Source organism: Engraulis encrasicolus, chromosome 24, assembly GCF_034702125.1.
Source record: "Engraulis encrasicolus isolate BLACKSEA-1 chromosome 24, IST_EnEncr_1.0, whole genome shotgun sequence".
Classification (NCBI taxonomy): domain Eukaryota; kingdom Metazoa; phylum Chordata; class Actinopteri; order Clupeiformes; family Engraulidae; genus Engraulis; species Engraulis encrasicolus.
The window spans coordinates 42,590,785-42,662,483 of record NC_085880.1 but is presented as its reverse complement, the minus strand read 5'-3'; the positions used below and the strand labels follow the sequence as shown (position 1 = coordinate 42,662,483).

The following is a 71,699-nucleotide window of genomic DNA, read 5'->3' as shown; positions in this document are numbered from 1 at the left end:
CTAAACGCTATTGTTAACATTTTTCAGGTAGGCCTACTATTACACTTTTCCACGTTTTACTATTACACCTTTCCAATGATGTGTATGATGAGCTACTGCTATACTAAAGTGCTGGTTATACGTATGCTGAATTTTTTAAAGGCGTACCTGTATATTTTTATCCATTTACGGATAAACACGACATAAAAAAAAACTCCTTTGTGACAAGTGTGTTTTTAGCCCATTATAAGGGATATCTTTAGCATTGAGCATTCTAAAACTCTAAAATCCATACAGTATACCGGTAAACAGCTTCTAAAAACTGTGCTGCCATCATGGGCACAGCTGGGTGCAGACGCCTGAGCTGCAATGATGATGATGTCCTTGGGGGAAAGCTGAGGTGATCTTTCTGTCATCAGGTCAAAAATAGTATAAGACAACGTCATCTTGACATGTCATTGAAGAAGTTAACTGTGGACAAGAGGGCCAGATGCCGCCTCATGAACTTGATAGGGTTGTCGACTCTGAATACTGCACTGTCACCTGCCAGCTGCACTCAACTTCACTCATGCCTTAATTGCAGAGCAGGCGGCCTTTAGTGGATATGAAGAAGGAGAGAGAGAGCTGAGAAAAGAAAAGCTATTGAAGTGAGGTGAGGAAAAAATATACAGTATAGCAGATTCCCAACCTCATTCCAGATGAGATAATAGTAGTTATACTTCACTTACCCGTAACTGATACATATTTATTTTCTGTAACTTCAAATGGTTGAGAGACACAATAGCCTTTCATTTATCACTGACAAGAACATTTTACTTGAAGGATGTACTTTCAGGAGGATCAGGTGAAGGGCAGAGAGCACAGGGCACCGCATTGAAATGTCAATTATTTGCACCACAATGACAAAAGATAATTCTGATCACTCCAGTCATTTCTGTATCTGGTGTTAGAGAAGTAGCTCAGCCCAAAATTGTGATTCTGCCATGCAGTTCTGTACCGTGAGTGAGCACTACAGAGGCTAGGGTGAAACCGAAGTGAAAGCCAACCTGGGAAACTCCAACTCCCACTGTCATTGTGACATACCATACAAGTGCTCACTGCATACAACAAAAATGCATTAATGCCTCACCCAAGGGGTCAGCCAATGGCGCCCCAAGGGAGAAGTGCGGTGGGACGTGCGGGGCGTGCAGGGTACCTCAGTCAGGGAGGAAGATGGGGGAGAGCGCTTACTTATTACTCCCCCCCCCCACCACCACCACCACCACCACCACCAACCTAGCAGGACAGGACAGGAGTTGAACCAGCCACCTTTGGGCTACAAGCCTAATCACTTATCCATGACTGCCTAGTGTGACATCTTTGTTCCTAGCAGAGAGCTTTGTTTTGCCTGTGGACAGCATCTTGAGTGCCTGCCTCCAGAGAGACAGAGTAGCCAAGGGTAGATGGCTCCCAATGTCATGTCGCTTCAGTCCATATTGTTTAGTCGTGGATCGATTAAGGACAACGGTGAAGGTGATTTTCGTGTCAAGCAATTGGCAGTTGACACCATAAGACATGGTGGTTCATGAGACAGACATTTTCAAGCAAGGTGAAAAAACATTCTAGCTAAGATATTATGTAAAGAATATATATTTGGGCTTTTATTTCTAACAGAGGAGACAGGAAGCACGTGAGAGAGAGAGAGAGAGATGGGGCACGGACCGTTGAGACACAATCCAGGCTGGACTCGAACCTTGGTCCCCATAGGCAGTGGGAGGGAGAGATGGGGCAGGGTTGATAGACTGACTCAAACCTACACAGTAAATGTTGTGGTGTTAATTCAACACTTAAAGAGTTCATTTAAGTCCAAATGATGCCAAATCAACTCTTTAAGTGTTGAATGAGCACTGCAGAATTTACTGTGTAGGTCCTCCTACTCATGGGCATACAAGCCCATATGGGGAGCTTAACACAGTGGTGTAGTCTACGTAGAACGCGGGTATACGCAGTATACATACTTCTACATTTCTGGGATTTCAGTATACCCACTTCAAATTCATTGATCCATTATTTTGGAATAGCACAAACATATACAGTATACCCATTTTACCCACCTCAAAAAATGCTCAAATATACAGTATACCCACTTCAAAAAAGTAGACTACACCACTGGCTTAACATAACTGCGCCACAGCACTAGAGACTATTCTTATTCATTTTGCTGCATTGCAGTACTTGTATTACTATTGACATTTCAATACAAATGTCCAAGAACAAGTAATAACACATAATATAATGTAATTTTGTAGAGAGCTCTTCAAATATGGTGTCAGAAAAATACAAAGGAAGCTGTACTGGTGGTAGCAGCCTTCTGACAACAAGCCTTGTCAATTTTAGGCGGCACTTAACACTATCTTCTGAAAAACACATTTAATTTTAACACCAAATACTATGACACGTCTTCTGCTCTGACAGTGATTGCAGCAATTGAACTTCTGACTGAACTGCAATGGCTCTGTTAAATGACCGTACATGTGGAAAAAATGTGCAAAAAGGCCTGTCATATTTATTTTTCTCCTCCAGTTGAATACCCTCCAAGAGAGAATGTTTGATATGCCCTCACTTCAAGGACAGGTGCATGCTGTGTCTTCGTATTTCTGTCAGAAAATACACATAATCTGTTTGTAAAGTTAATATATTTTGCTCACCATTTTGTAGCATGATTTTAAAAAAAATGTGTGTTTTAACAGTTACCCACGGCATTTTACACATTTCGGCACAATAATATTGAGATTGTGTACTTGTGTAACAATGTAATACACTATACGGTTATACGGTATGTTATACCATATGGTTATACCCATTGATCATCAGGGCCGCTGACAGCTTTTGCTGGACCCAGAACAAAGTCATCTGAAAGGGCCCCCTACCCAATAGCCTACACACAATGTAATGGGGGCCCAATTCTGTGCCCCCTATCTCATGGGCCCGGCCCGTGACAACATACCCCTTTGCCCCCCCCCCCCCCTTGTTGGTGGGCCTGCCATTGATAATGTAGGATTAAGTTCCTGACCCCAGGTAGATATAGCCTGGCGAGAAGCCAGACTTTAATAGATAGGCCTGTTAGATGTTTTTCTCATGAAGTCTGATCAAGCTGGCCACCAGGAGGTGCCTTATCCTTGCTTTTTACACTACATTTGAACAGTGCACAACAACCAAATGATTGTACGTATTTCTGAACCACGATCAACAACATCAATCTTTTATTGGAGTAAAGGAGGGTCCTGAGGCAACACTGCTGTTTACTTTTTATTTTTTCCACACGCATCAACGCGTTTCTACGACGCCTTTCAACTCGCGCTACACCTTGAAAAAGACTCCTGCGTGAGTAGAAATGCATCGGTGCGTGTGGAAAAAATAAAAAGTAAACAGCAGTGTTGCCTCGGGACCCTCCTGTACTCCTTTGAGGTTTTGATGCCCTTTTCCCCTTTAGAGCACCTGCAATACATCTCTTCCATCAATCTTTTATTATATGTCCTCAATGTCACTTGAACTTAAATTCTGTATGACTGTGATGATGATTGATATCACTGTATAAGGAGCAGCATCACCAACATTCACCGTCACCAACGCGTCACCAGCTTAATAGGTTTCTTGGTATTGATTGATCATGCACTCAGGTGAGGTGAGGAGAGACCTATGGTGCTCTGTGACTTGAACCATGTTGATCTCTGATTGATGATCAATGCTCTGGTCCCATGTCACTTCCATGATATTGACATATGGCTAATTGGAAGCCTCACAGTGCTGAAAAATGAGAAAAGGTAGCACCATGCATACTGTAGGTTCTTAATTATTACACAGACGCGTTTCGGTGTTCTGCCTTCCTCAGTGTGCAATATATACAAGTGACAACAGGTCTTAAATACCCACACCCATCCGATTCCATTTCCCCAACACCCAATGAGGACTCAATGATAATTTACATCAATTATTTAATCACATCAAGCATATTGGAGATCAGTAAAACACAGTCAAAAAACAATGGCAAAAAGAAAAAGCATCACAGTGCACAAAGTCTCACCAGTGGAACACTGTAGTATCCTTTAAAAAAAGACTTCACTACCATAGTGATTTCCCTAGTGGGAAGTAGTATTTAGGCTATCAAACACAAGCAGGTATTGTTGATACGCCCTGAAGAAGGCCATAAGGGCCGAAATGCGTAGGCATTGTAGCCAAATAAAATGTAAAAAAAATATTCAACCTTGAGTGCCTCAGCATCTGTCTTCCTGGACCTAGTATTTAGGCTACCATACGGTAGTATTTCGCAATGACGTATATCTAGGGTTACATACACGTAGGGGTCAATAGTATTTCCTTTTTACCCTTTTCTGTTTGTCGGGAACTTCTTCTCAAAATGAATAGCAGAGTAATCACCGTTCAGTAGGCCTATTTTTTTGTTATCTCTTGACTTTTTGGTTGTGTGGTGTAACATCATGTCATTATTTTGGAAAGACTCTCTAATGATGTTGACATCATTTTTTATTCTGCTGAGGCTGAGATAATCACATTTCACTATATTTTCGTTATCTCTTGAGTTTGGAATGTGGTGAGATATTGTCATTATTTCGAAAAACTCTGATGTTTACATCATTTTTTATTCTGCTGAAATTGCCTTTTACAGAGAAAAAAACTGTTTTTTTGTTTTGTTTTGTTTTGTTTTTCATTCCAAAGAAATATGTCTTATGTCAGAGAATGCTTGTGAATGGAGGAGATTGCGATTATGATGTATTTTCAATGAAGGTGGTTAAGGCTTGTGGTTCAGTGCGTCATCCAGTATTACCTGCCTGACTTGCAAGGCTCCAAGACTGTGCCATGGAAGATCTCTGTAATCAGCAATGGACTGGCCATCTGGCACAGTGGGCATTTCCCAGTGGAACCCACACCCTCGTGGGCCACTATTCTCAGAAATGTGGGTTTTTTTTTACATTTCTGAAAATAGGTGCACACGAGAGAACGGGGCCCATTGGTGAGTTAGTTCTGTGCTGCTAATTATGAGGGGCCTCTTTCAGCCAAAAGTAACCGGGCCCTATTTCTCCCCCAGTCCATTCCTGTCTGTAATCAATGACAAGCCTCAGCTTGGAAAGCAATAAAGGTGCACAGCTTAGAGCTGTCATATTCTGTGGTACATTTCATTATGCGATGCATTATGCTCATCTCTCTTTCTCTTTCTCTTTCTCTCTCTCTTACTCCCTCTCTCTCTCGCTCTCTCTCTTTCTCTCTCCCACTCTCTCTCTCTGTCGCTATCTCTCTCTGTCGCTCTCTCTGTCTCTCTCTCTCTCTCTTTCTCTTTCTCTCTCTCTCTCTCTCTCTCTCTCTCTCTCTCTCTCTCTCTCTCTCTCTCTCTCTGTCTCTCTCTCTCTGTGTCCCTCTCTCTCTCTTTCTCTCTCACTCTCTGTCTCTCTTTCTCTCTCACTCTCCCCCCCCCCCTCTCTCCAGATGACATCTACCCCAAGGTCTACCACACCTGTTTCTTTATCGTCACGTACTTCGCCCCACTCTGCCTCATGGTCATGGCTTACATCCAGATATGCCACAAGCTTTGGTGTCAGCAGGTACAGTCGAGCTGTTTCAATGCAAATCAAATCACGGCGTAACGGAAACACGGTCTTGCTTGTGATGTGTGACATTTTGTTTTATTGATTTCAAGACAACACGTGATAGAAGCGTGTGACAAAGACAACAGTCACACCACACACACGCACACACACACACACACACACACACACACACACACACACACACGCACGCACATGCACACGCACACGCACACACACACACACACACACACACACACACACGCACACGCACACGCACACACACACACTTTACTTCTTCATTTGGATTGACAGATAGACGTTTATCATAGTACAAGCCAAATTTCATAGGAGTTTTACACAAAACTAAAGAAACTGCTCACTGAGTGTCTTAAGGATACATGTGGCACCTACGTCTCCAAATGAAGAGGCTCCCAATTATTCTGGATAGTCCACAGATCTGTAAGCCACGCACACACACACAGACACACAGACACACAGACACACAGACACACAGACACACAGACACACACACACACACACAGACACACAGACACACAGACACACACACACACACACACACTAGACAACACATACTTACGCCTCAAAAACCCCAAACAACAACAACATCAAAATCAAAACAAAACAAAACAGACAAGAAAAAGAACAGAGGCCACTTGTCACACTAGATAGATACCTGCCTTACGTTATTATCATTACAATTGCAGTCTTGAAGACACGGGTACTTACTTATTTATTTGTTTTGAACTATTGTAGATAGTTCTATGTATTATATGTATTATATGTTGCATTTGAAAAATATGACTTTGTGACACGATGTTATTTAAGCCACACCTGACAGAGCTCAGGTAATACCTGAGCGAGGCTGATGACGCACTGAGGCGAAACGCGTTGTTTGCTCTAATAAAACGAGCATAAAGTCAAGAAAGTGTGCAGTAGACTCCTTTCTTCTCATTCCTGCATCTAGTAGCACCTAGGAGCTGTGCATGGAACTTTGAACTATTATTTATTTGTTTATTTAGTGTCAGAGTGAGATTCTCTTCTCATTTTCTGTTCCTGTTCGTGTCCAGATTATTATTATTATGTGATTATCATTTCAATTGCAGTCTTTAAGACTTTATTTATTTATTTATTTGTCTATTTGTTTATTTAGTGTCAGAGTGAGATTCTCTTCTCATTTTCTGTTCGTGTCCAGATTCCAGGGACAGGGTCGCCGGGAGTGCAGAGGAAGTGGCACTCGCTGCAGTGCACCACCTTGTCGTCGGGCTCCGTCTCCGGCCAATCGGTGAAGGTGAAGACGAGCACCTTGACAGCGGAGGTGAAGCAGGTGAAGGCGAGGAGGAAGACCGCTCGCATGCTCATCGTGGTGCTGTTCGTCTTCGCCCTCTGCTATCTGCCAATCAGCATCCTCAATGTCATGAAAAGGTCAGTTGATTTGGTCGGTTGGATTTCAGTTGGTGCCTGAGAGGCAGCCATGGAGACGAACTGAGTGACGCAGGGGTTACTAACCTTTTCCTTCTTGGGGCCTCGGCCTACTTGAAATTTTCACAAATGTTCATGGCCGGCCCCACCTCTGACCCAAAGAACAATACAACTAGAATAAATATTCAGCAACAACAATAACACATTTTAACATTTATATATTTTTTCCATTTCCTTGACTTAAAGCTGTCTTGGGCATCCTGCGATTGTATTGCTGTGTGGCATTGGAATAGCAGTTGCTCACTCTGCAGCCTGGGGACCAGTGAAGTTCTCAAAGTGATTTTCACAGCTTGATTTAAATTACATTGCATTACGTTTCGCAGATACTTTTATCCAAAGCGGCTTGCAATCAAGGACGTAATCATAGCATACAACACTTGCAGATACAAGCTTGAAGCAGGGATTTTAAGTGTGATTAAGCTCTGTTTGTGAGTCAGGTAGCAATCTACTGTGTGCATTTTTAAAACATGTATTGTGCATGAGTGCATTTTCACTTTTTTTAAATGAGTTATTTATTTGTTTCTTAGGCTACTGCTGCCTCTGATTTATATATTTATTTTTGTGTGTTTGAATAATTTTCAGGGTGTTTGGATCATTTCAATACACGAACAACAGGGAGACGGTGTATGCCTGGTTTACCATCTCCCACTGGTTGATATATGCCAACAGTGCAGCCAACCCCATCATATATAATTTCCTCAGTGGTGAGTGAGTCCTTTGTCCTCCTCCAGACATCAACCCCCTCTACTGGGCACTACAGGCCATCGCAATTCAAGTAGTTCAGCTGACAGACTTGCAAACCTCATATGACGGTTATAGTTGAACTACTTCAAAGAATGCAGTTAATACACCACAGAAGACCTCTCTTGTCTTTCATTTGACCATTTCCTTTGCTTCAACTTCAATACTTCATGGATTTTGCCTTTGTCTTTGAAACCTTGCATTAAATATGAAAGATCCACTGAAAGTTGAATTGGCCAGCACCTCAATGAAGGCAGCATACCTGAAAGAAGTATTGAATTATTTTCCAAAACTGTCTAGACTGTCCTTAAAGGTGCACTGTGTAATGTTTTTTGCTGTTTATTTCCAGAATCCATGCTGCCCATTCACAAATGTTACCTTTTTCATGAATACTTACCACCACCATCAAATTCCAAATATTCATTATGACTGGAAAAATGCACATTTCATAGATGAAAAGGGGGATCTTCTCCATGGTCCGCCATTTTGAATTTCCAGAAATAGGCTACAAAAATGACTGTACTTGGGCCATACTAGAAAATATTAGTTTATTACTCAGTAAACTTTCATGAAAAGATCAAATTTGGCAATAGGCAGCCCAGTTTCAATGAGCAGCATAGTTGCAGTACCCTTTTTGACCATTGCATGCACAGTGTACCTTTAAATATACTTTTCATATATGTACTCTTTTCAAAGACTGGCCAGACCTTTAAATTGTCCTGTTTTCACTTTCTTCCTTCCACAGGTAAGTTTCGTGAGGAGTTTAAAGCCGCGTTCTCCTGCCGCTGTTTTGGTCGGCGTCAGAGCGAGGACAAGCAGCGCGTGAGAAAGAGAGCCAGCAACGAGAGCCGCAAGTCCCTCTCCACACAGCTCAGCCACCTGGACAACGCCTCACGCTTATCGGACCACGTGGTGGTGTAGGCCTGCTAACTACAGACCTGGAGGAGAGACCACATGGTGTAGGCCTGCTAACTACAGACCTGGAGGAGAGACCAGGCAGGGCTGCTAGCTATAGACCAGGTCCAGGGCCTATACCAAGAAGCTGGTTCAGGAGTAAACCAGGTTAAGTTAAGAGGTAAATCATCTAATACTAGAGCCTGGAGTCCTCATCTTCTTAAGAAAATTAGGACTCAATAATCTTCTATTAGATGATTTTCCTCTTAACTTAACTCCTAAATCAGCTTTTTAGTATTGGCCCCTGGAGGATAGACCATGCAGGGCTGCTGATATGATGTCAGATTGATGTCTTGTATTTTTGGGTGGTAGCTCAAACCATGCCACCGTAAATCACAACAACATAGAGCAGGGGTGGGAAAACTTTATCATTCTTTACAAAACATGTCATATTTCATGTGAAACTGCCAATGATACAGTAATTATAGTGAGTCATTGGAAACAGCATAACACTAAAATGATAATGAGGGCCAGATAAAGGACCATAAAGGGACCTCGATATATAGGTTGCCCACCCCTGACATACCTGCTGAGGCTCGACACGTCAATCAAAAAAGTGTTGCACAGATTATCAATTTATTGCGCTCACCTTTCTTGTTTACTTGTGGACTTAGCTGCTCTGGTCAATCTTTTAATTTTAGGGTATTTAGGGGACACTAAATGGTTTGCAGAAATCAGGGGATGGGGGGATCTGCACTCCTAATGCAGGAAGAGACTGTATGAATATGAGATTGAGTTTATCATATTTTTAACAGCGTCCAGAGTGTCCAAATTAAACATTGTCCTGTTAAGAAGGAGATATGTCTGAACCAGGTTATATCAGCAAAATGTTCATTTCCATCCGTCTGCAGGTCCCTTATCAGGTGGCTGTAAAAAAAAAAGATTGTACAGAATAAAACTTTTCAGGTTTGAGAAAAGGTTTAGATTTCTTAAGTGTGAACTAAGAGGTAGTAAATGCAGAAGATCGTGTTGCATTCTCAATTAAAATGTTGCAGTTGGGTGTCAGATTGAAGAACAAAAATAGCTACAATTAAATATTGTTTCAGTCCAGAACATTCTTTATTGTGTATGATCTGCTGATGACTACAAACGTGATCGTCAATAGATAAATGGCCAGGTTTGTTTGTTTGTTTGTTTGTTTATCTATTTATTTATTTAAATTCTGAAGTACTATCAGGGCAAAAAAAGAGATTGCACAGAAAAAAACACATGAAAAGGGAAAAACAGGGAATGAATCGTACATTTTTAAATGCTCTTTTGTGATCCACTGCTTTATTCCACATTTCACTGGTTGACAAAATGTGTTTGTTTGTTTGCCTGTTTTATGATCATCAGTCAGTGTTTGTGATTTTGTTCTTGTGTGGAGCAGGGCTGGACTGGGGGAGAAATAGGGCCCGGGCACTTTTGGCTTAAAGAGGCCCCCTCATGGGGGAGAAATAGGGCCCGGGCACTTTTGGCTTAAAGGGGCCCTCTCATGGGGGAGAAATAGGGCCCGGGCACTTTTGGCTTAACCCCCCCTCATGGGGGAGAAATAGGGCCCAGGCACTTTTGGCTTAAAGGGGTATGCCACTATTTTGGGGCTTAATACAGTTAAAATCGTTGGCTGGGGTTTATAAAGGTGGTAAAGTGTCTTATTTTTCATGTTAAGCGTTGCCTTGCTTTAAGACAAGTTAAAAGAGGGAATATGTCGCTAAGCTAGTGAAAGTCAATGTATCCGTGTAGCATTGTAGCATGCTACACGGATACATTGACTTTCACTAGCTTAGCGACATATTCCCTCTTTTAACCTGTCTTAAAGCAAGACAACGGCTTTCATGAAAAATAAGACACTTTACCACCTTTATAAACCCCAGCCAACGATTTTAACTGTATTAAGCCCCAAAATAGTGGCATACCCCTTTAAAGGGGCCCCTGTGCCCCTGTGCACCCCATGCTGTGGCCTATCAACAGAACAATCAACAAAAAGGACAGCACTCCTGCAGGGCTGGACTGGGGACAAAAAAAAGACCCCACCTGGGCATTGTTGTCTTACGGTGCTTACACACTGCAAGCGCGAAACGTCCGTATCCAAAGGTGTACTGTCTCAGTCCGAAACTGTTAATATACATGAAAACAGATCATGCCTTGCACACCGGAACGTGGACGTCCGCGTGCCCATTGAAAATGCCCATGGATAGAACGTGAACGCTGACTGTGCAGTGTGAAAGGGGACAACTAAACAGCCCGTGAACCTCTCGAAGTTGCGATGCTGCCGGAAACGTTAAGTGAATGTTAATATCTCGTGTGAATCGATCCACTGTTAGGCCCTCCACACATTGGTTCCGACAGCATTGCGAAGCACTTTCACTTCTGACACAATTCTGACCCCCGCACACAATTTCACCACAGCAGAGCATGGATAGTCAATGGGTGGCTGGCTCCAACAAAAAAGAACTCGTCCCTAATCGCCATCCGACATCCGCGGATGTCCATGGACATCGGCGCCGGTGTGCGGGGTTGTATTGACAACAATGGAATCGAACTTTGGCAGAGCAGTGCTCCGCACTTTCTCAGAGCTGATGTGCGGAGGTCCTTAAACTGGCCTCTCACTCATATAGGCCATTTCCATAGGCTACTATAGCCAGCTTGATTCCACTGTCCAATGTCCAAAGACAGACCAATTGGCCACTCTAAATTCTAAACCTCTAAACTGTGGGCCAGTTCGTAGCCCCATAATGCATGCTGTTCCACCAGTGGAGCGCTGTAATAATCATTGAAACGTTAACTACCATGACACTACACTACTATACAGTCCCTCCAGGATTTTGCACTGGGATTTTGTGATTTTTGCGGTCAAAATGTCTGATTTTGTGGCGGCATTTTCTCATTTTTTGCTAAGATTTTGCGGCATTTTCTCATTTTTTGCAAAGATTTTGCACCCCTTTCTGGGTTTTTTTGGTAACTGAAAACCACTGCACATACAGCCACATTTTGAATATTAGGAGTAAAACACTACAAATATGTTGTCACACAAAAGTGTTGAAAAACACTCGGTAGAAAAACACTTGTCACACTACAAAGCTGTTCATCACAATAGTGATAACACACCCACTCATAAAGTGCAGAAGAAAAACATTTTTACAGTGGAAAAAAAAGAAAATAAGACTGTCCAATTTAGATGTCTACTTCAATTGGCTCATCTGATTCCAAGACACCACACTGAACTCTCTGATTGTAATACAGGAACACAAGAGCCGTCATGTTCCTACATGATGTTGCCCTCCTCCTGTCAGAGAGAATGAGTTTATATGCCCTCTTGGTTTCTGGACAGATTTTATGTAATCCCCTTTTCACTTTAATATGAGTGCAGAGCAATTTTCTCCCTCCCTGAAGTGTTATTTCATGTGTGCATGCTTGCTGTCACCTATTTGAAGTGATGTTGGTTTGGGATTTCATGGAGGACTTTTTTAATGCCGCTGTGAGAAGTAGACAGAACAGCGGTTTGCGGGCGTTTGGCGTTTTCACGTGGATGATATTGTCTTCGTGTACGTTACAGACATCCCTAGTTCCAAAAAATAAAGGAGACATCTACTGAATGGACCGAAAAGCGCGCTCTCTGTCTAGCGGCTGCGCTGAACAGACCATTTGAGAAGACGCGCCTGCACTCAGGTTAAACAGGCACACCGCATTCACTCTCCCCTCGAACGCGTGCCAATGAAATCTAATCGAAGTAGCCAACTTTCTTCTGTGGCTGTTTCTTTCGAGTGGTGACGCTGCCTGTACTAACTGAACATATAGCGCACGGTATCGGCAAACGTCTCGTGTCGTCCTATTTTTGTGTTCCGATGTTATGACTTATGGAGCTTGAGTGAGGCGCTTGACAGTTATCCTCCTTATCTGAAGACGTCGTTGTGTTTGTGGTCTATTTAGGCCTACAGTGTAGACGCCTGGACTTAGCCTGTCAGATTCTGGGTATCCTTAGGGAACTTTTTTTTTTTTTTTAAGTGTCCGACCGCGATCGACCTATTGAACACCCCTGCCACAGAATGTTGAAGGGGACAAAGGGGAAAATTTGCGGGAAAAATGCGGCTTTACAGGAATTACGTGGCATCGTGAAATTATGCGGAATATCATTGAATTTGCATGAATCCACGCGATCGCTGAATCGCGAAAAACTGGAGGGACTGACTATAACATAACACAGGGACTTTAGTAATGCACAACAACTTGGTCATTGCCATTTTGGTAACAGCAAATGTATAACGCTTTGTCTTAATGAGTTAAAAAAACCAAATGAACAAATAAAAGTACAACCGTGTCAGCCCCTGGAAACAGTTGGCCCACTGGGAACACGCCCTGTATGCCAGATGAGCAGTCCAGCCCTGCATTCCTTAATATTCATCTTGTAAATGTTCCTATTCACTGCAAATGTGATGTCAAAACTATTACAATAAATCGGCAAAATATTGCCCATTAACAAATTGATTTGAATGGCTCCATCTCAATGTGTGTGTTGTTGATGTTTTTTCTAGTAGGCTATATGCAATAATGCGTTCTCAGCTCTCTTCAGAAGCACCAATGAGCAGGGCCGAATTAAGTTGGCCTGGGGCCCCAGGCTATATTGCTGTGGGGGCCCCAGAAGACAAATTTCATAGACAGTGTCATAATTACAAGGTAGGAATTAAGGATAGCATATCTACCAGTTGTACTCAACATGACACGTGTTTTTAAAAAAAAATATTGCATCCTGTCACAGTTCTGCATTTTTTTCCACTTTTGTCCAATCAGGGTCCCCCTGGTAGGTGGGGGCCCCTAGGCTGCAGCCATATCTAGCCTGTGGGGCCCCTGGCAGGTGGGGTCCCCTAGGCTGCAGCCATATCTAGCCTGTGGGGCCCCTGGCAGGTGGGGTCCCCTAGGCTGCAGCCATATCTAGCCTGTGGGGCCCCTGGCAGGTGGGGTCTCCTAGGCTGCAGCCATATCTAGCCTGTGCATTAATCCGGCCCTGCCAATGAGGACAGAGGAGCTTTGATGTCTCTGAATAAAGGAAGGGCGGCTTGAAAAGCACAATGACTCACCACCAGCAGCACTATCTATGCAATTATCTATTTGGGATATTTACCCGTTCCATACTTACATTAAGCTGCTCAACAATGCTCAGCAGCAGCTTATGAAATTCAATCTGAGAAACACAATGTCTCACTCGCCCAGGCAACCTGCCCTTTCATAACTGGGAAAAGCACACCTGGGTCAAAGCTACGAAATGCTCACCCAGTCCCATGCTGTTTTTTTGTTTGCATGTGACCAAAAGCAGTGTGGTCTTCAGCAAATGTAGTGAATTTGTTAGCCATTCATTTGGACTGAGGTCCATTTAAACGCCATATGAATGATAAATGTGAATGCGTGGAATGGGCATATAATATCTTGTTTACAACAGGCTAATGAGTTTATGGTAACCTATGTGCCTGGTTAGTTTATTCACTTTATCGCAAAAAGTGTAGGCTATAAGGGTGAACAATTTTGATTGATTTTAAAAAAGGTAGGCCCTATAAGAAATGCATTTTTTTTTTTTACTGTTTGAGTGCTGTTTTTACTGTTACAGATATGCCTACTAAGAGCTTCAACCTTTTTCATGTTACTTCAATTAGGCTAAATGTATTGTTCAATATGCTGTTAGAAATTACCCAGTAAAGGACAGGGTTTGATTCAACATCTAAACAAAAGGGGAGGGGAGAGGCGAAATTGTAGTTTTTCTGATAAAATCATGACTTTGAGAAGTGGTGCTACAATGAATTTGCTCATTGGAAGTAAGATGGAACACAAGGAATAGCCCTTCTTGACAGCTCTTTGTCACTGATAAACAATTAGTGACGTCATCCAGCATCCTGGCCGCTGCCAAGTCACCCCCGTCGAGGGAGAGCGCATGCAGCAGCTGCACAACTTCTCAGCATGTCGCGAGTAGCGGTGATACCGACAGCAATGGTCATAGGTAAGTTTTTTTTTTTTAAACACAGTCTTAAGAATACGGTTGCCTCTACGTAGTTTTGGCTAATAATTCTTATGTTGGCAACGAGTGTAGTTGAAGCCTGATTTTCGGCTGTAAAAGTGTAAATAACCCCAACAGGTGGTTCAACTGTCATTTGGCGTTGCTGCCTGCAGGCAAGAGCGCGTTTCTTTCACGGCGACGTGCTGGTTACTAACTCCATCAATCCACTGAATTTGTCAAGGTCAAAAACTTTTACGCTACGCATAGGCAGTTCCTAATGAGGGCCTATTTGTTTGACGCGCAAGTTTGTGCACCTCATTCAAAAGCCCATTTGAATAAACATAGGCACAGGCAAAGGGTAGAAGTGGCATATAAATTAAAACAAAACCCAATCAATACTGACAGTTGACTTAAAAAAAACACTGTATTTTATTGTGCATGCTCTAGTTAAGTAATTTAGGCTGTAAATCATTTTCATTTAGCCTGAAATTGAGACACACGTAGGTTTAATTGGGGTTTCTGTCTGTCAGGTCTCCTTGCTGTACAAGTTGTTGGTATGAAGATTTTCCCCAGAGATGAAGACTGTCGTTTGGAAGAATGCCTTGAAAAACATGAAATGTGCCAACTCATTGGGACCCTCCTAGAATCCTTGTGTGATTTTGAAGGTAATAATACTTTCCATATCTTTCTCCATCCGACCCGTGTCAGTGGTGCATGTGCTGTTCTGACACAGACACATCCCGAATTGAATAGGGTAGGGCAGGATAGCTATGAGAGGCCACCTAGGAATGGATTAGATAAATGTCTGAAAGCCTCCAAGAAGTATTCAATAAAACAGTGGCGAGGCAGTGGCCAAAGGGCAAGGCGTAGAGCCAAACCACATTTCAGTCCCCATTCTCTCTAACAAGGTCACAAAACAATTGGATGAGAATGGTGAACCAATATGTTTATTTTTTTAATGGTGAATCAATATGTTTCTTTCTTTCTTTCTTTCTTTCTTTCTTTCTTTCTTTCTTTCTTTCTTTCTTTCTTTCTTCTGGATTTTGGGAGAATGTGTGTAGAGATTTTTTTTTCTCTTGGGAAAAGTTGCATTTTTGTGACTTATGCCTCTTTTCCACTGTCGGTTTTCTGGTAGGCCCACAGCTCGACACAGCACGACTCGGCCACCACTTTTTGCTTCACGATTGAGCTGTGTCGTGCCTATTCGAAAAACAAAAAGTGGCAGCTGAGTCGTGCTGTGTCGAGATGTAGGCCTACCAGAAAACTGGCAGTGAAAAAGAGGTATTAGTGGTATGGCAGTGGTGTAGTCTACGTAGAAGACCCACTTAAACCCACTTAAAATTGATTGATCCATTGTTTTGAATAGCTCAAATATATACAGTATACCCACCATAAAAAGTAGACTACACACCACTGTGGTATGGGATTAGGAAGGAAGAAAGAAAGAAAGAAAGAAAGAAAGAAAGAAAGAAAGAAAGAAAGAAAGAAAGAAAGAAAGATAAAAGGATTAGGAAGGAAGAAAAAAGCAATGTCGTAGTGCTCCTTCTGGCCCAGTGGCATCCTGTCTAAATAATAATAAAAACTGTTTGGAAAACAAGTCATTAGTCCTTTAGGTTTATAGTCTTTGGCATCTTTAGCATCCTGTACAAATGAAAAACTTCTCCAAAAGCAGCTAGTTTTCACCGGTCTTGTGGATTTAACTCTACAAGTGAGTCACAATATGGGCAACCTGCAGAACTTGCTGAGCGATTATTTCCCCAAATAAACAATTTCATGTGTTTAATCCAGATTAATTATTTAAGCATTGTGTGTTCACTTTATTTAGAATGTACATACTTGGGTACATCATTCCAATAGTTCACTGACTAGGCCTACGGTGTGCTTTAACCAATTGATGCTGGATGTTGCATTGCGCAACATTGGCCCTGGCGCCTGGAGCCGCATGACGCAAAATTCAGGCTCATGAGATTAAAGACAATTTAACCAAGTCTTGGTATGTTACAGTTGAATGAACACACCCTAATGCAAGATGAGGGTCTTAGCTTTTAAATGCAACTTACCGGTATTGCATATTTTTATGTGCATTAGAGGCTGAGATATTTCTTTTTTTATATAGGCAGAGGGCAACTTTTCTTAAAAAGGGCTCAGACATTCAGCAGCCTTTTTGTTTTTGGCAAGTGCTTTAGGCATCAGTGGGTTAAGCAAAGATTGCCTGAACTGCCTCTGTACATTCAACTACTCAATCTATTCAATGCCTTTTTTTTTCAAAATAAATGGTTTGATTGTGGAGTGTATCAATCATAGCAATGAGCATGAACAACCAAGAACAAGCAAACCCAACACGATTAACAACCATTTCATGACAGTGAATGGTTATCAGCATTGGTTTATAGAATAGATTGTTTTTAAATACTCAAGTCTTTTACACCCATGCCTAATGTGGTCCTCATTAATTGGCGTGCAGGTGGGTTCTGCCAGTCACAAGAGGACAAGGAGGCCTGTAACGTGACCGTCCGATTCATGTTGAGCAATTTCTCCCAGCGGAGAGGAGGAGGAGGATGCTCCTGCCAGAGGGAGGAGGAAGAGGATCCCTGCTCGCTGCTGCACCTGCTCGCCTCCAAGTGCCAAGCACACAGGGGTAGGTTACACACACAGCACAGGGCTGGACTGGCCAACTGGCATAGCGGGCATTTACCTTACCGGTGGACCCCACACCCTTTTGGGCCCCTATTTTCAGAAATGTTAAATATAATAATAATAATATATAAATATCTTTTTTTAAGATTTCTGAAAATAGGCGCCCCAAAAGGGTGCAGGGCCCAGTAGCGAGTCAGTTCTGCGCTGGTAATTATGAGGGGCCCCTTTTAGCCAAAAGTGCCCGGGTCCTATTTCTCCCCCTGTCCACCCCTGACACAACCAGTCATTATGCAGAGGCCGGCAGCGCAGCGGTCGGGTCGCAGGGTAGCACACAAAACAGCTCCACGGTGGCTTCACATTGTTCAATACACCCGAGGAGAGGTGCACTTAAACAAAAACTATAGCTCATTTCGAGCGAGGAAAAAATGCAATCAGTTGATTGCAGGGTTTATGTAAGTAGTTTCAGGTGTTCAGCGGTGTTGGTGGCAGTCAATTGCTGCCACTTCTCTTTGTGTTTTTCACCCTTGCGTCTCTGTACATAAGCATAAGCCTACTCATAAACACTCTCACTCAGCTGCTTAGAATAAGCAAAACTGAAAATAGCTCCACAGTAATGATGCTGTTTCATCTGCTACAGGGTGACTGTGTTTGCCTGTACTTCATACTTCAAAATAAGAGAAATGCAAAGGGAAAATTGCAGAAGGTCTTTAAAGGTTCACCGCATAATATGTTAAGAGGTTTATTTCCAGAACTCATGCTGCCTATTCACAAATGTTATCCTTTCCATTAATACAGTTGTGCTCATATGTTTACATACCCCAGCAGAATAAACGCTTTCTTCGCGATTTCTCACAAAATATGAAGGATTACACAAAACCTTTTTTTCACTCATTGCTAGTGACTAGCTTAAGATATTTATTAGCAATATTCTGTGTTTACTCTTTCAAAAGCATGATCACAACCCAAACTACCCAAATGACCCTGTTCAAAAGTTTACATACCCTAGTTTCTGATGCTGAATATGGCCCTGTTTAACATCAGGGACCGCTCTAAATTGTTTGTGGTAGTTGTGGATGAGGCTCTTAATGTTCTCAGATGACAAAACAGCACATTCTTCCTGGCAGAATGGTTGTTTCCTATAATATCTTTGGGTGTCTTGCTGGAACCTCACATTTGAGGTTTCCCCTGAATGGCTCAATGATGTTGAGATCAGGAGAGTGAGATGGTCGCTCAAAAACCTTCATTTTATTCTTTCTGAAGCTAATGACGGGTTGATTTGGCTTTCTGTGTCGAAATATTGTCATGTTGGCACCGTTGGAATTTCAATTCAGAAATGCAATATGAGGAGTTTGGTTGGAATCAAGCCAATGGGCAAGGGAATCATTGCATTGCAATGATCATTGCAAGGGAAATTGTTCAGGAGGCATAGGACAACCAAAAAATAACTTCAGGTGAAATATAGAACAACATGAAAAAATGTTTTAAACTGTACAGGAAAGAGGCACTTGAGGAAAGATGGGCTGTTGGGGGTTGCCAGGAGAAAGCCATTACCACAAAAATGCAAACATGTTATTTTGCATATGATACACCAAATAGCACAGTGAGAAGCATCAAAATGCCTGTGACAAAGTCATTTGGAAAAATGAGATCAATATGGAACTTTTTTAGGCCACTATTAACAGTACCATTTGGAGAACAGTCAATGGAGCCTATGATGAAAGTTACACCATACCCTTCTGTGAAACATGGTCATGGACCACTGATTTCATGGGGACATTTGAGTTACAAATGCATTATACTTTTGATCCATACTCGCAGAATGATGAATACATTGCCCTGTGAAAAAATACTGGAGGAAACTTGACACACATCAGCCTTGAAACTGCACATGGTCCATTGTTTGGACATGCCAACATGACAATATTTCAACACAGAAAGCCAAATCAACCCGTCACTAGCTTCAGAAAGAATAAAATGAAGTTTTTGAGCGACCGTCTCACTCTCCTGATCTCAACATCATTGAGCCATTCAGGGGAAACCTCAAATGTGAGGTTCCAGCAAGACACCCAAAAATATTATAGGAAACAACCATTCTGCCAGGAAGAATGTGCTGTTTTGTCATCTGAGAACATTAAGAGCCTTATCCACAACTACCACAAACAATTTAGAGCGGTCCCTGATGTTAAACAGGGCCATATTCAGCATTAGAAACTAGGGTATGTAAACTTTTGAACAGGGTCATTTGGGTAGTTTGGGTTGTGATCATGCTTTTGAAAGAGTAAACACAGAATATTGCTAATAAATATCTTAAGCTAGTCACTAGCAATGAGTGAAAAAAAAGGTTTTGTGTAATCCTTCATATTTTGTGAGAAATCGCGAAGAAAGCGTTTATTCTGCTGGGGTATGTAAACATATGAGCACAACTGTACTTGCCGTCAAAATCAAGTATTCATTATGACTGGGAGAAATGCACTTTTCATACATGGAAAGGGGATCTTCTCCATGGCCACTAACAGTACTTTGATCTCTAACAGTACTTTGGTCATACTAATAAACATTAGTTTATTACTTTGCAAATATTAATGAAAAGACCAAATTTGGCAATATTCAGCACAGTTTGAATGAGCAGCATAGTTGCAATTCCTACTCTGACCACTTTCCTACACACATACAAAGAGCATTGATAACCTGTTGTGGTCCATTAGCCACAGATAATCTTTATTTAACCCCATTATGCCCGCGGTACCGCCAGTGGCACAACGTTATAGTCATTGAAAAGTTAACTACTATAGCACTACACTACTATGACATAACACAGGGCCTTTAGTAATGCACTATGACTTGGTCATTGCCATTCTGATAACAGCAAATGTATAATGACGTCATGTCGTCCTCCTAATACACAGAGCAGCTGAATTCCACCACCAACCCTCCGCCTTGGACTTCCAGAGATGAGATCCAAAACCAACACCACAAAGCTTCTTCCTCCACTGCTGCCCCTAAAAGCTGTCTGCGAGCCCTGCAGAGCTGCCAGGAGAGCCGCGTGTGTGCGTCGGCGTATGACAACATGAGGGCCGTGTGCCACCTGGACGGGTCTGGCTGTAAAGGCGGCGTGGCGTCACCGCTCTGCCTGTCTGCGTGGAAGGACCTGAAGCTCAGCGCCCTGGGGAAGTGCAGCTGCCGGAGAGGCAAGAGGAAGTGTCTGGTCCTCTGGCAGCTGGTGCACCATGACCCCTGCGTTCCCAAGGTTCTAGAAGGTCCTCAAGTGGCGTATCTGACCACCACGCCATTATACCAGGAGATGGAGATCCCTCAGCATATTTGTAAGATGTTTTGTTTCGCTTTTGTTTCACCAAGTTAAAGCTTTTACCCGTTTGGACACGTCATTATAAATTAGCTGTTACCCGAATGGCAATGACCAAGTCATAGTGCATTACTAGAGGCCCCTGTGTTATGTCATAGTGGCACTATGGCTGTTCACTTTTCAATGACTATTACAGTGTGCCACAGGAGGTACAGCGTGCATTAAGGGGCTACTGTTAATTCCGCCACATGTACAGGACTGTACATATTTAACTCCTTAGCGCAGCACTATGGCTCTCTGTAATGTCATGGCAATGATGTTATGATGTAGTTAAGCATTTTCAGCACGTGAATAGGGTCACCGGCGACTCCTGCTGCAGTAAGAGGCTACAAAGCAAAGTTACATTTCTCAGTGTCACTGTGCCATATACTGTATTTCTTTATTATATGATCAAGAGTAGACCAACACACAAAAAAAACTGTGCTTGCACTGGTTTTGTGCGGGACTGTTGACTTGTTTTGTATTGTGCCCCTAAAATGCTTCCTCTACCCTATAATGAGAAATGCTGTTTAATGTGTTACAGCTGAAGAGAAGAGGGTTCCCAAGATGGGCTGGCCAGATAAAGCCCTCCCAGGCTATGGTACGGTACAGTAATGTCCCCATTTGCACAAGAAAGACATGTTTTTGCAGTGATAAAAGCTGGGGAATTTACAATGACCAATCATTGGGATGTTGTGTGTGTGTGTGTGTGTGTGTGTGTGTGTGTGTGTGTGTGTGTGTGTGTGTGTGTGTGTGTGTGTGTGTGTGTGTTTGTCTCTCTCCACTCTCCACTGTTCTCCTTGTGTGTGTGTGTGTATGTGTGTGTTTGTGTGTGTGCGTGCGCATGTGTGGGTGTGTGTGTGTGCGCGTGCGTGTTTTTCTCTCTCCCTCTCTCCGCTGTTCTCCTTCATTAAGTGCATGGCATGAACCATTCTTGCAGCAGCCTCCTGACCGCCTGTCTCGGGCTGGAAGCCTGCAATAGCTGGCTGGTGCCAGTCATCCAGGCCTGCTCAGCGACAGCGAGCCCAGCGTGCGACCAGCGGTCACTGTCAAGTCAAGTCAGCTTTTATTGTCACTTTCTTCATATGAAGAGTTCAGATGCAAAACCCCCTAAGTGCGTTTTCAGAATATATTCTTAATTAATTTTTATTTAATACAAAGCTATCAAAATTGCATATATTTTTATTTTATTTATGTAATATAACTATTAATATGTATTATCAAGTATATGAATGTAAGCCAAACCAACAATGGGGTTCTCTAAAAATATAGAAGTGCAGGTCTTCAGAAATGGAGTTAGGGGGTTTTGCATCTGAACTCTTCATATGCACAAGTCATGCAAGGATATTGCGTTTCTCTCTATACCATGTGAGAGAAACATAATTTCATAAAGCGTAATTACATAAAACGTAATTTCAACAGCGGTCACAGTGCGGGCTGCGCGTCCAGCAGTTCTACGAGGGCTTGCCACAGACCACGGCAGAGATGCTGGCCTTCTGCTCATGCCCTGAGGAGGACCAGGCCTGCGAGATGGCCAGGGAGAGCCTGAAGGGTGGTGGTGGTGGTGGGGGCACGTCGTGTGAGGCTGATCAAGACTGGACTTGTCTGGAAATGCTAGACACCTGTCGGGAGAGCAGGATGTGCAGGTGTGTGGAAGTAAGGGGGCAACAAGTCACTTGTCAATTCCTTCACTTGCCAGAAGTTGCATTTTCAGCTGTAAGATTTTTCGAAGTTACAGTTGGATGCTTCTCTAATACCCTTTTCTCAACTTGAGTTAGGATACGCAAATCAACTTAGGAAACGCTGTTCTGTAATACGCTCTTCCTCAATACGGTCCTAAAGTCCCGTTGACGCGGTAACTAGACAGATAAGATAAGATTTTCAAGTTAGGAAGTTTCTGCAATACGCCCCTTGGTTCACGTTTTTCATGTCCCGGCGTTCTTGAATAATGTCAGTAATTGCACACAAAAAAAGATCTGCCTGAAGTGTTCTGCTGCGTAACAATTCAAAAAGTTATAAATTTGCTGTTACCAGAATGACAATGACAAAGTTGTAGTACATTGCTAAAGGCCTTGTGTTCTGTCTTCGTGGTGTTACACTATGGTAGTTAACTTTTCAATGTCTATTACAGTGTTCCACTGGTGGAACGGCTATGCTATTGGATTGACTAATTTCACCATTTGATTAAGCTGCTTGTTGTTCTGTTGTTGCATGTTGTCATTTCCATGATCAGATGTCCATATGTTGTTGCATCATGCAGGAAATATGTCACAAAAAACATGTATTTTATTCTCTTGTGTGGCACAAACGTCTGATTGATTCGACAGATGGCTACTACACATGCAGTAGCTGCTACCTGACATGTTGTTGTTGCCCCACTCAGGGAAAGGTTTGACAGGTTGTTGTGGAAATGCTTGGGGATTGGACCTGCTTCCTATCACGGTGAAACACACTTTGACTGGGTTCACCTCTCTGACCTGGACCTCATCCTAAGTGAGGACAGGGAGTGCAGAATGGCCATGGTGTCCACCATGGGGACCACGCTCCAGCACTCGTGCACCTGTGATGGACTCTACAGCTACCAACACCACAAATGCAGAATGCTCCACAGGCTTCTGCACGACCACTCCATGTTTAGTGAGTTGAATTTTGGAGCAATTAATGATAATAAAATACTATCCTGTTTTGTTATTGCTGAAGCAAATGATGAAAAGATTACACTTCTTCAAGTTCTTTTGCTCTTGTATTTATTATTCGTTACATGTGTTTGACAATAAACGTTTCAGCTATTGCCTTTGTCAGTCATAACTGTTAACAGAACCTGTTGTATATGAAACATTGCACTGAGGATGGTCTGACTGTGACTGAAACGTTTACACATGTCACTTGGGTAGCACTTTAATCTATTTTCTCAATATGCAATAAAAGTACTCTATTGCATTGCCATTGCTCCTATAACTGAGACATTTTTTCCTGTCATTTCAGTGACAAATGTAGCTGTGAGTGGAGCTGCTGTTCAATCAGCTGACACAGATCAATGGATACATAGGGAGTGGTGGTTAAATGGTATGTGTCTACATTTCCCATTGTCGGGGGTGTCAGTAAAGTGTCTGTCAATCTTGCACTCTCTCTGTAGCCTAACTTCATTGACGAGCAGTCAAATCCTGCTAAAAGCGCAATAAAATGACAATCAATAGGCAAATTAATTATATATGAACTATTTGCTGCCATAATGCTGTGCTGAGGATTTCAATATCCATGTTATTTTTGCAGATGACTTTCTGTATATAGGCGTGTATGTCGTATTGGTGGTGGCATTGCTCGGCGTGGTCCTCATCGTTTTACACAAGTTGGGGTAAGTTACCGTTGTTAATCTCTCTCAAACATGCCCAAACTGGGCATTCATGTCCTGACTATCTTGATTTAAGCATCATTCCATGTTCTCTCTGTGAGTGTTACTAACAATATGTATTTTGTCTTGATTGGTAGGATGCGAAAACGAGTTGCAGACCAAGTCAGATATGACACTCCTTTGCAAAAGAACAGTGGCACTCCTTTCGGGTGATAAATAAATGTCAATGTTACTTTAAAATGAGGCATGTACTTGTACTTGTACTGTACATATTCACTTATTCAGTTGTTGTCTGGTTTAAGTCAATTAATGTATTAATATAAGATATTGTATATAAATGTAGAAACACATGGGTTTGCCTGAGCCAACTATAGATGATGTCAGCAGAAAAAAGCTATTGAAAACATAGGCTACTGTGAAAATATAACTACGCTACTGTGCTATGAGTAAATTATTAAATTGTTATTTATTACGAAAACACAGTAAGTGCATAAGCATCAGTGTCATACATATATTAAATTATTTTAGGCTATATTTTGCTGACCTTTCAAATGTAAATATATATAAAAATATCAGTAATGTGCCCATATTAAGCCTCTGTCCCAATGTCTGGTGCAGCACAATGTTCAATATTCTGTGTATGTAATAAGGATGTCAATATTCTGTGTATGTAATAATGATGTCAATATTTTATGTGTATGTATAATGATGTCAATATTCTAGGTATGTAATCATGATTTATTTGATCAGCTGTGTGTATGAAGAGCAGCAATAGTTTAATGCATAATGTGGAGCTTATATAGATATAGCACTCTCACTCCCTACCACCATCACCACACACTGCAATCAGCTCAGCTCTCTCAGCACAAAGACAGACGGCTAAATAAATATTTTGGTTTTCACACAGATGTCTCCTCCTCTGCTCTGACTGTGCTGTGTGCAGGGGTGCTGACAGGGGGTGGGGACAAAAGGGACAGTTTTCCCAGGCCCAGGGAGGGAGGGGACCCAGAATTGGGTCCTCACTGCATTGTATCTATAGGGCTGGGCTGGGGGCCCTTTCAGATGACTTTGTCCCGGGCCCAGCCAAAGCTGTCAGCGGCCCTGGCTGTGTGTGTTACACAAACGGCACAGTTTTCATGTCGACCTACTGCCCATTTTGTGCCATAAAAAGGACTTTTATGTTTTATTTGTGTGCAATAAAACGAAATGTTTTGTTTGCCTAAGAGTTTCCCAATTGTTTCCGAGGATATTTATTTCAACAAAAAATGTTTATGCTTGACAGTAAAGCGTTAAATGACTACTTAGGTGCCTATGTAAACTACAGGGCAGTCTGCCAACTTTGTATTTGGTGTTTCACATAATTTAGCTGTAGGACTTAATGTCATCGTAATGTGTCACAAAATTGCACAAATACATTTATGGACTTAGACTTAGAGTACATATTTTCAAGCCATTCACATTCTAGCATTTTCATCAGTGACATGCATAGAGGCAAGCTTGGCTGACCAGAAATAGACCATTGTTCACCAGAAATATAACGACATTTTGGAAACCGCCGGCCGCAAACAATCAGAGCCTCTCAAGTTCCATGTGTCTATTTTACGGGTAATTTTCTTTTTTTCACCCTCAGGCGAACTTGCTTTCAATTTGTACTGTGCAAACAAAGACCGGTTGGGTCCTCAACCGTGCGGCTGAATACCTGCTCACGATATCTGTTGACTTTTTCATCCTGTGCATGTCTACTATAATGGACATGGCTCCATCAATTACCCTCTTGAACGGCGGCAAACAAACCAGCGACGGATCACCTCACCGCTCGTTTTAAAGGTCAGAGTATAGGAGCAAAACAACCTGACATAGAGGGGAGTTTTATTGCCCAAAAACACCACCATTTGTCGTGACATTTTACAGTTGATGTGCTAATATTACATTACACATAGCTGATGCTTTTATACAAAGTGACTTACAGACATTTTCAGGTGTGAGGTATTGGTTACAGTCCCCAGAGCAAAGTGTGGTCAGGTGCCTTACTCAAGGGCGCTGAAGCCATTAACCAAGGTGGAGAGAGGTAAGGGTGGGATTTGAACCGGCAATCTTCTGAATTGAACTCCAAACCCCTCAACATTGGACCACAGCTTCTTAATGTTATTGTTATATTTCAGTTGAATGCCAGCTACTGATTAAGAATTATGTTGCCCAAAATACCACCACCTGTTATATCAATACAGCCCATGTTAATACGGTTGTGATTCTGCTGTTAAGTCTGCCACTAAGGAAGAATGACAAAACAGTCAGATATTAAATGGTAATAATATTATACTGGAGTATTAAGTTTCTTTACCACATTGTCATCGCCCACTGTACCATTGCATGCACTGCAGATGATCTCTGCCTGGGTGATCACCCATACAATTCAGTTTGCAAGCCCGTGGAGCTCGCTGCAAGTACACCTCAAAAAGTTCTCATAAAAATGATGCATTAGGGAAACCACTGCGTTCAAATTTCAAAAGGTTTTTATTACCTACAGTGTTTTAATGACAAACATACAGTGCAGTGCAAGAAGTGCTGTTATCGTTTTTGTATTATGTATTAGGCATACGTACTTGAATAATGTCAATGCTACAAGTCTATTATACAACAACTTAATTGGTTTCCGTCCTACATTGTTACGCCGAATGACAGATTATGATGAAAAAGTGCTCTTGGCCTGCCCAAACACCACCCTGCAGGTTTCCAGCATGGATTTAGGAAATGAGCATGAGATGCAGGGTGGAGATAATGATCAATGTCTCACTGGTTTTTAGAGCCAGTTCTGACCTCCAGGACCCAGTGTACTACTGCGTCTTAATGGCAAACACATTGAGCAGGAAATGAAGAAGAAGAGGCTCTCAGCAGGAAGAGACATTACAGCTTTCATAAGTGAGGAATCGTCTGCCCACAGACGACATACATACAGGGTGTGTGGGGTGGGGCCGGCCGGGCACATAGGAAACTTCAACATGAAGTCCTTTGGTAAAGCACAGTTAGGTTAGTATTACATTTTTAGGCGTTGGGGTGCACACATAGTATAAAGTGCATCTGAAGTTCATTAGAAGTAAAGACATTTCAGCGACATAAATACAGTATGAAAGCTCTACAGGTCATCCACGGAAAATAGCAGTTTTCTCTACATGGCACGGTGATCTCCAAAAATTCCGTGCTCCTGGACACGGATGTTAAGGACACAAAATCCGTGTCCAGGAGCACGGATTTTGCCAAAATTCCGTGCTCCTGGACACGGAATTGTTTTCCGTGCTCCTGGACACGGAATTGTTTGAAGTGCTTTCTATAGGCTATTTCCACAGTCTTGTGTTTTCTCAGGATTTTTCTAATTTCAAATATTTTGTCTAAAAAAAAACATTTCTTACTGACAGGTTTGGGTAAGGGATTGTTTTGGTCTGGGCACAGCTAGTTTTCTTTCATTATATTTGTTTGATAGCCTAGCAACCAACTGGAAAAGGTATTTCTCAAAAATATGTCTTTAATGACAGGTTAAGGTTAGGGAATGTTTTGGTCAGGGCACAACTTAAATTGTTATAGCATTATTTTGTTTAGGATTAGCATTTGGTATGTATTTTCTAATGATAGAGATAACACAGTGCTGTGGTAATAGCCTATAGAAAGCACTTCCGTGTGCCCATCACGGAAAACAATTCCGTGTCCAGGAGCACGGAAAACAATTCCGTGTCCAGGAGCACGGAATTTTGGCAAAATCCGTGCTCCTGGACACGGATTTCGTGTCCTTAACATCCGTGTCCAGGAGCACGGAATTTTTGGAGATCAGGCTGGCACGGCACTGTATACACAACATGTTATTGCACCTTGCACCAGGGGTGGGGAACCTATGTCTCGAGGATGCAGTTTGTGGCCCTTGAGGCCGTTTTATCCAGGCCCCAATATAGTTTTCATGTTATGCAGCTTCACATGAAATATGACATATTTTGTAAAGGAAACTTGCATTTCCAATACAATTAAGTTATATTCAAGGGACCTAGAGAAGGTGGGTCTGTTTTAAAGGTGGTTGCCTTCAATAGGCCTAAAGTGCAGGGGGAAATCCAGGTTTGTGTTCATAATACGGCCCTCGGAGGACTTTTACAGCACTCAAATGAATATGAATGAAAAAGGTTCCCCACCCCTGTTTTAGAACATCTGTGAGACACAGTGTGGCATCCATTGGCTAGCACTTCACAGTGGCTTGGGCGACCTTGGAGTTGGTCCGGCGGTTTAAGGCTTGACAGATGAATTCACCTGCCTCTTTGACTTTCGAAAGATTCACCCCCTGGATTTGAGAAGGAGGAAAAAAGACAAGAAGTCAGTTTAACCCATTTTAGCCTGGAGCGACATATACACTGCATTCAGGCTCTTGAGATTTGAGAAGTTTTTATTTGAAAAGTTAGAGCTGAATGAACACATTCTAATGCAAAATGAGTGTCCTGGCATTTAAATACAACTTATTTCATGTGCTTCGGCGGCTGAGATATTTAGGTTTTATTAGGCAGAGGGCATCCTTTCCCAAAATGGGCTTAGGCTAAAATGGGTTAAACGAGTTGCACATGCATGACTCAAACAGCAGGGGGTGCAACAGAAAAGGAAACACATGTCGCCCAGGATTAAAGGTAAACTGAGCTCTGCAAAACTCCTCCAAGCAGTTAAAAGGTTAATGAGGCGAAACAGCTGTAATATGAGTGTACGGTAAGCCTACCATGATCAATGTGGGGGAAAATGCTGTTTTAAAGGGCACGATCGAATGGATTGCCAGGCAGGGCGCTGGAATGAGCGGAGCAGACTAGAAGTCAATGGCCTGCATGCCTGCCTGCCTGAAACACTAGAGCCCCGTTGTTGTTACAAAGACTGATGTTTGAGGTCTGCACCCCATCAACACATGCACACTGGGTTGAGTGATGTGTATTTAAATATATATTGCTCTGAAACACTTTGCTTTTACAGCTGAGGAAGACAGTTTTTTCTCTCTCTCCTTGAAAGCTACACAGTAAAAAAAATAGTGTTAATTTAACACTTATATTTACTATCTTCTAGAGCAGTGGTTCTCAACCTTTTTAATACATTTTAATAAATGCCCCCTAGACCTCCTCACAGAGTGGAGTAACTTTATTAATACCCAAAGGAAAATTAAGCCCCCGTGACCTCATTATAAGCCAACACCCCCCTTAGTATTACAAAAATAAAATAGACTAATGCCCCCCCTATGCCAAATATGCCGTCCCCTCTCAGCTGTATCCTTCTCAACGCCCCCCTAGGGCTGTAGAGCCCCCAGTGAGAAACACTATTCTACTTTAGAGTGTATTTGGTCCCAGAGTACTCTGTAAGTGCTGAATTATAGCTACATTTTCTTTTTACAACTAAGCTACATGTTATTTTTTACACTATACCGGTTTCCAGAAAAACATTGATGGTGAATTTCTGTGTGTTATTCAGTCTTCTATACATCTTCAGCCCTGTTGCTGTGCTCCATGTGCATACATATGGACGGTACAGATGAATCACCACTGTACTGTAACTATAACCCTGTCATTCTGTCACAAACACATGGAGTCAAAATGTGTGATGTTGTGTTTCTTCATGTCATACGAGACAGGTGTGTTTACGTATGTGGTGGTTTGCACTTCCCCCACAAACACCACCACTACGGCGACATGTGAGAAAAGAGAAGAGAAGAGAGAGAGTAGGTGGTGGATTAGTGGGTGGGGTGGGTGGATCATGTGTGGGTGGGGAGAGTTGGATTGGAAACAAAGGACAGATGATTCCTCGGTGGTGGGTGCGCTGCGAATGAATGAATGAATGAATAACAATAATAATTAAATAACAAAAAAGGGCACACTTACAGTCTCAATGCCCAGGCCATGGAGCATATAGACAACATCCTCTGTGGAGACGTTGCCCGAGGCCCCCGGGGCGTGTGGGCAGCCCCCCAGCCCTGCCACCGAGGAATCCACCACAGAAATCCCCATCTGTGCAGAGCAGAGCAGAGCAGAACAGAACAGAGCAACGTTGCCAGATTAGGCGGTTTCCTGCCCAATTGGGCTACTTACAGTAGGATGGCCATCTGCAGGTAAAAATGGATTTTGGAAGAAAAAAAAAAGCCCAATTTTTGGCCATAGAAATCATTAGAATTGGGCTGGATTTAGTGCTTCCAGGCGGGTTTTGAGCATTTTTTTTGGGCTGGAAATCATCAGCCTCATCTGGCAACCCTGGAGCAGAGCGGAGCACAACAGGACATTCAGGCATTATTCTGTGGTGCCCACAAAAGGTGAGCCGAGCCGGGTGTGCAGCCTCTCTACAATGCTATCAGTTATCCTTTTATTATGATGTGCTGTTCCTGTGTGGTTTTGTTGCCTGAGAAGACACTGTATAAATTCGGGGGGTAGGAGGTGTTAGGGGGGGGGTTGGGGGAGGGTGGTATGTGTCAGGGGATGTTTAACGTGTCTTTTGTTTATTATCTGGCCTTGTACTGTGGGCTCCTTTTTGTGTTGGAGCATACCAGGGGCGTAGCAGCAATTTTTGGACCCTATGCGCAATCGGCTCCAATGGACCCCCCTAAGCCATAGTACTATATCTTCATATATCGGACTGTGTGTGGGCCCCCTATATAGAGGTACATGGGGTTCTGGTGACTCAGTCACACTTTACCCCCTCTTGAACGACACCCCTGGAGCAGGGCTTGACATTAACTTTTTTCGCTTACCGGTCACTGTGGCTAGTGGTTTTCCCGAGGTACTAGCCATTCAGCTATTCTACAAGCCACAAATTTGATATTGCTTTTTTTTCTTCATGACCGTGTACATCTAACCTCAGAAGACAAGGTGATAAAGCAAGAAGACGAGTGCACAGCTTTCTACATGGAAATAAATCAAACAAACAGAAACTGAGTAACTGAGCTTTACCTTGAACTAAACGGATACAAACAATTGATACACAAGGGGCAAAGTGCAGAATAAAGGCAATGTTGATATTTCATACCATAGAACAGTGGTTCTCAAACTTTTTGTGTGAAGTACCACCCGAGAAAATATTGAGCTCTCCGAGTACCACCAACATTGACAACCAACATTAGAATATCGCAGCAAAGGCCTTCCATTCTCACTTTTGCCATTCAACAGGTTCATAACGGCATCAACAGCTACAGTCACATTCAGTGCAAATTTCTTTTTAAATTTCTTGCTTGCCTAGTATTATTAGTAGTATCTGCATTATAATTTCAGATTCACACAGTTCAACATTACAAAATGTGAGACCAAAGAGACATTTTCGACTGCAACAACTAGTAATTCTTCCAAGTACCACCATAAATGTCTCAAGTACCACCAGTGGTACGCGTACCACAGTTTGAGTCAAGTCAAGTAGGTTTTATTGTCAATTTCTTTACATGCACTGGTCATACAAAGAATTTGAAATTACATTTCTTGCTTTCCCATACAGACATAGACTAATTAAGGTAAGGACATAGACAGTATAGACATAGACAGTACTTATACATGGACTTAAGACAGTATGGACAAAGACAGTGCTCATACAGACATTTAAAGTGCAAGACTGGACAACAGAAGACTTGTAGAGGACATACATTAAGAGGTATTTGTTGTGTTTTTGTGCTTTTCCTAAAAAAAAGTCCTTTATAGCGTTCTGACATGGTAATAGTAGCATTTTGAAGAAAATAAATATAAAAGGTCTGTTCAAGTACACCAGCAGCAGTGTGTGTGTGTGTGTGTGTGTGTGTGTGTGTGTGTGTGGTGTGTGTGTGTGTGTGTGTGTGTGTGTGTGTGTGTATGTGTTTAGTGCAGGTAGAAGGTGCGGTGTGCGTCTTGTGTGTGTGTTCGTGTGTGTGTGTGTGTGTGTGTGTGTGTGTGTGTGTGTGTGTGTGTGTGTGTGTGTGTCAGTGTGTGTATGTTTGGGTTTAGTGCAGAAAGTGCAGTGTGCTTGTGTGTGTGTGTGTGTGGTGTGTGTGTGTGTGTGTGTGTGTGTGTGTGTGTGTGTGTGTGTGTGTGTGTGCATGTTTTGAGTTAGTGCAGTTGAAAGTTCAGTCAAGTATAGTAGTGCAGGTGGAATGTTCAGTCGCAGATATGGTGGTGGGGGATGGGGGGGGGGGGGTTTGTCAGTGGCCTTGCTGGCTAGAGGCTGACAGGGGGGGGGGGGGGGGGGGGGGGGTTGTCAGTGGCATTGCTGGCTAGAGGCTGACAGTGGAGGGAGAGTGGGTTGAGTGTTCAGCATCTTGATCGCTTGGTGCATTGTGCTGCTTCGCCAGCGGGTGGTACGGGAACGGAGGCGCCTGTACCTCTTTCCAGAGGGAAGGAGGCTGAACAGTTTGTGTGCAGGGTGGCTTGTGTCTTTGATGATCATCAGTGCTTTCCGGGTGAGGCGTGTGGTGTAAATGTCCTGCAGGGAGGGGAGTGGTACTCCAATGATCTTCTTCGCTGTGTTCACAACACGCTGGAGTGTCTTCCTGTTTTTCTCCGTGCAGCTTCCTCCCCACACTGTGATGCAGTTGGACACGACGCTCTCTATGGTTCCTCTGTAGAATGTTGTCATGATGGAGGGTGTAGCACTTGCCTCCTTAGTTTGCGCAGGGAAGTAGAGACGCTGATGGGCCTTCTTCGCCAGTGATGTAGTGTTGGTGGTCCAAGAGAGGTCGTCGCTGATGTGCACTCCAAGGAACTTGGTGCTGCTCACTCTCTCCACAGCATCGCCGTCGATGGTCAGTGGTGGTAGTTGTTTTTGGACCCTTTGGAAGTTGACAACAATCTCCTTGGTCTTGTTGACATTCAGCAGGAGGTTGTTGTCTTTGCACCATCTGGCCAGCAGGTCTACTTCTTCTCTGTAGTGAGTCTCATCGCCCTTGGTGATGAGGCCCACCAGTGTTGTATCATCCGCAAACTTCACTAGATGGTTAGTGCTGTGGGTCGTTGTGCAGTCGTGTGTCAGCAGCGTGAACAGCAGGGGGCTGAGAACACAACCTTGCGGAGCCCCCGTGCTCAGGGTCAGGGTGCTCGAGGTGTTGTTCCCTACCCGTACTGCTTGTGGTCTTTGCATCAGGAAGTCCAGCAGCCAGTTGCAGAGGGAGGTGCTGAAACCTAGTTTGTCCAGTTTTCTGATGAGTTGTTGTGGTATTATGGTATTGAATGCTGAACTGAAGTCAATGAACAGCATTCTCACATATGAGTCTTTATTGTCCAACAAGTGGGTGAGGGCTGGATGGAGGGCAGAGCAAATTGCATCCTCCGTGGATCGCTTGGCTCGGTATGCGAAACTGGTAGGGGTCTAGGGTGGGGGTAGGGTGGCTTTGATGTGTGACAGGACTAGCCGTTCGAAGCACTTCATGATTATGGGCGTCAGTGCTACAGGACGGTAGTCATTGAAGCATGATGGTGATGATTTCTTCGGCACAGGTATGATGGTAGCAGCTTTGAAAAGTGATGGGATGACTGCTTGCTCCAGAGAGATGTTAAAGATGTCTGTGAAGACATCTTTCAGCTCTTCTGCACAATCCTTCAACACTCGGCCTGGTATGTTGTCTGGGCCAGCTGCTTTGCGTGGGTTGATGGTGGCCAGTGTCCTCTTAACACTGGCAGAGGACAGGTAAAGGGGTTGATCATGGGGGGGAGGGGGAGTTTTCTGTGGGTGAGTGTCATTTTGTGCTTCAAAGCGGGCAAAGAAACTGTTCAGGTCGTTTAGCAGAGAGGTGTTGTTGTCACAGCTTCGTGGTGCAGGCTTATAGTCCGTGATGGCCTGTATGCCCTGCCACAGGCTCTGTGCATCTCTGCTGTCTTTGAAGTGTGTTGTTATTTTGTCTGAGTATTCCTTTTTTGCTTTCCTGATGCCCTGGGACAGGTTAGCCCTTGCTGTCTTTAGGCCAGCTACGTCTCCTGCTCTGAAGGCTTTGTCTCTGGCCCTCAGCAGTCGGTGAACGTCTCCTGTGAACCATGGCTTCTGGTTGGCCCTGGTAGTGATGTGTTTTATTTCTGTAACATCATCGATGCATTTTGTGATGTAGGAGGTCACAGTGTCTGTGTACTCCTCAATGTCAATGTGATTGCTGTGGGTGGCAGTTGTTTTGAAAATGTCCCAGTCTGTGGTTTCAAAGCAGTCCTGAAGTCGTGAGATGGCTCCCTCAGGCCATTTTCTCACCTCCTTCTGAACTGGTTTGGTGAGTTTTGCCTTTTGTCTGTAAGCTGGCAGTAGCAGAATTGTCGTGTGGTCTGATGATCCAATGTGGGGGATGGGCTTTGCCTTGTATGCTCTCTTCTGATTTGTGTATTTGAGCACCACTGCCATAGAATAACCTACCTGCCAAATTGGCTAGTGAGACTCAAATTATTACAAGCCACAGCCAAGTTTTACCAGCATTTGGCCGGTTTGCTGGTGCGAGTTTCAAGCCCTGCCCTGGAGCATGTGTGAAGCCCTTATGCGACCCACGAGGCCCAATTACTACCTGACGCACAACTCAGAAGGCCAGCGGTGTGTTGTTTTGTTTATTCTGCCCTACAAAGGCAAAGAGCAGCAACTACAGTACGCCAACAACGAAACTGAGAAAAACGCATTTGAAGCCTTGGTATTGAGTTGGATATTGTAGTTACAGCAAATTTTACATAGCAATACCTCTAAAACGAGACAAGGCAAGGCACGGCAAGTTTATTTATATAGAGCATTTCATACGCAGGTGCAACTCAATGTGCTTCACAAAGTTAACAAATGTAAAGAAAGAAGGAAATGAATTAGAGTCAAAAAACATTTAAAACATTAAGATAAAACATACATTAAGATAAAACATAAGGTAAAAATAATAATAAAACAAAACATAAATAAACATAAAAATACAAATAATAACTAGAAAAGCACCCAGAGTGTGCAGACCTCCGCCAAGGATGTTGATACTACACATATATGAGTGTGTGATTTGTTTAACTTTTGTTTTGAGAAAGTTGAGGAAGTTTGCCATTCAATATAATATAAAGAGAAAGGAGGATTAGAAAGGCTAACCGTTCGTGTAGGCCTAACCGAATCCCAAACGTTTCCACGGCGCATCCCCTTCTACATCCCCCTCCCCCAACGACATCAAAACAACCTAGAAACAGACCCTGAACGTCATACAAAATACACATGTTTTTTGATGTTGATGAACGTCGACCAAAATGCAATACCCTGTGCTTTTTGTAATGAAGGTTGTTTGTAATTAAGGTGCTTGTTAACTTCTCTAAATAGGCTATAGAGTGATAGCTTTAAGCCTCATGACAAATTAAAAGCAAATATCGTTGTCAATTTAAACATCCCTCTCAGACTCATGGCGAATGTGTTAGGCTATTAGGTTATAGCAATCGTAGGCCATATTAACCTAATCTAGCCTTATGCGCAAAAGGTAAAAATCAGAACTGCGCTAGAACTGCAGCCTAATTAGTGAAGGGAATGTAATGATTTTGACCAACAGCACTCAACAACCAAAGAAGGGTTAGGCCTATTTTTTTGCCTACGATGGTATGCGTCATGGGTCACTGGTTGGTCTTGGCGCTGTCGGCTGAAGTGCATTTTCCTCTCCGTATTCCTCATGGGAAATCACTATTCACCGTTGTTAATCAGTTCACGTAGGCCTACATTGCTGTTGCGCTTTGAGGTCCATCTCGCAACTGTGGTTAACTTTAAATTCAGTGAAGGGGGTGTAATGCATTTGACCAGCATTGTGAACTTACACAGCCACAAATTCAATATTTTTGGCGATGGTAGGCTACCTAATTGTCAACCAAAATGATCTGCGGTGGTCACTGTCCATCTCGCAACAGTGCACTTCCACTTCACACACATTTTAGGCAGCGGTAATTAACAGGATTGCTTGTTAACTTCAACGAGGGTGTAGCCTACAGGTTGCCAGCTGATGAGCAACTTTTTAGACTGATGTTGGAGCTGGCGTCAAATGAGACATTCGCAGCCCGTTCCGTAGGCAAGGCTTACAATGGCGCAGGCAAATCCGTGTGGAATATTCGCCGGTGCTCGGTCATTATGCATCCTGTCGGGCATTGTGATCCCTGTCCATCTCGCAAACAACTTGGAGTTCACTTTAAATATAGCTAAGGGGATGGAATGAATTGTACCAGAATTGTGAACGTACATTCTTATTTTGGCAAGGGAGCCTAATAAATTCGACAGCATTGTGAACCCAAGTCACAGTCCACAACAGCATTGTGAACTTACACGATCACATATTCCATATTTTTGACAACGTAATTAATTCGACAGAATTGCCAACCTAAACTATCTGCGGGAGTGGTCACTGTCCATCTCGCAACAGCAATGATAAAAATAAAGGCCAACACAATCACAAATTCCATATTTTTGGCAGCGGTGGTAATTCATTTGACAGGATGCTGCCTGCGGCTGAGCAACATTATGAAATGCACTTGGCGTTGGAGCTGGAGGCGGAGGCAAAGGTTCCTCCCTGTTGCTGAGAGAAGCGCAGGCACGCCAGTGCTCTGTGCTTCTTGCTGTGCTTGGGAGCTCGCGCGCACCTTGTGGCAGGCAGTGAAATAGCAGGGAACGAACGAACGAACAAACAGGGAAAAAAATAGCAGGGAACGAACGAACACAGACAACACAGAGACTCAGGTGATCACATAACCTCCTGGCGGAGGTAAAAATAAAAAAAAGAATGATATGTAATTTAAGCTAAACCAAACAAGACACATTTGGACTACGTATATATATATATATATATATATTTGTCATAAGATAAAGGAGGTGTAACGAAGACCATTTTCAGTCTAATCTCAAGTTTTACAAAATAGGTAACTACTGCACTTTGCCTTGGTACGGTAATATTGGTGGCACCGTGCATGCAGTTCATGATGCACGCACGCTTCCATATCTTCCATATCAGCAGGACACAATATGCAGCAAAATGAGGGAATCTTGGTTGTGACAGCACCTGTGTTGCTGTTTTATATTGTTGATGCAAGTGTTCCTTCAATCTTCAAGTCTTTCCCTTGACTACAGAACGACAGGAAGAAAGAAGGACAGAAGAAAGACAATATACCTGTACACACACACACACACACACACACACATGCATATTCACACATGGACACGCGCATGCACACAGACACAAAGACACAAAGACACAAAGACACACACACACACACACACACACACACACACACACACACACACACACACACACACACACACACACACACACACACACCTTGCGGTTTCTCTCCATTCACTGCCATTCCAAAACCAATGTGTATAATACTTCACTGCAAAAAAAAAAAAAACGCACCACTTCCACCCAGAGCCGTAAAATAACTCAAATTTAATCACACAAAGACACCATCCCCTAAGCAGAAGCTGAGAGCACAATACCCTAGTCTTCTGCTCTTGGATAAATAGCAGAGAGAGTCAGAACCCATATGAAAAAATAATCACCTGTTGGAAAAGCTCTGCCTTGTCTTTTTGAACTTCCTCAGAATCAATTTGGTTTTCACTTGTGCGTATAATCAGTGTAATTGTAGGATTTCTGCAAACAGTGGGTGAGTGGCCTTGCGTTTGACTGTGTGTACAGCAAGCAGGTCTGGACTGGCCATCTGGCATAGCGGGCATTTCCCGGTGGGCCCCGCACCCTTGTGGGCCCCTATTTTCAGATTTTTTAAAAATATTTCTGAAAATAGGGGCACACGAGGGTACGGAACCCACCAGTGAGTCAGTTCTGCAGTGCTAATTATGGGGTGGGGGGCAGTGTTGCCAGATTGGGCTGGTTCCCGCCCAATTGGGCTGCTTAGGGTGGCCGTGTGCGGGTAAAAATGTAATTTATCAGAAAAACCCGCCCAATTTTTGCCATAGAAATCAATACAATTGGGCGGGATTTTGTGCTTCTAGGCGGGTTTTGAGCATTTTTTGGGCTGGAAATCATCAGCCTCATCTGGCAACCCTGGTGGGGGGTGTCCCTTCTTTAATCCAAAAGTGCCCGGGCCCTATTTCCTCCCCAGTCCAGCCCTAGTGTCTGGCCTCCATGTGAGGGTTAATGATCCGTTATAGCCGGCCATTCTAGCACGCCTCAGCTTTTGTTGGATCGTGCAGCCAAATACTCTGAAACTTCTCGCTCGCAGCAGGGGTCTTGACTTTTCTATTCTAATTTCGCAGCCGTGTGCTGACAAAACCCTATTTGACATGTTTCACTTGCGTCAGCAGTGTTTTCGCTCAAGTGTGCGAAACAATGCTATGCACCTCTTTCCCCCCACCCCCACCATCCTGAACACATGGCTGAAACAATGCTATGCACCTCTCTCCCTCTCCACCCCCATCCTGAACACATGGCTGTGTTAAAGAGATGCAGCCTGCAAACATCGGCATGAGGGCTGTAACGATATTGTACCGAACCGAGAAATCATGATACGCCGAGTCACGATGCTGTATCGTGATACCACAAGGCAGTATGGTGATATGCCTTATCTAAGTTCTGTTAGCCTTCATTCCAGAAAACAACCATGTGATATGATGGGACAGTGCTTCCAAGCTTAAGATTTAAAAAATCACGGGGTGTATCGAACCGTAAGTTAAAAATCGTGATGCGAACGGAATCGTGAGTTGAGTGAATCGTTACAGCCCTAATCAGCACAGTAAATGAGGGTCTGTAGCTTCCTGAAGCACTTGTAGAAACCAGGTAGAGGAGGACGGCAGGCCTGGACTGGGCATCTGGCATACAGGACATGTTCCTGGTGGGCCAACAGTCCACAGGGGCAGATGCTTTTGCTTGTTACCTCTGCTGAGGAGGTTTTCGGTTGCGTTGGTTTGTCTGTCTGTTTGTTTGTCTGTCAGAAGGTCTTTCGAAAAGTTATACATGGATTTGGATAACATTTTGTGGAGTTGTTGGGAATGGCAACAGGAACAAGTGATTACATTTTGGTGATGATCCAGATCACAATCCGTATCCAAGAATTTTCACCATTGCAGGTTAGGACCAATTTTGACATTTCAGTTTATAATTCTACAAAAGCAAGGAAGAAAGAATTGAAAAAAGTATGGTGTAACATAATCAGACAGTTCTATCAAACAGCTTCCTTGGCGGAGGTTTGCACGGAGGAGTGCATTTCTACTTTGTATTTTGTTTGTTTATTTTTTTTTGTTTGTTTTTTTCCCTTAGAAACCATGCCACAGTTTAGATGGGGCGACCCATTATTAGTGCATCTTTACTGTATAGAAAGTGGACTGTCATCATGTTTGAGTTGCTGGTCTATGTGCCAAAAATGCAAAGGGCGTTTTGGTCCCGGTCCAGGCCTGAAGGAGGACACTGAGAGAGAAGGAGATCTCTCTCCTCTCCTCTCCCAGGAGCATGGGTAGCAGAACCTTAAATCCATTAGGCTATTTACAGAGCTCTCTGGAATCTGTTGTCTTTGTCACAACAACAACAAATTATAAAGCCAGGCCTGCCTATTTTTTGAGGAAGCGCTTCACAGATTAAGATATCAGAATGTTTTCCACATGTTGTCCCGCATCCGCATCCGCACGGCTGTCTGGAGGATCTTAAAGAAGTTTTCCAGCGTCTGAGGCCGAGCCAAAAAGCCCAGGACAGGACGGATCCCACCGCAACGCAACGCAAGGTGAAATGAAGTTGCATTGCATATCCTCCCCAGGGCCGCTGACAGCTTTGGCCGGGCCCAGGACAAAGTAACCTGAAAGGGCCCCCCATTCGATACATGCAATGTAATGAAAACCCGTTTCTGGGCCCCCTCTCTCCCTGGGCCGGGGACAACAGACCCCTTTGTCCCCTCCTGTGGACATCCCTGATCCTCCACTCCCGGCGGTGGTTACCCTGGGCACTCGTAAGGACAGATCGATGCACTATCCCAGCCTCAGGTCATGTAACCATTTTGGCAGTACCGTACGGGTAAAACAAAACAAAAGTACAGGAGCACTGTTAAGATTTAAGTTTTTTTTTGTTTTAAACAATGGTAGTAATTTGTGCCTTTCCTCCAAGAACAAGGTCTTATTTCATAGGAAGGCTGTCTGAGAGGGCTGTAATTGCTGTTTGTGTTGGCTGGGCGGGAGCAATCCGTGTCGGTCGGTCGGTCGGTGTGTGCACTGCACTGCAACTGCAGCAGGCTCGAGGTTTCCAGACCCTTTCCCTTGGTTTCATTAGCATCAGCGTCAGGATATTGTATCGGGCAGATGGTTTTGTTGTGTAAACATGCGGCGCGTAATTTACCACCATGCTAAGCGTCCCGTGTTGGGGCGCTAACATCGGACAACCTGGAGGCTTCCCAGAGCATAGGCCCTACTCCCGATGCTGTCCTCACTGCTTGGGAACTGTGTGGTGAGGGGGGAGACCTTCGATGATCCCCTCCCCACCTCACCCCCCGAAAGAAAACCCAACCTGTTTCTGTTGCAATGTGCGTGGTCGCACGGGGAGTAGCGGTCAGGAACTCAAAATTGCAAGTGTTCAATTAACTTAGCACAGCCAAGAAACCAGATGTAGAACTGCTGCTAAAGGGCTTGCATTCAATGAGCTGTGGCCAGTGCAAGTTGAGAAGAGAGAGAGAGAGAGAGAGAGAGAGAGAGAGAGAGAGAGAGAGAGAGAGAGAGAGAGAGAGAGAGAGAAAACACGCCTGAATTCTTGGGAAGGTTATGAAACCTCATTTTCAGTTTTTCTTTCTTCAACCACAGAGTCAGGGTTGCTCCGTAGGGCTCTGTTCGGCTGGCTGGCTGGCAAGCAGTACAAGCTGGCTGGTACCACGCTCCACAGGTGAATGAAAAACAAAACAAAAAAAATGTTGAAGGGGAATACCACACTACTGTACAGTCCTTGGTCCTTGTGGTGTTTTCGTTGACACACTCGTGTTTTCGTTGACACAACGCTATTACATGAGACATTTAATTCGGAATTAACTCGCTTTAATTCTGAGTAAAGCTAAATTCCGCTTTGAAAGCGCCATGTCAACACCTCACAATTCAGAATTCAATGAAAGATCAAAGTAAACTCGACGGAACTATTTCCTTTGGAATTATTGATTCGACATTAAAAATGTCACGTAAACGTAGCAATTGTCCAGTTGTGTTTAGCGGTTGCGTTTCGAAATTGATAGGCACCCTGACTGAGCTCTGCTCTTTACCGTCTCTGTGTGTAATTGTGTGCTCGCTCGAGGCTAGCAGGTCTAGGTGCTGACAACTTCCCCGTCTTGGGACACGTTCCTCCCTGCAATAAATAAATACAGCAAAGCTACCTCTACGAAACCGCAACCATTCACTTTGTATGGTATTTTTTGGCCGATCGGTAGGCGGGCAGGGAAAAATATAATGAGTTATTTTCAAGAAAAGACGGAAACTCTAACTCAAGGGGGAGTGCATGAATACCCTCTGTGATCTGGGAGCAAGCGAGTGGGCATGCCAAGGTAAAGACCTTACTTACTTACACACAAATGACTCACTTTAAACACCTGGGGCCGTCGGGCAACGCGGTCATACCGCCAGAGATACACTGTGACATGTTGAGTGAGTAAGTGTATGTGTGTTTATGTTAGCCTAAGTGTGTGTGTGTGTGTGTGTGTGTGTGTGTGTGTGTGTGTGTGTGTGTGTGTGTGTGTGTGTGTGTGTGTGTGCGTGTGTGTGTGTGTGTGTGTGTGTGTGTGTGTGCGTGCGTGTGTGTGTGTGTGTGTGCGCATGTCGGAGTATGTGGTTGACCAAACTAAGTGGAGGCAGAGTATGTTTCTATGTTTACAAATGAATGAGGAAAAAGGTCACTGCAAATATCTCTGTGGCTCTGTGCACAACTCTGTCACAGGTTGACAATGTCAGTTCAGGAGACGGCGCTGCATGATGATGACCCTTCACACGTAACCTCCACACAACAACCCGACTGTCCGATCATTCGGCACATCTGTAAATCTCACTGTTAATTCAACTGATGTTCAGCAGGCGCTACCAATCACAGGCAGGTAGCCACCGTATAAATATAAAAAAAACTAAAGTGAATGTTTTACGCGGTCAGAGGCCACTTGTGTTTTCCCAAGGCCAAATTAATTCGGCAGGGCCGCTGTCCAGCTCGGTAACACGTCCCAGAGGCAACAGCTATTAAAACTGATCGTGCCTGGGGGAGAGCTGGCCTAATCTCGCCCTCTCCCTCTCCGCACAGAGCAATATTTTCCACCCAACGGCCCTCGCCTCTCGCTCCCCTGGCCTGGCCTGGCCTTGTCTGGCCTCACTCTCGTTCCCATGGCAACCGGCAGGAACACACAGTGCCAATCTCTGGAGGGCTAATCTCCAATAAGGCCTAACTGCTTCTTCAGCAGCGGTCGTCGAAAGGTTAATTGAAGAGACGGAGAGCAAAGCAGACGGTCAACAACCCCTGTTTTGACCGTATCACGTACGTAAAGGTAAAACTTCTGAGAATCTATTGCCTATTGGTGTTACTTTTTTGGTGCACTTGTGCACTTGAAGCACTATGTTTCAGTGCGAAACTAATACGCCATACACACTGACACATGGACACTGAAGTGCACAAGTGCACCACTTGAGATCCAGCAATACACTAACTCAGGTTTTCAAGGCAATATAATACAAAAATGCCCCATCCAGTCCATCAACTGGTCAACTTGACAACGTGGACTAGACTAGACCTAGCCGGCGTTGACGGACCCATAAATCAAAATGTCACTCCTCACCGTCATGCAACAGAACACACATCAACAGCACATAGTAATTGCTCTGGACTCGACTCGACTCGCTGTCCAACTGTTTGAAAGACAACATGTTGGACACAGGAGAAAACTGGTGTTTATCCCTACAGCAATATGATACTGTCACTGGATTACATCAAATATACAATGCAAGTAAATTAGGGAATCTGCATTCCCTCTCTGAATTTTTCCTCAAAAAAAAAAAAAAAGAATTGGTGTGGACATGTGCAGGGAAGCCGACATGGTGGGACAAAGGGGTCAGTAGTCCCGAGCCCAGGGAGAGAGGGGGCCCAAAATTGGGTCCTCATGACATTGTATGCATTGGGTGGGGGTCCTTTCAAATGACTTTGTCCCAGGCCCAGCAAAGGTTGTCAGCAGGCCTGGACATGTGCATCATGGTCACGTACAATCAGGCCTAATTTCCCCCATGGTTGCACAGTGACACCCGCAAAAGCCTTTGAAATACACATTTGACTGTTGACAATATACAGTACAGCTTTGAATACTTCTGGACCCCTTTCATGAAATTACATTGGGAAAAGATGTATGACATTTGTTATGTCTAAATGTTAAATCAATTCTTAAGGTTTTCTTTTGTTTCAGACATGTAAAACCTTTTAGGTAAAAGGAAAAAAAACTTGTACATGTCTAAAACGAAAGAAAACCTACAGAATACATTTAGAAAGATTGGAAAATTGTGCACCTGTTTCCTTTATGTGTTGTTGAGAGATTACATACACAGAGAAATTAGAGGTAGGTCTATATATTTTTATGTAACAGGCTAGATTATATTGAGGTTGAAAACCTTAAAAAGAGTATTGCAATAGGGTTTACAACTACACTTCTATAAGAGCTACATACATGTATACTTCACTCATTGCAAAAAACTCTGCGTACTCTGCTTATGTCTATCGTCGGCCCTGGCCACATCGAAGCACAACCATGCCACCTGTGCTAAGCCTCGATAGATAGATAGATAGTCAGACAAAAGACACCTCTGCAAGTATAAAGGCTCCCTGAGGACAGCAGTGAGACGTTTTCCCATGACCTTAAATACACACATTTACCAGAAAAAATAGAAGAAGAAGCAGAAGCAGAAGCAGAAGAAGAAAAAGAAGAAGAAGAAGAAGAAGGTGGAGGAGAAGAAGAAGAAGAAGAAGAAGAAGAAGAAGAAGAAGAAGAAGAAGAAGAAGAAGAAGAAGAAGAAGAAGAAGAAGAAGAAGAAGAAGAAGAAGAAGGAAAAAGAAATGACATTCATTAAGGCATATTGTTGAACTCTCTTGGGCACAGAGCAAAATCCCCCTAAATCTCTCTCTACCCTTTGAGCTATAGCACCATATAATAACATCTTGATTATGTCTGGCTGCTAAATCTGCAAACACACTTAGGCCTGTGAGAGAGGAACTGTTGTACACCTTCTTACATTACATCCAATATGGAGGGCTGGACGGGGATGAAAAAGCAGACTGGGCATGTTCAGTCGAGACCGGCCCACCAGGAGACAACAAGGCCCGTGACAACAGATTATAACAGAAAAAAGGAAAAAAAACGGAAGCGCTATGTGGATCCAGATCTTTTGACACGGGTGCTCTAACAGTGAGTGGATAAAGTTGACATCAAAAAAATGAAGAGCAGGAAAGTCGAAACGCGTCGGGCAGTCTATTTGCCTTTGTACAATTTTAAAAAAAGAAAAGGGAGTGCCACTGTTTCCTGCTCTTCGTTTTTTTGATGTCAACAGATTATAACAGTCTGTTATGAGCTATTTTGACCACAACAGCCAAAAATAATATTTAAATCTGCCTCGGACAGGTCAGCTGTAGTGGCATGAGGACTGTTACCATAGATTGAGGAGAGGACCAGGCCAAAATCCTCAACAGTCCACCGGGCAAATGCCCTGTATGCCTTATGGCCAATGCAGCCATGTCAATAGGAAGGGGGTTTCTGAATCCTGTATGGCTTTTTAAGTGAGGGGTCCTTAATTTGGAAAAGTTGAAGAAGCCCTGATGTGAGTGAAAAGGAGCCTACCTGGAAGCAAAGTCAACACTGAGTAACCTGAGGTTTGAGGTGATATTTTGGGGATAAATTGAATGTCATACATCAAACCAACCAACAAACCTTCGGTGAAATTGAATGTGCTCAAAAAAGCGCTTCCTTCAGGGAAAGTAATGTGGATTCTTTTTTGAAGCTACTGTAAAAGCTATTTGGGCGAATGGAAAGTCCACTATCGTTTTTGCATGGCTGGCCAGATATTCCATAAAGACCAGTTAATCTCCATTAACATTAATCTCCAAAGACTATTAATCTCCAGTCTACCGCATCACCACAGGTGTCTGAGTCTGCATAGAGTTACGCATGTGTCCAATTTTACAAGAATGGAGGTGTTGTAGAACGTCTATAATTGGAGGAGACCATTGAAATGTCTTGTTCAAGTTAAATGAGAATGCCAGCCAATTTCAACATGTAGTTGGACTGTAGTTGGACTACCCCTGACTTGTCAGCAGGGGTGCCACCAGCAATTTTGGGCCCCATGAAAGATTCGAATTTTGGGCACCCTTAAGGGCCCCTGTCAGTGCTGTCAGTGCTTGGGCCCTTAGAATCGGTAACACCTTTCCCCCCCTAACGACACCCTGACTTGTCAGTACCCAAGGATGAGACATTTTTTTCAGTTCAGCACTTTCTGAGATGTTGTTCAGCTAGTGGGGAGATGGATTTGTTTTCTTATTGTTTAAAATGTCTTAGCTTACTCTCAAATATCATCCCAAAACTTACTCTAGTGTTGGAATGTGTCTGGTGATTTTGCATCCCTTTTGGGATGTTACATCCTATTTTTTTCCCAAGTCTTTCTGCCTTCTGTTTGTGGAGTTATAAACTAGAATGTTCTTTAAAAAAGTCCTAGTTCCAGAAATTGAATCACTTACTCCTTTAGTCATTTCCAACAACTCCACAAAGTTTCATCCAAATCCGTTCATAACTTTTTGAGTTATCCTGCTGACAGACAGACAGTCCCCCAACAAAAACAGACAGACAGACAGACAGACAGACAAACCAGCGTGAGCGAAAAACATAACCTCCTTGGTGGAGGTAACAATAAAACCCATGTCCCCATTAGCTGGCCAGGATCTCAGAAAATAGAGACCCGAGAATGGACCATCCTTGGGAACTGAGAAGTCAGTGGTAGAATGAGCAATACAACACGTGTAGTTATAAATTGGACAGACCTCTCCCTTGAGCACCGCGCATCTCCCTTGAGTATGTTCTGTTATGGTTGTGTCATACTGTTGTGGTTTTAACAGTCATCATGGCAGAGTTTACACATCCGTTTTAATGGTCTCCCCTGTGTGAAAGGAGAGAAACACTCTTGAGGTAAATATAGAAATCAAGTGTAACAAAGAAAAACACATGCACATCCGTGTCCAAAAAGATTGGGCGTAGGACTAGAAAAGTCACATGAAAACTTGAAATAAAGTCTGCAACACTAAGCTGTCCTTTCTCTTACTTTAACGTGACGTTTTTTTATTTTCAGTTTTCAGGGTAATAAAGAAACCCTGCACACAATATCTGAGGTTGGTTAGTTTAGGCTTCGCAAATGGGACCAGCTATAGACATTTTGAAGAACTTCTTTTTTTTAATACTGTATGTATCCCGCACTGTGTCCTTGTTTTAGATTAACTGACATAACATTGCTCCACTGCTTTTGATTTTGCTTTGTTTTGCTTTTGTTTTTTTCTTCTTCTTTTAATCGCATACTGGAATGATGTCTAAGTTGTTTCCCATTTTCCCTGAATAAACAGAGGAGGAAGAGGAAGAGGAGGAGGAGGAGGATGATGATGACGATGCTCTAGGTTTGTGCCTGCAAAACACACTCATGCATTTATGAGCCAGTTTACTGAATCGTTTTGTTTGCCGTTTCCGTTCCGGAGAGCCAAGGCTTAACCACAGAAGTCCTTACTGCTGTTCCACCCGCCCCACACAACACACCCGTCCCACATGCCTCCACTCCACCCCAAAACACCACCCACTACCCACCATCCACCCACCCTAACCCCTAACTATTGGACAGGGTAACCACTTCCTGCGAGATAGAGTACTCCAGTGGTTCCCAAACTGGGGGTCGGGGCCCCTAGGGGGGGTCGCGGAGGTACTGAATGGGGCTCACGGACAGAAGGGACTTATATTCACTTGTACGGTTAGTAGATGTACTGTATTTGCTGTCCTGTGGATTTCTAGCAATACTAGCGGACAAACTATTAATGGAAAATCTAGCAATATTAATGGACAAAAAATGCCTAGGATTTGTTTTTTTGTCCATTAATATTGCTAGACTTTCCATGAATATTGCTAGAAATCCATTCCTAGGTTAAGACTATGGTGGGTGGGGGGGTCGTGAGAATATTCCAAAAAGGTCCAAAAGGGGGTCTCCGCTGAAAAAGTTTGGGAACCTACTGGAGTACAGCAACCACCCGGTCCTGTCCCAGAGTCTTGCAATGGCCTAATATGGCTGCCTCGCCTCCCTCCGCCTCAGCTTCTGCACATGGAAGAAATTCATTTTTAACTGAACCCAGGAGGGACAAACGGGTTTCTTCCACATCAACATTTCCCGCAGGCTGAAAAAAAAACAGAATAGAAAAGAAAAAGGAAAGAAAAGACACAGTGCTGATTTCCCTTCAACGGTCAAAAAAAGGGATTCTTAAGGCTGGTAGAAGTCGTAGCAAGAAAAAAAAAAAACGTACTAACAAGATGGCAATGGCAGACTAATGTATCTTGACACAATCCTGCAATTATTGTTCCAACCCCCCCCCCACAGATGGGATTTTCCTTCAACGTTCAAAAAAAGGGATTCATAAGTACGATAGAAGTCTTAGCAAGAAAAAAAAACCTTAATATGTGTTTAGCATGACTGCAAAGGTGCTGAGCGTATATTACTGTAAGAGGAATCCAGAGCTAAAAATGCAAATCAAATCTGACGGCAGGCTATCGTGCTGTGAATGAGCAGCAAATCCATTTCTAACTCTACACTTCTAACACTTGTAACAGCTAATTTATAACAGGGCCGTGTCTTTCTGGGTTAAAAATGTTTTTCAAATCAAAACTGACTGCAGGCTATCGTGCTGTGAATGAGCAGAAAATACATTTCTAACTCTGAATCTTAAAAGGGAAAAATGCACGACTGGCATCAACTTTAAATTGCTTAATACTTCATGTTAGCTGTAATCAAACAGTTTTTCAAATCCCATTCATAATGAAACAAAGGCCCACACACAGTAAAAACACAATTCAACACTTAGTAATACATTACAACTTGGTAATTGCCATTTTTGTAACAGCTAATTTATAACAGTGCCGTGCAGTTGTGCTGTGAATGAGCAGAAAGTCAATTTCTAGCTCTAAATCTTAAAAGGGAAATATGCACGACTGGCATCGACTTTAAATTGCTTAATACTTCATGTTAGCTGTAATCTAACAAGTTTTCAACTCCCATTCATAATACAACAAAGGCCCACACGCAGTAAAAAACTGTTCATCATGTATAGTTGATTTAACATCATCGAGGTTGCATTTGGTTCCAGAGTACTCACTTCTTTTTAGTAACTTAACTTAGTAACTTAATTAGTAATTTTAACATTTTTATTGGACTGTGCTGCCCTAACATCTTATGGACCTAGATGACTAGACTCTATAGGCCATATTGTGTTTTGTGTCTTTAATGTGCGTTTACATGTGGATTGTGGAGAAGTGTCACGCAAGACAAATTTGTGTGCAAACAGACAATAAACGTTTATTTTATCTTATCTTATCTTAATAAAAGAGTTGAATTAACACTGTTTTTTTTTTCTTTCTACTAGGGATGGCACAAACCGCACCGAAAACCGAAACCGTACAATTCACACACATACCGAACCGAACCGTGCAATCCATCACAAACCGCAATTCATGTATTTCCCAGAAAAATATGTAAAACAGAGATTCTAGGAGTATCTTATCCAGTCTCTCTGATTAAAACATTAGCGTATAAGACCAAATCAGAGGATGGCACAATTAAAATCATACCATTTTCACATTATAAGCCTATACAAACCATATGTAGGATATTTAGTGATAAGTCCGATTCTATTAGCCAGTGCACCATTTATCATGAACTAAAAAAAAAAAGAACCGTGGAGAACCGAAAACCGTGACCTTGACACCGTGATATGAACCGAACCGTGAATTTTGTGAACCGTACCACTCCTACTTTCTTACAGTGCATTTTGGCATAGCACTTACTCCATATTCATATTGATGAAAACACAACCTCCCTCCTGCATGGAGAGCAGCAAATATCAATATCAGCCACTTCACCACCGCAGACCTGAGTGAATGCAGTTTCATTATTGAGCCTCAGCTATTCAGCTCTTTGCTCTGCTGGGGCCCTGGGAACGTAAGCAGCTCGGTCGGAAGATCAGCAGACCAGCACGCCCAGCCCAGCACGACCAGTCTAGGCTATAGTATGACCGAGCCCGCACGCCCAGCCCAGCACGACCTGTCTAGGCTATAGGACCTGACCGGGCCAGCACGCCCAGCCCAGCACGACCTGTCTGGGGTACAGGGCCGTAACGAGACATGTTCAAATACCGAGGGAATATGTCGCTAAGCTAGTGAAAGTCAATGGATCCGCATAGCACTGTAGCATGCTACACGGATCCATTGACTTTCACTAGCTTAGCGACATGCATGAAAAAAAAGAAACTTTACCACCTTTATAAACCCTGGCCAACAATTTTAACGGTATTAAGCCCTAAAATAGTGGCATACCCCTTTAAATTTCTGAAAAAAATACAGAGGACGTGACCTCTGTGTCCTCAATGTTAGTTACTGCCATGCTGGGGTATATGACCGGGCCAGCACACCCAGCCCAGCAAGACCTCTCTTCTATACACATCTATGATCTAGCCTGTGCGTTAACCCGGCCCTGGGATGGGTGTCTATAACTGATGGCTGGTGGTCACACAGGCATACCTCTCTCTCTCGGCACACAAAGGACGGCTAGGCTCGGCTCGGTGAGATTACTAGCCGTTCCCCTTCCCAGGCCCGAAGCCCATGTGAAAGCCCACCACACTACACTACACTACATACTTTACTATTGTGTTGTCTGCCCATGAGGCTGGTGTCACAGCAATACATGAGTGCTCACACAGACACACACACAAACACACGCACGCATGCGCAAACGCACATGCACACACACACACACGCACGCACACACACTCTACCTCTGTCTCGCTATCTCCCACACACGCACACACGCACACACACACACACACACACAGACATATACGCACACGCAAACACACACACACACACACACACACACGCTCTATTGCTGTCTCTCTTTCTCACACACACACACACACACACACACACACACACACACACACACACACACACACACACACACACACACACACACACACACACACACACACTCTACCTCTGTCTCTCTTTCTCACACAAACACACACACACATGCAATCACATAGCAAAATACTAGTATGAAAGGAAAGGGTCCAGAGAGCATGGCATGTCTTTATGCTGAACAAAAGCGGAGGTGACTGTGATCTGACAGGGTTAGCCCGAATTCATTTCTTGCTCAGTTGGTGGCGGGGGACTCCTGGCACAGAGTAATGAAAGGCTTTGATAACATCTTTCATTTCCACCCTAGTTTTTTGGACACGGAGGTGGTGGTGGTAGTGGGAAAGGGTGTGTGTGTGTGTGTGTGTGTGTGTGTGTGTGTGTGTGTGTGTGTGTGTGTGTGTGTGTGTGTGTGTGGGGCAGTGGTAATGTGTGTGTGTGTGTGTGTGGTAGTAGTGGGGATGGGTGTGTGTGTGTGTGCGTGTGTGTGGTGGTACTAGTGGGAAAGGTTGTGTGTGTGTGTGTGTGTGTGTGTGTGTGTGTGTGTGTGTGTGTGTGTGTGTGTGTGTGTGTGTGTGTGTGTGTGTGTGTGTGTGTGTGTGTGTGGTTGTAGTAGTGGAAATGGATGTGTGTGTGTGTGTGTGTGTGTGTGTGTGTGTGTGTGTGTGTGTGTGTGTGTGTGTGTGTGTGTGTGTGTGGTTGTAGTAGTGGAAATGGATGTGTGTGTGTGTGTGTGTGTGTGTGTGTGTGTGTGTGTGTGTGTGTGTGTGTGTGTGTGTGTGTGTGTGTGTGTGTGTGTGTGTGTGTGTGTGTTGGGGGGCAGCTGAACTTCTTTGGCTGTTATTATTTTCTGTGGTTTTTCGCGACGAGGGCTACAGCTGCGGCAGATCAGCCTTAATGCTGATTCACACCGAGGAATTCCAGCCGTGTGTGTCCCTGTTTCTCCTCAAACCCCGTTGTCAGAGGGAGCCCTGAACATCACACAGCGTCTGGAAAACGGAGTTATTTTACTACGTTGGTCACCTCAAACAGCTGAGACAACGAAGAAAAAAAGGAAGAAAAAAAAATGGCTCCATCGTATGTGCACACACATACACACACACACAGATGCTGGGCTTAGAATAACCCAATCACGTTCAGAAGATATTTCGGTGCTTAGATAAACACTGGGCCCTTTCCTCCTTTCCTGCCGATCGTCAGCTTCCCTTATTAGCTAAAAACCCGCTTTCGGGAATCTGTGATTCAGATCACTCACGTCTCTAATATGCGGGGAGTAACACGATCTAGTGGATTGGAGGGGCGGGGGGGGGGGGGGGGGGTTTTGAGAGGAAGAAGGGGTGGTGGGGGGGTATCTGACACAATTGCTTGTTTGAATTCAAATTAGCCGCTCTCCCTCCCTTTGTGAAACGGAACCCTCGACCATGACACCCAATTCACAACAAAGTAGTGGCAGATTCATAGGGCACCTTTGTAAAGTGCCGACCCCGGTTAGGGTTACACAGTTACAGCTGGGGAGAGATGGAAAGAAGGGAAGAAGAAGGGACGAGGGGACGAGGGGATGAGGGGACTTCGGGCGGGCATATTACTAGAGCCTGGGGTTTTCCTTTCTCTCTCTCTTACCCCTCCACCTGCCTTTCCCACCCCACCCCACCCCACCCCACCCATCCCCTATTCTACCACATCCCGCACACCCACTCCACCTGCCTTTCCCACCCCGCCTGTCCGCCAACCCCACCCCACCCCCACCCCGCCCGTCTCCCACCCCCACCCCGCCCGTCTCCCACCCCGCCCGTCTCCCACCCCCACCCGTCCCCCACCCCCACCCCCACCCCGCCCGTCCCCCATGTGTTTAGTAGTGGGTGCTGAAAGGATAATTTTCCCCCTGCCCTTTAAGCAAAGCATTGTCGCAGGGTTCAACAGGCTAGCGACAGACGAGCTGGGAGACACATAGGGCCTGCCTGGGCCCTCCTCTCCTCTCCTCCCCTCTCATCTCGTCTCTTCTCCTCTCTTCTCTTCTCTCCTCCCCCTTCTCCTCCCCTCCCCTCGCCTCTTCTCTCTTCTCCACTCCTCCCCTCTATTCTCTTTTCTTCTCTTCTTTTCTCTTCTCCTCCCCTCCCCTCTCCTCTCCTCCCCTCCCCTCTCCTCTCTTCCCTTCTCCTCTCCCCTCTCCTCTCCTCTCCTCCCCTCTCCTCTCCTCTTATCCTCTCCTCTCTTCCCTTCTCTCCTCTTCTCTTCTGTTCTCCTCTCTCCTCTCCTCCCCTCCCCTCTCCTCTCCTCCCCTCTCCTCTCTTCTCTTCTCTTCTCCCCTCTCCAGCTCTTCCCTTCTCTCCTTTTCTCTTCTCCTATCTCCTCTCCTCCCCTCCCCTCTCCTCTCTTCTCTCCCCTCCTCTCCTCTCCTCCCTTCTCCTCTCTTCTCTTCTCCTTTCCTCTCCTCTCTTCTCTTCTCCCCTCTCCGGCTCTAGGGGCTTTGTGAAGGCCGCAGCCCTTGTCATATGAAACAGACACCCAATAGGCAGCCCTTTGTGTCGACCTCCTGACAGGTGCTGACCCGCCCAGCCCCCGAAGAGAAGAGAAGAGAAGAGAAGAGAAAAGAAGAGAAGAGGGGAGAAGAGAAGAGGAGAGAAGAGAAGAGAAGAGAAGAGAAGAGAAGAGAAGAGAAGAGAAGAGAAGAGAAGAGAAGAGAGAGAGCATCGCATCCCTGCTCTGCGCGGCGCGGCCCGGGGAAGGCAAACTGTGCAAGCCAGAGCCACAATGGGCCCTGGAGAACTGATAGTGCCGAGCGCGTCAGTCAGGGCCGGATTAAGATGGCTTGGGGCCCCTAGGCTACAGGTTGCTGTGGTGGGCCCCCCCTGAAGGCAAATTTAGCAACACATTTACGTACATAGACAGTGTCATAATTACGAGCTAGGAATGAAGGATAACATGTTCACCAACTGTGCTCAACACGACAGAATTTTTTTCAATATCGCATCTTGTCACAATTCTGCAAATTTTCAGTCTTGGCCAATTAAGCCCCCCCCTGGCAGGTGGGGCCCCCTAGGCTGCAGCCATATCTAGCCTAGCCTGTGTGTTAATCCGGCCCTGGCGTCAATGATGGCTCTGGTCTGTGTCTGAAACGCCCCTGATTGAAGGCCTTTTTCTGGGAGTGGAGGTGGTGGTGGTGGTGAGGGGTCGGTGGTGGTGGTGATGGTGGAGGTGGAGGTGGACAGAGTTGGCGGAGATCACCAAAGCAGGAAGAGCGGTGAGGCGGGAGAGAAAGACAGAGAGAGTGTGTGTGACGGGGAACGAGAGTGCTCTGATGCTTAGGGTCGTTTTGAGACAGGATTTAAATAAATTCTGGGTTTCAGACATCTTTTAAATAAATTCTCCTGTAACAAAGTCCTCCCCAGACAAGTTTTTACTGGATTAAGTTGGTCATGATAATAAAACTTCTTGAGGGGCAATGGGGGAAACCGAGTATTCTGGGACCATGGGTTGTTTTTTGACGCATCTTTTAAATAAATTGCGTCTCCTCCAACCACATTTTTTTTACAACGTTGGTCATGATAAAAACTACTTGTATGTATGTGGGTTTTAAAGCGAGACCACCTTGCTGATTTGTCTATTGTGTGTGTGTGTGTGTGTGTGTGTGTGTGTGTGTGTGTGTGTGTGTGTGTGTGTGTGTGTGCGTGCGTGTGTGTGTTTGTGCAAGCACACATGTTGGTGGGTGGGTGGGGGGAGAAATCTGCAAGTCAGGAGTCGGTGCGGTGTGTGTGTAGGTAATGAGAGTGCCAGCGAGGCATGTTTTATGTTATTCGGGGGATTTTGAGGAGACAATTTCTCTTTCGGGGAGTTTTCCTTGTGCAGTGCGTGTGTGTTTTTCTTTTTTCGGCGGCCCTAGAGGGAAGGGGAGGCTCAAGCTGCCTGTATCAGGTTGCTTTTTAAACCCACCTCCAAATTGATGCTTTCCTTTTCACTTGGTTTGCAAGGTCACAGGCAAAGTCGGGACAACCAAATCCAAGATGAAGTCTTTTTCCACCCACCCCTCTCTCTGTAAATGCAATAACCCAACCGCTAAAAATAACTTTATAGTAAATGGGGTCGTATGGAATTACAATTTACCGTACTCACCTAAGGTACCTACACGCTATTACCACCGGTACATAAAACAGATCCCGTTTGAAAGGCGAGTGGAGCAATGACTACTAACACCGTGTCCAAACAGCTAGCGACTGTGAAACCATCATCGTCACACGGAACAGATTATGTCGAAATTGAACCCAAAGATTCTACCTTTGTTAGGTGTAAATCGCCAGTCCATCAGCAGTGCAATGTTAAAGCGGCGCTGCTTTTTAAAACACAACTTGCCACTCTAGTTTTAGTTGCCTTCAGGTAGGACAGTTCAACATGAAATTCTGAAATTATTTCTGACACACACGCATTCAGTTACATCGCTTTCAGTTGGGATGCGGTGTACTAATTTCCACACAGACCATTCATTTCTCAAATGACTCGGACACACACACACACACACACACACACACACACACACACACACACACACACACACACACACACACACACACACACACACACACACACACATACACACACACGGCAGATGAGATTTTTTTTAACCGTTATGTGATGTGATGATAGCAATCGTTAAATGATGTAATATTGGTCTACACAATAAAGTATAAATAAAATAAAAGATTTCACCTGCAAAGCGATGAGGATGTTGGCTAGTGCCTGTCCGTAGGTGTCGTGGCAGTGGACGGCCAAGGCACTGGTGGGGATCTCCTTCATGACGCTGCGTAGCATCAGAGCCATGGCCTTGGGGGTGCCCTCACCTGTGGTGTCCCCCAGTGACACCTCGTAGCAGCCCAGATCATACAGCCGCTTCGCTACCTTGGGGCACAACCGAGAGAAAGAACAGCATGTGCAGCAGAGGTGTTAAAAGTAATGTAAAAGTTTTAAAAAACATAGTTTCCTCTTACAATCAGCTAACTCTGGGCTGACTGGATCAAATTTGTGATGGGTTCCTGTTAGGTTTTCAAGATGCAATCTTCCATGTTGAGGTTGCAGTAGAGTCAAACAATGGTGGAAAATATTAATGGCTATCTGCCCCCTAGATCAGTGTTTCCCAACCAGGGGTACGTGTACCACTAGGGGTACGCGAGCACACTGCAGGGGGTACTTGGAAACATGTTATTATTATAAAAATGTATGGAGCAGTCACATCAGGACAGAGAAAGCGATATAGGACATGAATTAGGGGGTACTCATAGCACAACAAAGAGGTTTAGGGGGTACGCGAGACAAAAAAGGTTGGGAAACACTGCTGTAGATCACTGGCTCTTACCCTTTTTTTCTTAAAGCCCTCCCTTACTTGTGCCCAAGGCAAGTCGCGCACACCCCCAACCGAAACTTCTACATGTATACGCACTAAAAATGATTTAAGTGATTACTGTAATTACAATGATTCTTGCTTAAAACATTAATCTAGATGATACCTCTAGTATCCCGTGTAGTGCTTTGACCCTTTTGAAGAAGGCTTGCTCATGCATTTTCACACGGTTGCACACATACTGTAAATAAAATCACACAGGAAGCATACGGTACACTGGACCTAACAGGCTTGAGAACATTATTCATCACCTCTTTTCAGGGCTGGACTGGCCATCTGGCATAGCGGGCATTTCCCGGTAGGCCCCGCACCGTCCTGGACCCCTATTTTCAGAAAATAGGGGCCCACGAGGGTGCGGGGCCCGGCGGTGAGTAAATTCTGCGCCGCTAATTAAGAGGGGCCCCTTGGCTTTAAGCTTTAGTAAGTGCCCAGGCCTTATTTCTCCCCCAGCCCAGCCAAGCTTTTTTCAGAAAGGAGAGCATTCAGAATTTTAGTAACTTGAAGAACATGCCAGGAAGAATTGCAGTGAGACATGCAGCATCTGCATTCACGTCAACAGGCAGAAATGAGGCAGAAAGCAAGAGCAAGAGCAAGAGCAAGAGCAAGGGCTTGGTCTATTCACCTCCGTTACTTTGGCTGGTTCAACGCGGCCCTCGTACGGACAGCCAAGGGCACAGGAGACATACCTGAACATGAAGAGGAAGAGAGAGAGAGAGAGAGAGAGAGAGAGAGAGAGAGAGAGAGAGAGGGAGGGGAAGAGAGAGAGAGAGAGAGAGAGAGAGAGAGAGAGAGAGAGAGAGAGAGAGAGAGAGAGAGAGAGAGAAAGAGAAATAGAGAGAAAGCGAAAAAGTGACAGTGAAAGAGGCAGAACGACAATGAAGGAGAGACAGAGAGAGAAAGGGAGAGAGAGACAGAGAGAAAGAGAAAGGGAGAGAGACAGAGAGAAAAAGAGAGAAAGTGAAAAAGTAACAGCGAAAGAGGCACAAAGGCAATGAGGGAGAGAGAGAGAGAGAAAGAGAAAGAGAGAGACAGAGAGAAATAGAGAGAAAGTGAAAAAGTCACAGCGAAAGAGGCAGATAGGCAATGAGGGAGAGAGAGACAGAGAGAGAAAAAGAAAAAGAGAGAGAGAAAGACCAAAAAACATTTTGGATTAGTTACGGAGTGTAAATATTTCTGTGGTCAATTTGATGACATGAGACATGATGTTGAGAACATCCATTTCATGTAATGCCTAAAACAAAGCGTTTGTAGTGCATCACGTCAGTACTGCTGCTGATTACCCTGCACTCTCTCTCTCTCTCTCGTCTCTTGTTTGTAAAGTGAAAAGCTAAATAGGTCTAGCAGTGCTGAGAGGACGCTGTAAAACATGAGAGAGAAAGACAGAGAGAGTGAGAGAGAGACAGAGAGAGAGGGAGAGAGAGAGAGAGAGACAGAGAGAGAGGGAGAGGGAGAGAAAAGAGACAGAGAGAGAGAGGGAGAGGGAGAGGGAGAGGGAGAGAGAAATAGAGAGAAAGCGAAAAAGTGACACTGAAAGAGGCAGAACGACAATGAAGGAGAGACTGAGGGAGAGAGAGACAGAGAGAAAGAGAAAGGGAGAGAGAGACAGAGAGAAAAAGAGAGAAAGTGAAAAAGTAACAGTGACAGACGCAGAAAGGCAATGAGGGAGAGAGAGACAGAAAGAGAAAGAGAAAGAGACAGAGACAGAGACAGAGACAGAGACAGAGAAAGAGAGAGACAGACCAAAAAAACATTTTGGATTAGTTACGAGTGTAAATATTTCTGTGGTCAATTTGATGACATGAGACATGATGTTGAGAACATCCATTTCATGTAATGCCTAAAACAAAGCGTTTGTAGTGCATCACGTCAGTACTGCTGCTGATTACTGCTGCACTCTCTCTCGTCTCTTGTTTGTAAAGTGAAAAGCTAAATAGCTCTAGCAGCGCTGAGAGGACGCTGTAAAACATGGGCAGTTGGGGAACATAACATTTGGTTAGTGTTGTTCATGTTGCTAAGTAGTACAGGGCCGCAACGTCGACCGTGGGAATAAGAAACGAGTCCAGGAGAAAAAAGAAGAACAAGAAGCAGACGAAGACGAAGAAGAAGTAAAAGAAGAAAAAGAAAAAGAAAAAGAAGAAGAAGTAAAACTATATGTGCTTTCCATATGTGTAGGAAACGTTTACAGCTCGACCAGCGGACAAACAAGTGAAAAGCTGAAAATGTTTCTCCTGGGCATGTGGCTGTTAGACGATACCTCAGCTAGCTACCGGAATTTCCATGGAGTCTTGCTCCAGTCTGAAAGACAGTAGTGGGGTGGGGTGGGTGTGGGTGTGGGGTGTGCGTGCAGGCCCGGATTAATGCACAGCCTAGATATGGCTACAGCCTAGGGCCCCCCACCTGCTAGTGGGCCCCTGACTGGCCCAAAGGTTAAAAAAAATGTGGCAAGATGAAAAATATTGAAAAATGAATCTGTAATGTTGAGTACAGTTTGGAATCTTGTTAATCCTCTTCTTCACAGCTGAGAGACATGTTATCCATAATTTCTAGTTTTTACTTATAACACTGCCTAATTTCATCATGAAATTTCAAAGTGAGATTTGCTTTCCAGGGGTGCCCACAGCAACCTGTAGCCTATGCGCCCCATGCCATCTTATCCCGGCCCTGGGTGGGTGTGGATGTGGGTGTGGGGTGCTTCTTGCTCTGCTTGAACAGTTGGGCATCAAGTCCCATTTGCAGAGAGAGAGAATATGAAACTGACATGTGCCTGGCCTTGGGAAAAATAACAAAAAAGAAAAAGAGAAAACAAAAAAACCCTGTTCTTTTCAGAGATTAAAGACCGCTGCCACACAGGTTGACAAGTCACATTTGCTTCAACACATCTGGACTTGTAGTTGTAACCGATACAAAGCCCCAGATTTCTGGAACTGCAGGCATCTGGAACTTGACTTATTTACAGTGTACCTATTAACAAATGAGATAATTTCAGAAAGTTTGGCTACGCTCCTGTCTTATATCCCCCACCACACACACACACATACGCACGCATACATACACACACACACACACACACACACACACACACACACACACACACACACACACACACACACACACACACACACACACACACATAAACACACACACTTACAAACACAAGTATTGCTTCCATGTACAAAATGACAAATTGTAAAAGCCAAATTTGGTGACATGTCTTCGCCCAAACATTTACACAGGGCTATTTCCCCCTGGTCCTGGCCCGCCTGGCCCGGCCGCATGGTGAAGTACGTAAGCACTCTGCACGACCTGGGGTGCACTTCTCGAAACCATAGTTGCTAACTACATTAGCTACTTTGTTGTTTGGAATGCAATTTCCCATTGGCAACTACCGAAGTTGCTAACAGGCTAACAACTACGCTTTCGAGAAACGCACCCCTGGTCTGCTGCACGTGGAGGAGGTACATGACCAGCCGCACAATTAAATTAAACACAGGCAAGACAAGGGGCCCAAAGTAACCAGTAGCACTTTTTAGGCAAAAAAAAGCTGTCAAGCTGAACGATTCATGCCGGCAGGCAGGGGGTCGGGGTCGGAGTCGTACTCACCCCCGCACTGGTATGCCTGCCTGCTTGGCGGCGGAGATGAGCTCTTTAAACCTCAGCATGCTTTCCTCAATGGAGCAGTTGATGTTCTTCTTGCTGAACGTCTCCGAGGCTGACCCCAGCACAGCCACTTCGGTTGCCCCCGCCTCAATCTTTTCCGATGTGGGACGGAGGCCACCGGGCCGGCACACATTGGGGGGGGGGGGGGGGGGGGGACAGAAGACACGCACGAACGTAAATCAGTCAAGGCAAACATTTACCCATCAGGGCTAGGCTCTTCAGGAAGACATAAACATAGCCATTCCGCTAAAGGTTAACGGAAGAAAACCAATTTTAAAGTCAGGTCATATGTTGTGTATATGTACGTAGCGTAGGGATAAACATTTAGACCTAAACAAGCCGTCAACTTAAAGTTGATCGTTACCTAAAAAAGAATGTTGTCGTGGCATAAATAATAAACAACTTGTTCTCACTGCAGTGCGGTAGCCTTGTAGATTTGGCGTTAAGACAGGATATTTGACATGAGGTGACTTGGTAAATCCTTTAAAGACTTCGACATGGTCAGCCATCTGCAAAACAGCACAGGTAAGTTATGAGTTATACTCCCAGTCGGATCATTGAAGTAACTTCCAAGGGCTCAGTACTCCCACATTCATTTTAGTTCTTTGGTGACATAAAGGCCATTTGTTGGACAAAGGCCACTGAGGAAGGCTTAAAGTGATACTGTGCCATTTTTTGACTTAGGGTCGACCCCAAAACTTTGTCACATACTACTCCTCAACTCTTTCTACCTCTTACACAGCAATAAACCCCAAACTGCCAGAAGTATCAGGAGCTTAAAATACCCCACAGAGATCTAGAGCCTATTGTAGTAACTAGAGATGCACCGGATCCAAGATCTGGTTCCGGATCCAGCAGGATAATAGGGTTTTTCACAGGATCCGGGTCCGACAGGATCTTAAGCAGTGGATCCGGTATCAGGATCTGGTGCATCTCTAGCCTAGGTTTTTCAGTCAGTCTTTCACAACCCCAATTGCTGCATGGAGTGAAAGCCCTTTGGAAGCGGCCAGTGCAGGCAGTGTGGCAGTAAACCAATGAGACTAAAAAATTGTTTGAGCCAATGTAATAAAAAGGGCCCATGTGTGCGAGTAGGCTATATGTTTCAACCCTTTTGTAAGGATCCGGTATCCGGTTCCGGTTCCGGCAGGATCTTAAGCAGTGGATCCGGAATCTGGCAGGATCCTAAAAATCAGGATCCGGTGCATCTCTAGTAGAAACATCTGCAGAGTTTGATGCATAACTTGAATGCACAAGGTGCAGGTTGTTACTAGAAACTTTGTCACATACTCCCCAGCTCTTTCTACCTCTTACACAGCAATAAACCCCAAACTGCCAGAAGTATCAGAAGCTTAAAATACCCCACAGAGATCTAGAGCCTATTGTAGAAACATCTGCAGAGTTTGATGCATAACTTGAATGCACAAGGTGCAGGTTGTGTCTAGATGAGAACAATGACCCTGTCATAAATCACTCAGCACACTCTGCAGCGCACACAAGAGAGAAGAGGAAGGAGAGGGGAGGAGAGAGAGGAGAGGAGAGAGAGGAGAGGAAAGGAGAGGAGAGAGAGAGAGGAGATGAGAGAGAGAGGAGAGGAAATGAGAGGAGAGAGAGATAGAGGAGATGAGAGAGAGAGTAGATGAAAGGAGATACGAGAGGAGAGGAGAGGAGAGGACAGGAGATGAGAGGAGAGGAGAAGAGAGGAGAGGAGAGGACAGGAGAGGGGAGGAGAGGAGAGGAGAGGAGAGGAGAAGAGAAGAGAGGAGGATAGGAGAGCAGGTGGGAGAGGAGAGGAGAGCAGGTGGGAGAGGAGAGGAGAGGAGAGGAGAGGAGAGGAGAGGAGGGGGGGTGAGGTGAGGAGAGGAGAAGAGAAGAGAAGAGAAGAGAAGAGAAGAGAAGAGAAGAGAAGAGAAGAGAGGAGAGAGGAGAGGAGAGGAGAGGAGAGGAGAGGAGAAAAGAGGGGAAAGGAGAGGAGAGGAGAGGAGAGAGTGAGGAGAGGAGAGAGGATGAGAGGAGGAGAGAGGAGAGGAGGAGGAGGAGAGGAGAGGAGAGGAAAGGGGAGAGGAGAGGAGAGGAGAGGAGAGGGGAAAAGGGAGAGGAGAGGAGAGAAGAGAGAAGAGAGGAGAGGAGAGGAGAGAGGAGGGGAGCCAACCTGCAGTGCACACAAGAGAGGGGAGAGGAGAGAGGAGACGAGATGGGAGGAGAAGGGAGAGGAGAGGAGAGGAGAGGAGAGGAAGAGAGAAGGAGAGAGGAGGAGAGGAGAGGGGAAAAGGGAGAGGAAGAGAGGAGAATGGGGGCCATTACCTGCGGTACCCACTTCGAGGACACAAAGGCAGTGGCCTCCACCACGGGCAGGCCTGTCTCAGAGAGCATGTTTATCAGCTGGATTTTGACCTCTGTCGGAACCATTTCCTGTGAAGACAATGACACGGGGGAGCTTTTGCTTTGAGGATCCAGTTAACCGAGGGGAATCATAAGGTGCCCCCCCCCCGACCCCCCCACACAACCCCTTTTTTATTTTTTGGAACATCTGTGCAGATCAGATCAGCTGCTTTGCGTTACTTTGCAAACGGAATAATTTACTGCACGCTGCCGCTGAGTTTATACCTCAAAAGGGAAGATTTTCTCCAAATTCGCAGCGTGCTGTTACTCACAAGCCCTAACACTGTCATCGTGTCCATCTCTAGAGTTACAGTGCCGCACGGTTTTGTGGGAATGATAAAGATATGACTTACTCCTACTAAACTTATAACATATGAAACATCTGGAGGAACCATGTCGTGTTTCCTATATATTTCAAGGTCGGTTTGTGTTCATTTCGTCGATATAGTATTTGAAGGAAAAATGTGAACCAGATGTTTTCAGTAATCATTGAGAGAGATCCATTTTGTCCCATTTCCATGCGCCAATAGTGGATGTGAAAGGCACTACAAACCATTCTTTGTCTTTTCCTTTGAGAATAAAGACCCCTTTCTTCCCTGAGACCCGAGTGTGGGCATACTGTACTTAACTTAATGCTGCGGTGCAGTGGATCTTTCAGTAAATATTAATTCCATTTTGGACTTGGGTCTTGGGCAAAACTACCCGAAAAGAGGTATTTATTGTGGAAAGAGATTTGGAGGGTTTAGAATAGCCTACCTTTTCATTCTGCAGTCCATCTCTTGGTCCAACCTCAACAATTTTGACCGCTTTGGGGAATTCACATAAGGCACCATACTGGAAATGATAAAACAAAACAATACTTAAAAGTTCAAACTCAGGCAACAAAATGACAAAGCAATGAATGTGTTAACTGTGTGGAAACATTGTTTCCTTTTATGGACAATCTAGAAGTCTGTAAAAGATGCATAGCCTGCTGTAATGCAAAGTTTCCTGTCAAATGATGCATTTTACCGTGTGTGAGTTGTAAGTCAAGCAACTTTTGACATTAGAGCACTTGCCAGGCCATTGATAATTTGCCATGTGTCTGGAAGACATAGACATCCCCTCCCACAGGCCTATCCAACAGTAACACTTTGTTCACGTCTTCTCCTGACATGTTGGAGTAAGTAAAGGGGGAGCTTAACATGTCTGTTATATTATTACGAGGCAGTTATAATCCTCGACCTTGAATGAGTGCGAAAGTAAGACACGAATGAGATAATACAGTAGGCTACGTTAATATCGCATGTTCTAATTCCACTAAATCAAAGTGGAAGGGGAGTTAACGGGGCGTTTACTCGAGACGTTCACTGCGAAAGACAGTGGCAAGAGCTTAGCTTGAGGGAGTGCGAGGGGGCCTTCCTTTCCCCCTGTATATCAACAGGGCGCATCGTCGTAAAGCCCCATGTCTGATACATCAACTGCACCTCATCTATAATTCACATCACCATCTTGTCATGCTCGCTTTATTTTGCATCAGCGCATCACATCGACAAAAGTCAAGCCGTTTCCTCGTCGTTCACCTCCATAACAACTCGAGCATCCTTTCCCACATGCTAATATAATGTAAACAACAGCGCGCGCGCCGCTATTCCACCCACCACTACACTCACAACACAAGTCACATGCGCGAGGCATGTGCAAGAAGCATGCGAGAGTCACCTTCTCCTCCTCTAGCCAGCGGACTAGCCACGGATATTCCTGCGCGAGTGTCTCATAGCTCAGGCAATGCTTCACCGCGGAGGGTATGTTACCCATGGATGTGACTGCCGACAATTCCCTCTGCTCGTCGCGCCGGAGACCCCTCTGTAACTCGGGGACACCTGTAGCGGTGTGGCGTCTCTAGGCTTTTTTGCCGTCACATGCAGTATGTGTTTCCCCTTTGACCACTGTCACGCGCCAGGTCAGCTGAAAACGCCACAGGAGTTTGCGGTCAGTCGGGCCTCGAGTGGAAACGTCTTTGGTGAGGAGAGCGGGGATGGGGTGACTCAGCGGTTACCATAGCAGCAGCAGCAGCATCCCGTTGTAGACGGGATAGCAGGGGATGAGGGGGAGGGAGTGTCACACAGGCTTGTCATTAGGGAATGGACTGTGGGCGCGTCAGTTTAGTCTGGATGGGATTGACACTGTTATAATAAACGGCTCTGCGAACTGCCAGCTCCCAGTGGGGGATGTTGGAACTCCCCAGGGTATTCGGCAGCAGCGCAAAACACACTAAGAAAAGGACTCGACTCATACTCGCCAAGCCCTTTCTCCGGCAGGCAGCGGAAATATAAGGGGGGGGCTCAGGGAAACATGCTGCCTTGATTGATCTCCTGTGACTGCAACAGCTGAAGGTTTTCCATTGCCAGGCTTGCCACTGCTGCCAATGTCAACCGTGGTGGTGTAACAGAATCCCTCTTTGAGGGCCGGGGCACAATTTAGTCGTGAAAGAGCCATTATTCCCTGCCCAGATGTTAACAATAGAGAGGCTTAATGAAGTCCTAGTGCTGAGTCCTCCTATGACAATAACCTGGTGTGCAGGAAGGGAGAGAGGTATTCGCTTCCCTTTCAGGCGAGGGCAAAGAGCTAGGTATATGGCCAGCCAGGCCAGGGCTTCTTAGTGGGAAAGGTATAGGTATCCTATCTCTCATTCATGGGTTGTCACCATTTTATGGTTTAATATTCCCACAGGCCACAGCACTTGAGAGCACATTCCAGACAATTTCAATATGAAAGAGACCGATAGAGGGGAAAAAACAGCAGCAAGACCAATTTGAATTCTGTTTGATGTTCTTCAGTGTGCTTAGGATGAATGAAAGACAGAACGCAGAAGAATGTTGAGGGACCTTACAATGACTTAATTCATTCAGGTTACGACTTTACCTTATTATAGGAGGATGGTAGTGTTTTGTACTTTTTAAAGGTGCGCTGTGTAGGATGGTGGCCAGAGCAGGTATTGCAACTATGCTGCTAGTTGAATCGTTGCTGCTTATTGCCAAATTTTACATTTTCATCAATATATTTACTACACTATTTACTACAGTTTCCATTAGCTTTAAAAGGTTTAAAGTTAAATAACTTAAACTTTCACATTTTAGAGAGGGACAGGAAACGAGTGGGGAGGGAGAGACTGGGAGGGATCGGCAAATGACCCGGGCCGGAATCGAACCCGGGTCACCGGCGTAGCTGTGCAGCCACAAAGCTTTATCTTTAAGGAGATATCTCAGTGGCCACCTTAAGTAGAATATGACTGATATAAGATATGTATTCATACAGCTGAATGGGTGACGCTGACGGTAAGGTACTCATCTGTTACCCGGCTGACCCGGGTTCGATTCCGGCGGGGTCCTTTGCCGGCCCTCCCCTGTCTCTCTCTCCCAACTCACTTCCTGTCTCTCCTCCACTGTCCTATCTCATAAAAAAATAATAATTAAGACTTGAAACCCACCGAAAAATACTTTCAAAAAGAATAAATGGAAATCAATAATCTTTTCAATTTGGGGACTGAGGCGTCCGTCCATACAGTACTGTATTTTGAGATGTGAAGAAATGTTTGGCTTCTCTGACTAACAACAAGAAGAAAAATAAGCGTGTGTTTACCTATATCTGAAATTCCCCAGAACTTACCCTAATTACAACTCTGCTCACAAAGTGGCCGAGCGGAGCGAGCAGGCATCATTTAACCGTAGCTGGCAGATAATAAATTCAGCGCTTAAAGCAGAAACAGGCTAAAATTCGGCTAAATGACATTAAAATCATAAATCACAGACCTGCCCGTGCCTCCTCCAACCTTTATTCTTCAAGTGCCGGTCTAATCAAGACCACTGTGCCAATAAAAGAGTGAGAGTCATGAAGCTTTTTATCTTTGGGACGAAACAGATGGAGGGAAATGCCCTTTATAGGGAGCAGGTTTCAGAGTGGCATCAAAGACATTTTAAGCCATCAGATAAGTACTGAACACACACACGCACACACACATGCACACACACACACACACACACACACACACACACACACACACACACACACACACACACACACACACACACACACACACACACACACACACACAGGGAAAATGGATGACAGATTACATCTTCTTATCCGCCATACGTCTTCAATTCTCAGCTTAGAAGAGACTGATTGCATCCCAGAGATTTTGTCCATGACCCACACAGTTTCCTTAGCAGAGTAGCGACAAATGCACCCTTTGGGGAATTTCTAAAGTGATTTCAAGTTTTGATGTGTTTATATTGTTCTTACATAATGGCCATTCTGACACAGAATGAGAGCTATGTGCTTGTCCTTAGCTGTAATGATTTTGCTGTTTATCCAAATCTCCATTTTATTTTTGGTTGTATATTCGTAGTTGTCTGCCTTGACAGTAATGAAATAGTGATATGTGACCAAATTGAATGTAACACACAAGTTCCCACTGGTGGATTCCAATCTGTTTCAGAACTGCAACAGCATTATGCTTCATGACTCTCAAACTTAATGGACTTGTTGTGAAGGAGACAGAAAACAAGACAGAGAGAAAAAAGAAAATGTTTGTGGAAAAGAGGGCGAGAGAGACAGACAGACAAACAGACAGACAGTGAGTGAAGTGTGTGTGTGTGTGTGTGTGTGTGTGTGTGTGTGTGTGTGTGTGTGTGTGTGTGTGTGTGTGTGTGTGTGTGTGTGTGTGTGTGTGTGTGTGTGTGTGTTTGAGAGAGAGAGAGAGAGAGATAGAGCGTGAGAGAAAGGGAGAGAGAGAGAGAGACTCAGGGGACAGGTTTTTTTTTGCGAAGGCAAAAACCTTTATAAAAACAGTGGGTCACCTTATATAGTTGTTTCAGGAAAGACAGACAGGCCTGAGCCAATTTTCCACTCTTCTCCTGCGAGACAGCATGTGTATTAAAGATTACTTTTGCGCCAGTTGCCTCGCAGAGCAATCATGGCCTTGCATTGTAAACAGTGTTGCCAGATTGGGCGGGTGCCCGCCCAATTGGGCTACTTGGGATGAGTGTCTGCGGGTAAAAATGGGAAAATTGGCCAATTGGCGTTTTTTTCAGCCGTTTTGGGCCCGTAGAAGTCAATGTAATTTGTTGAATTTGGGCGGAATTTCGTGCATTTTGGCGGTTTTTGGGGACCTTTTTGGCCGGGATTTGGTCAGACACATCTGGCAACACTGATTGTAAAAAGACACAGCAGTCCCCGTGTGCAGAAGGTGGCATGAGGTGCAGGTGGAGACGCGACGCCATTGAGACTGACAGACTGACGATTGTTTACTCCTTTTCGCATTAACTCCCTGGCCCACACTCTCACTCACAGTAATCAGTCGAGAGCGAATATCTCACTGCAGTAAAGTGGCAGGTTATTTCACAAGCAACAGCTAGGACTCGGTGGAGGTGGAGAATGATAAACAAGTATCCTCCAAATGAAGTTCAGATTAGACTGCTTCTCACGTTCTCGCTGTGGGGATGAATTGAACTGAGATGTTCCCAATCACCAGAGTTGTAGAAAGTAGAAGAAGAATGGCCCTGCCGTGGCCTAACGATAGGGCACTGGTTTACTACGCTGGCGACCCGGGTTCGATTCCGGCTCGGGTCATTTGCCAATCCTTCCCCATCTCTCTCTCCCTACTCATTTCCTGTCTCTCCTCCACTGTCCTGTGAAAAATAAAGGTATAAAAAGCCCTAACAAAAGTAGAATACTGTCACAGACGTTATTACAACAGTATGATATTACAATATTAAAGCCATGTAACATCACACCTCTAATGTTGTAATTACAATAAGTACTTCATTACTACTTGTCCAGAGTGGCATCACACAGCTGTGCAAGTAAATCACTCTGAGAATAAGCTGATCACAAAACGCGACCACATTAGACATATGAAATACTCGTGTAGAGACTTTTAACAAGGGCAGGGATGCGGCGTGAAGATTGTTTCATTACACTTATGGGGCATCCAGATGACGCTTGACATGCTCCATGAGGACTGTAAAGTCTCAAAGACTTCAGAGAGAGTATAGCGTAGCGTAGCTTTTTTTCCCAGCCAAAATGGGAATTTCAGCCCAGTGTTTACCAGAGCCAAACATAAATGAAATAAATTGACTGGCGTGGGAGGACAACGAGGCCTTGCGTTGCGATTTTGGCACAGCGGGCAAAACAGATTTGTCTTCTCATTAGCAAGAAATTGTTTTGTGTATATAGTGCATTCTGGGAAGGGTTTTCCGCTGATCTGAGGTGAGAACATGTGAATAGTAATTGATACAGCAAGGTCTCAACATGGAAGGAAGTCATGCGGAGAGGGGAAACTAACTGACAATGCACAGCAGTGCAGACATTTGAAAGAGATTAGGCATACTCATTGGAATCATTTAGAGATGCAAAACTCTGTCCAACTGACTAAACAGAATACAATTTTCGAGAGTTATGAAACATACTGAGACAATAGAATGCTGACAGCTGACACTGAAAAGCTTTCAAAACTGAGTTAGACTCTTTGATGGCTTCTCCTTCTTCTTCTTCCTCTTCTTCTTCTTCTTCTTCTTCTTCTAAAAATCAGTTAAACCAAGACTTTCTGACTCTTGAAGACTTCTTCTTCTTCTTCTTCTTCTTCTTCTTCTTCTTCTTCTTCTTCTTCTTCTTCTTCTTCTTCTTCTTCTCCAATTCAAATCATCATGCAAAAGCTTCAGCCTAATATCCTGAGGTGAATGCTCCTGCAATTTTCTTGAACGCTTTTCAAGGCACCAGTCGCCTCACAGAGGGACTGAGGTATATTTGGCAGGGCAGAGCTACGCGAGGTGGAGTGGAGAGCTAATCCTAAATTAAGCCTGACAGATTCCAGTTAGAACAGCGCACGGGAAAGCCTGCTGGAAAGTCTCCTGTCAGCATCAGGATGGCACAGATCATGCACTTTGAATAGTGCAGGACACAGGCCGTCTTTCATTTCAACCTCTCTGTTGTTCGCTCATCTGCTAGACGTATTGTGCAAGTGGAATTGAGAGAGAGAGAGAGAGGGAAAAAAGCTCAACTCAATGGGTTCTAGATCCAGAGAATTTAAAAGAAAATCTGAGTCAGTTTTATACAGAAGGATGTATAAGTTTCACTCTGTGATGATGTGAGAGGACTTATTTGAGGTCAGTCTTTGGTCTTTGGTCCGTCCACCACGTGTTCCATAACCGGGCTAAACAAATGCTCGCATACTATGAATGGGGGGACATGTTCCTCAACAAACTTGTGTTTCGTTTCGCTCACCGAGCGAAGACACATTCCTTTAATGTTGTGCTGTGGCCTTGTGTTACCAAATAGCATGTTAGACCAAGACCCAGATGGTCTGTTCACGAGGCGGCCATGCAGGGCCGGCCCAAGGCATAAGCGAACTAAGCAGTGGCTTAGGGCCCCCAAGACACCAGGGGCCCCCTGTGAGCAGCAAAGATCAAGGAAGGCTGCAGTTTGTTACACACACTGTCTATCCTATAGCAGTGGTTGCCAACTTTAATTCTGTGGGGCTCCATATTTTTTTTCCTACAGTATTATTAAGTATCTGATGCTGAGTAGGTGGTATGAATTGAAGGGCCCCCGAATGAAATTTTGCTAAGGGCCCCATGAAGGCTTGGGCAGGCCCTGCGGCCGTGATTGAGCAGTAATAGAAGAGCAGGCAGGCAGAGGCCACCCACAGTACCCAAATACTGAGAACCATATGTGAGAAGATGAAGAAGGTAAACTGCAAAACATTTTTATTAGATACAGTTTCACTGGCCTTGTGGACGGACTGCAAGCTGACACTCTGAAAATAAACTGTGAGTTGAGCGAAAAGAAAAAAGAGAAAAAGAGAAGAAAAAAAAGCTGAGAGAAAAAGTGGTCCTGAAAAAAAAAGATGTAAAAAAAACCCCTCAATTTACCGAAGGATAATGAGAGCGACTTCCACAGAAACGACTGAACAACCAACACAGATGTTCGGATTTGACTGCTGCGTGTATCAGGTTGAATGACTCCTTTCACAGAGAGCAATCATTCATTTGACGATGATTTAACAAATGGCTCATGGCTGTTTTTCCCACATAAGATGAAGGAAAGCTATAGAGCAGTCCACAGTGCATTTTATAATCCACAATACGATGGCCTCTACGTATTCAAAGCCGTTCAGGACATATCACACAGTCTGAAAAGGCATCTGTAGTAATACTTTTTTAAAAGCTATTTCTCAGTGAAAGGTTTGCATTGAAATACAGTATCGTGACGTTTGAGAAAAGCATCTGATTTCCTGCGAGGGCTGCACATATGCAGACCTTTGTGAAATTCAATATTATCTTTACCGCTGCAAGGCCCTGTATTCCTCCGCCACTCGCTCTGCATGTCTGTACACATTTCCCCGGATCTGAAGAGGCTACGGCCAGTGTTGCCAGATCTGTCTGACCAAATCCCGCCCAAAAGCTTCTCAAAAACCGCCAAAATGCGCTAAATTCCGCCCCCAAATCAACAAATTACATTGACTTCTATGGGCCCAAAACGGCTGGAAAAAAAAAACGCCAAATGGCCAATTTTTCCCGTTTTTACCCGCAGACGCTCATCCCAAGTAGCCCAATTGGGCGGGCACCCGCCCAATCTGGCAACACTGGCCACTGCTCCAAAACAGTTTGTGCTGTATCTGTTTTTCCTATTAGGCAGAGCAGAGGCATACTTTGCTTGGTGTGAGAGCTCCAACACACAAAATTGAAATGTCAGCAGCACTTACAGATCCGTCCAAAACAGTGAGTGAGCCGTGTGCTGTGCTGTGCTGCTTTGCTTGCTTGCCTTGCTTGCTTGCTGCACAAATTTACGTCCTCCTCCATGGTAATTTGGTGGTGCCCTGCCAACAGGGGCTCTACGCTACGCTACGCTCGCTCGCATGAGATGACTCTACGGCTCTACGGCTCTACGGCAGGCAAGGCAGCGGAGCACATGAAAGCCGCCTTGTTTCTTCGAGGTAAACTATTATTTATGATGGAAGGGGCCTTAACACTATTTAATTTAGTGTGCGAATCAACTCCCTACCTTCCTTTCCCTTCCCTTCCCTTCCCTTCCCTTCCCTTCCCTTCCCTTCCCTTCCCTTCCTCTGCTCTCTCTCTCTCTCCCTCTCTCTCTCTCCCCCGACCCGCCCGACCTTACTGACCGACCCCCGCCTGCCTGCCTGCCTGCCTTTCCCCCACCTTACCACACAGCACTAAAAAGCACTCATGAAAAACACAAAATACAAACACTCTTAGAGGACTCTCGGGAGATGGTTTACAGCTGTTTTGAGAAGTGCCATTTCACAGCAAGTTTGTGTGCATGGGGGCGGCAGGATGGTGGCCAGGGCACGCATGTGTGGAGGGGGGCGGTAGGATGGTGGTCAGGGAACGCTAGCAAGGGGCGGTGGGATGTGGCCAGGGCATGCATGTGTGGAGGGGGCACGCGCGACGGAGGAGGTGGTGGTGGAAGAGGAGGTGGTGGTGGTGGCAGTGCGTTGTGATGGTGGCAGTGGTGAAGGTGGTGGCAGTGGTGGAGGTGGTCCAATGGTGCTGGTGATGTAGACGGAGGAGATGGTGTAGGAGGTGGTGGCAGGAGATGGTGGTGGCAGTGGTGGAGGAGGTGATGGTGGAGCTGGTGGAAGTGGGTTGTAATGGTGGAGGTGGCAGTGATGTAGGTGGTGGTGGCAGAGGAGGTGGTGGTGGAGGAGGTGATGGTGATTGTGGAGGTGGTGGCAGTGGGTTGTGATGGTGGCAGTGGTGGAGGAGGTGACAGTGGAGGAGGTGGTGGTGGCAGTGGGTTGTGATGCAGATAGAGGAGGTGACGGTGAAGGAGGAGGCAGTGGAGGAGGTGATGGTTGTGATGCAGACGGAGGAGGTGGTGTTGGAGGTGGAGGCAGTGGGTTTTGATGGTGGCAGTGGAGGAGGAGGTGATTGCAGTGGGTTGTGATGCCGATGGAGGAGGTGATGGTGGAGGAGGTGGTGGTGGCAGTGGGTTGTGATGCCGATGGAGGAGGTGGAGGTGATGGTGGAGGAGGTGGTGTTGGTGTGAGATGACTGTCAGGGTTGCTCTGATTCATACCAGGCGCAGGGGGCTCTCCCAAGGGGCACGGGGCCTTGGCGTATTAATCCC

The 71,699-nt window shown here is 44.6% G+C and overlaps 3 protein-coding genes across 3 annotated transcripts in view; 2 read left to right on the top strand and 1 right to left on the bottom strand.

The window, feature by feature from the left end:
- hcrtr2 (hypocretin (orexin) receptor 2) overlaps positions 1-9,665 on the top strand; it is a 39,915-nt gene extending 30,250 nt beyond the window's left edge. Inside the window, exons 4-7 of the mRNA XM_063191301.1 lie at positions 5,458-5,573; positions 6,772-7,001; positions 7,641-7,762; positions 8,545-9,665. Coding sequence (XP_063047371.1) covers positions 5,458-5,573; positions 6,772-7,001; positions 7,641-7,762; positions 8,545-8,720 — 644 coding nt within the window. The 3' untranslated portion in view covers positions 8,721-9,665. The remainder of the gene's footprint in view (positions 1-5,457; positions 5,574-6,771; positions 7,002-7,640; positions 7,763-8,544) is intronic.
- An 11,578-nt stretch (positions 9,666-21,243) lies between these two features.
- On the top strand, positions 21,244-25,049 carry gfral (GDNF family receptor alpha like). The gene is made up of 8 exons (XM_063191347.1): positions 21,244-21,296; positions 21,611-21,753; positions 22,118-22,341; positions 23,079-23,332; positions 23,681-23,761; positions 23,969-24,050; positions 24,185-24,291; positions 24,955-25,049. Exons 1-7 carry the CDS (start codon positions 21,263-21,265, stop codon positions 24,258-24,260), a joined length of 894 nt encoding a protein of 297 aa, XP_063047417.1. The 5' UTR covers positions 21,244-21,262; the 3' UTR covers positions 24,261-24,291; positions 24,955-25,049.
- A 2,829-nt stretch (positions 25,050-27,878) lies between these two features.
- hmgcll1 (3-hydroxymethyl-3-methylglutaryl-CoA lyase like 1) lies at positions 27,879-63,373 on the bottom strand. Its single transcript, XM_063191210.1, has 9 exons — positions 63,270-63,373; positions 62,325-62,402; positions 61,491-61,598; positions 59,603-59,698; positions 59,133-59,281; positions 56,155-56,218; positions 54,845-55,033; positions 29,930-30,055; positions 27,879-28,365 (listed from the first exon to the last, which is right to left on the bottom strand). Exons 1-9 carry the CDS (start codon positions 63,363-63,365, stop codon positions 28,264-28,266), a joined length of 1,008 nt encoding a protein of 335 aa, XP_063047280.1. The 5' UTR covers positions 63,366-63,373; the 3' UTR covers positions 27,879-28,263.
- Between the last annotated feature and the right edge of the window lie 8,326 nt (positions 63,374-71,699).

Coding starts and splice junctions, on each gene's coding strand:
- hmgcll1 (XM_063191210.1), bottom strand. CDS start 63,365: ATGGGTAACATACCCTCCGCGGTGAAGCATTGCCTGAGCTATGAGACA. Junction 62,403..63,269: donor GCTGGCTAGAGGAGGAGAAG/GTGACTCTCGCA, acceptor TATCATTTCCAG/TATGGTGCCTTATGTGAATT. Junction 55,034..56,154: donor AACCAGCCAAAGTAACGGAG/GTGAATAGACCA, acceptor TTGTGCCCCAAG/GTAGCGAAGCGGCTGTATGA.
- gfral (XM_063191347.1), top strand. CDS start 21,263: ATGGGCTGGCCAGATAAAGCCCTCCCAGGCTATG. Junction 21,297..21,610: donor TAAAGCCCTCCCAGGCTATG/GTACGGTACAGT, acceptor TCCTTCATTAAG/TGCATGGCATGAACCATTCT. Junction 22,342..23,078: donor CGGGAGAGCAGGATGTGCAG/GTGTGTGGAAGT, acceptor TGCCCCACTCAG/GGAAAGGTTTGACAGGTTGT.